Below are 72,089 nucleotides of genomic sequence, written 5' to 3' on the forward strand. Positions count from 1 at the left end.
CTAACCTATTAACCGGAGGCCCAGCCCAGATTTGCTGTTTTATGCCTATTTCAGTGTTTCGAAGAAAAGGAATATCAGACGGAGTCGAAACGGAACGAAATCAACTAGAGAAGTTATTTTTGGAAGGAAACACACCTGATGGACTTGGACCCCACGTCAGGGGAGACACGAGGTGCTCACGAGGGTGCCCCCCCTAGGGCGCGCCCCCTGTCTCGTCGGACCCCCGTGGCTCCTCCGACGTCCTCCCTGCACCCATATATACCTACGTGACCTAAAACTTCTAGAAAGCAAGATAGATCGGGAGTTCTGCCGCCAGAAGCCTCCGTAGCCACCAAAAGTCAATCGGGACCCTGTTCCGGCACCCTGCCGGAGGGGGGATCCCTCATCGGTGGCCATCTTCATCATCCTGGCGCTCTCCATGATGAGGAGGGAGTAGTTCTCCCTCGGGGCTGAGGGTATGTACCAGTAGCTATGTGTTTGATCTCTCTCTCTCTCTCTCGTGTTCTTGAGATGATACGATCTTGATGTATCGCGAGCTTTGCTATTATACTTGGATCCTATGATGTTTCTCCCCCCTCTACTCTCTTGTAATGAATTGAGTTTCCCCTTTGGAGTTATCTTATCGGATTGAGTCTTTAAAGATTTGAGAACACTTGATGTATGTCTTGCCGTGGATATCTATGGTGACAATGGGATACCACGTGCCACTTGATGTATGTTTTGGTGACCAACTTGCGGGTTTCGTGACATTGGGAACCTATGCATAGGGGTTGGCACACGTTTTCGTCGTGATTCTCCGGTAGAAACTTTGGGGCACTCTTCGAGGTCCTTTGTGTTGGTTGAATAGATGAATCTAAGATTGTGTGATGCATATCGTATAATCATACCCACGGATACTTGAGGTGACATTGGAGTATCTAGGTGACATTAGGGTTTTGGTTGATTTGTGTCTTAAGGTGTTATTCTAGTACGAACTCTAGGGCTGTTTGTGACACTTATAGGAATAGCCCAACGGATTGATTGGAAAGAATAACTTTGAGGTGGTTTCGTACCCTACCATAATCTCTTCGTTCGTTCTCCGCTATCAATGACTTTGGAGTGACTCTTTGTTGCATGTTGAGGGATAGTTTTACGATCCAATTATGTTAGTATTGTTGAGGGAACTTACACTAGTGAAAGTATGAACCCTAGGCCTTGTTTCCACGCATTGCAATACCGTTTACGCTCACTTTTATCACTTGCTACCTTGCTGTTTTTATAATTTCAGATTACAAATACCCATATCTACTATCCATATACCACTTGTATTACCATCTCTTCGCCGAACTAGTGCACCTATACAATTTACCGTTGTATTGGGTGTGTTGGGGACACAAGAGACTCTTTGTTATTTGGTTGCAGGGTTGCTTGAGAGAGACCATCTTCATCCTACGCCTCCTACGGATTGATAAACCTTAGGTCATCCACTTGAGGGAAATTTGCTACTGTCCTACAAACCTCTGCACTTGGAGGCCCAACAACGTCTACAAGAAGAAGGTTGTGTAGTAGACATCAAGCTCTTTTCTGGCGCCGTTGCCGGGGAGGTGAGTTCTTGAAGGTATATCTTTAGATCTTGCAATCGAGTCTTTTAGTTTCTTGTTTTATCACTAGTTTAGTCTATAAAAGAAAATTACAAAAAAATGGAATTAAGTTTGTCTCATACGCTTCAGCTTTTTAATATCTTTCATGAGTATGATGGAAAGGATAATTGTGCTCAAGTTCTAGAAGAAGAAATCTATAAAATGTTTGGCACTAAATATTTGAATGATGAGCATGATGGCAATGTTGTTAGTATGAATTCCTTGAATATCTATGATGTTAATGATATGCAAAGCCACAAGCTTGGGGAAGCTATGTTTGATGAAGATGATATTTTTGTCCCCCAAGTTTTGATGAGAAAATTTATTATGATGAAAGCATGCCTCCTATCTATGATGATTATTGTGATGACACGTATGCTTTAAAAAATAATTATAACCATGAAACTTGTCATCTTGATCTTAATTTTCAATTACATGATAGTTACTTTGTTGAGTTTGCTCCCACTATTATTCATGAGAAGAATTTTGCTTGTGTGGAGAGTAGTAAATTTTCTATGCTTGTAGATCATGAAAAGAATGCTTTAGGTGCTGGTTATATTGTTGAATTCATTCATGATGCTACTGAAAATTATTATGAGGGAGGAATATATGCTTGTAGGAATTGCAATAATATCAAGTTTCCTCTTTATGTGCTTAAAGTTTTGAAGTTATGCTTGTTTTACCTTCCTATGCTAGTTGATTATTGTTCCCACAAGTTGTTTGATCACAAAATCCCCATGCATAGGAAGTGGGTTAGACTTAAATGTGCTAGTCATATTCTTCAAGATGCTCTCTTTATGTTACAATTCTTATCTTTTATGTGAGCATCGTTGAAATCATCATGCCTAGCTAGGGGCGTTAAACGACAGCGCTTGTTGGGAGGCAACCCAATATTATTTTTGTTCCTTGATTTTTGTTCCTGTTTAGTAATAAATAATTCATATAGCCTCTGTTTAGATGTGGTTTTATGCTTTTAATTAGTGTTTGTGCCAAGTAGAACCTTTGGGAAGACTTGGGGAAAGTCTTGTCGATCATGCTGTCAAAAACAGAAACTTTAGCGCTCACGAGAACTGCTGCCATTTTTATTTGGAGAGTGATATTTAGTTAATTATTTTTGCATATGATTAATAGATAAATTCCTCAGGTCCATCAATTTATTTGAGAATTTTATGTGTTCCATAAGTACATGTTTGATTCATATTACTACAGACTGTTCTGTTTTTGACAGATTCTGTTTTTCCTGTGTTGTTTACTTATTTTGATGAATCTATGGCTAGTAAAATAGTTTATAAACCATAGATAAGTTGGAATACAGTAGGTTTAACACCAATATAAATAAAGAATGAGTTCATTACAGTACCTTGAAGTGGTGATTTACTTTCTTAAACTAACGGAGCTTACGAGTTTTCTACTTTAAGTTTTGTGTTGTGAAGTTTTCAAGTTTTGGGTAAAGATTTGATGGATTGTGGAATAAGGAGTGGAAAGAGCCTAAGCTTGGGGATTCCCAAGGCACCCCAAGGTAATATTAAAGGATAGCCAAGAGCCTAAGCTTGGGGATGCCCCAGAAGGCATCCCCTCTTTCGTCTTCGTTCATCGGTAACTTTACTTGGAGCTATATTTTTATTCGCCACATGATATGTGTTTTGCTTGGAGCGTCAATTTATTTTGTTAGTATTTTCTTTCTGTTATTTAGAATAATGTTTTGCATCTTTTATTTCAATAAAAGTGGCATTGATAGCCTTTACTATGCCTATGTTACAAGTATACATGTTGCTGTTTGAAAACAGAAAGTTTACTGCTGTTGCAATAATTCCCTAGAAAAGTAAGAATGTGATAAAATTTTGAAACCTTTTGCATATTAAGCTCTGATAAATTTAATACAGTGGGAATTTTCTTTCATAATTTTTGGAGTTAGGAAAGTATGGATGTTGCAGCATTCTTTACAGACCATCCTGTTTAGGCAGATTGCTGTTATGTTTGCAGTGTTTGCATATGTTTGCTTCTTTAATGATTCTATTTGAGGATAGGACTATTAAATATGCAGAGGCATTTAGTATGCAATGTTGAATAATAATTTTAGTGATTTGCTACAGTAGAGTATGATAAGGTTTTGGCAATGGTTTATACTAACTTATCTCACGAGTCCTTGTTGAGTTTGTGTGGATGAAGCTTTTGAGATTTAGGGAGACCGTGATATGAGAGGAATTAAGGAGACACAAAAGATCAAGCTTGGGGATGCCCAAGGCACCCCAATATAATATTTCAATAAGTCTCAAGCATCTAAGCTTGGGGATGCCCCGGTTGGCATCCCACCTTTCTTCTTCAACAATTATCGGTTACTATCGGTTGATCCTAAGTTTTTGCTTCTTCACATGATGTTTGATATTCTTAGATGTCATTTTATTTTGCTTTTCTTGCTGTTTGAATAGAGTACCAAGATCTGAAATTATTAAATGTTAGAGAGTCTTCACATAGTTGCATAATTATTCGACTACTCATTGATCTTCACTTATATCTTTTAGAGTAGTTTGTCATTTGCTCTAGTGCTTCACTTATATCTTTTAGAGCATGGTGGTAGTTTTATTTTGAAGAAATAGATGAACTCTCATGATTCACTTATATTATTTTGAGAGTCTTAAATAGCATGGTAATTTTCTTAAAATCCTAATATGCTAGGTATTCAAGAATAATAAAAATTCTCTTATGAGTGTGTTGAATACTAAGAGAAGTTTGATGCTTGATGATTGTTTTGAGATATAGAGGTAATAATATCAAAGTCGTGCTAGTTGAGTAGTTGTGAATTTGAGAGATACTTGTGTTGAAGTTTGTGATTCCCGTAGCATGCACGTATGGTGAACCGTTATGTAACAAAGTCGGAGCATGAGGTGTTTATTGATTGTCTTCCTTATGAGTGGCGGTCGGGGACGAGCGATGGTCTTTTCCTACCAATCTATCCCCCTAGGAGCATGCGCGTAGTACTTTGTTTCGATAACTAATAGATTTTTGCAATAAGTATGTGAGTTCTTTATGACTAATGTTGGGTCCATGGATTATACGCACTCTCACCCTTCCACCATTGCTAGCCTCTCTAATACCGCGCACTTTTCGCCGGTATCATAAACCCACCATATACCTTCCTCAAAACAGCCACCATACCTACCTATTATGGCATTTCCATAGCCATTCCGAGATATATTACCATGCAACTTTCCACCGTTCCGTTTATTATGACACGCTTCATCATTGTCATATTGCTTTGCATGATCATGTAGTTGACATTGTATTTGTGGCAAAGCCACCATTCATAATTCTTTCATACATGTCACTCTTGATTCATTGCATATCCCGGTACACCGCCAGAGGCATTCATATAGAGTCATCTTTGTTCTAATATTGAGTTGTAATTCTTGAGTTGTAAATAAATAGAAGTGTGATGATCACCATTCAATAGAGCATTGTCCCAAAAAAGGCCAAAAAAAGGGGAAAGGCCAAAAAAAGAGAAAGGCCAAATAAAAAAAGGAAAGGCCAAATAAAAAAGAAAATAAATAAAAAGGGGCAATGCTACTATCCTTTTTTCCACACTTGTGCTTCAAAGTACCACCATGATATAGCGAGTCTCATATATTGTGCTTCAAAGTAGCACCACGTTCTTCATATAGAGAGTCTCATATGTTGTCACTTTCATATACTAGTGGGAATCTTTCATTATAGAACTTGGCTTGTATATTCCAATGATGGGCTTCCTCAAAATGCCCTAGGTCTTCGTGAGAAAGCGAGTTGGATGCACACCCACTAGTTTCTTTTGTTGAGCTTTCATACATTTATAGCTCTAGTGCATCCGTTGCATGGCAATCCCTACTCACTCACATTGATATCTATTGATGGGAATCTCCATAGCCCGTTGATACGCCTAGTCGATGTGAGACTATCTTCTTCCTTTTTTTCTTCTCCACAACCACCATTCTATTCCACCTATAGTGCTATGTCCATGGCTCACGCTCATGTATTGCATGAAGATTGAAAAAGTTTGAGAACATCAAAAGTATGAAACAATTGCTTGGCTTGTCATCGGGGTTGTGCATGATTTAAATATTTTGTGTGGTGAAGATGGAGCATAGCCAGACTATATGATTTTGTAGGGATAACTTTCTTTGGCCATGTTATTTTGAGAAGACATAATTGCTTTGTTAGTATGCTTGAAGTATTATTGTTTTTATGTCAATATTAAACTTTTGTCTTGAATCTTTCGAATCTGAATATTCATATCACAATTAAGAAGAATTACAATGAAATTATGCCAACTAGCATTCCACGTCAAAAATTATCTTTTTTGTCATTTACCTACTCGAGGACGAGCAGGAATTGAGCTTGGGGATGCTTGATACGTCTCCAATGTATCTATAATTTTTGATTGCTCCATGCTATATTATCTACTGTTTTGGGCAATATTGGGCTTTATTATCCACTTTTATATTATTTTTGGGACTAACCTATTAACCGGAGGCCCAGCCCAGATTTGCTGTTTTATGCCTATTTCAGTGTTTCGAAGAAAAGGAATATCAGACGGAGTCGAAACGAAACGAAATCAACTCGAGAAGTTATTTTTGGAAGGAAACACACCTGATGGACTTGGACCCCACGTCAGGGGAGACACGAGGTGCTCACGAGGGTGGGCCCCCCTAGGGCGCGCCCCCTGTCTCGTGGGACCCCCGTGGCTCCTCCGACGTCCTCCCTGCACCCATATATACCTACATGACCTAAAACTTCCAGAACGCAAGATAGATCGGGAGTTCTGCCGCCAGAAGCCTCCTAGCCACCAAAAGTCAATCGGGACCCTGTTCCGGCACCCTGCCGGAGGGGGGATCCCTCATCGGTGGCCATCTTCATCATCCCGGCGCTCTCCATGACGAGGAGGGAGTAGTTCTCCCTCGGGGCTGAGGGTATGTACCAGTAGCTATGTGTTTGATCTCTCTCTCTCTCTCGTGTTCTTGAGATGATATGATCTTGATGTATCGCGAGCTTTGCTATTATACTTGGATCCTATGATGTTTCTCCCCCCTCTACTCTCTTGTAATGAATTGAGTTTCCCCTTTGGAGTTATCTTATCGGATTGAGTCTTTAAAGATTTGAGAACACTTGATGTATGTCTTGCCGTGGATATCTGTGGTGACAATGGGATACCATGTGCCACTTGATGTATGTTTTGGTGACCAACTTGCGGGTTTCGTGACATTGGGAACCTATGCATAGGGGTTGGCACACGTTTTCGTCGTGATTCTCCGGTAGAAACTTTGGGGCACTCTTCGAGGTCCTTTGTGTTGGTTGAATAGATGAATCTGAGATTGTGTGATGCATATCGTATAATCATACCCACGGATACTTGAGGTGACATTGGAGTATCTAGGTGACATTAGGGTTTTGGTTGATTTGTGTCTCAAGGTGTTATTCTAGTACGAACTCTAGGGTTGTTTGTGACACTTATAGGAATAGCCCAACGGATTGATTGGAAAGAATAACTTTGAGGTGGTTTCGTACCCTACCATAATCTCTTCGTTCGTTCTCCGCTATCAATGACTTTGGAGTGACTCTTTGTTGCATGTTGAGGGATAGTTTTACGATCCAATTATGTTAGTATTGTTGAGGGAACTTACACTAGTGAAAGTATGAACCCTAGGCCTTGTTTCCACGCATTGCAATACCGTTTACGCTCACTTTTATCACTTGCTACCTTGCTGTTTTTATAATTTCAGATTACAAATACCCATATCTACTATCCATATACCACTTGTATTACCATCTCTTCGCCGAACTAGTGCACCTATACAATTTACCATTGTATTGGGTGTGTTGGGGACACAAGAGACTCTTTGTTATTTGGTTGCAGGGTTGCTTGAGACAGACCATCTTCATCCTACGCCTCCTACGGATTGATAAACCTTAGGTCATCCACTTGAGGAAAATTTGCTACTGTCCTACAAACCTCTGCTCTTGGAGGCCCAACAACGTCTACAAGAAGAAGGATGTGTAGTAGACATCATCCACCTGGCCGGGAGACGGCGTGGTGAGTGCCCCCTAGTCTAGGACACTGTTAGTAGCCCCCTGAACCGGTCTTCAAGTTGGGGAGGCTCCTCGGTTCTTCCAAACTATTCTTCATCTTCAGTCATCGGTCTTAAAAGTTGGTTCAGAAAATCTTCTTATCTATCTAGAGGATGCCAAGGTGTATCCAAAGAGTTCACATGTCGGTCATCCGATGAGTCCGTTTAAATTCTCGGCCTTTATCAGTGCCTTGTTATTTTTACACCACACCTCAAGTGCAAAGTGTTTCCCGTGCGGCGGTGTCCTCTTACATCCGAGCACCAACGTCGGACTTCATCCGAGGTGTCTTTTTGCAGCCGAGCTCCAACGCCGGTCTGCATCTGAGGTGTCATAAATTACGCCGGTCTTGAAAAAGTGGAAGGAGTCCAGCCGAGCTTAATGCCGGGAAAGCCCTCTATGGAGCGAGCCATTCGGATCCGAGTTTTATGCTGGACTACTTCCGAGGTGGTGCACCACCTCAGTCGTGGGCTGATTTTATGTAGAATTTTTTGATTGGTGCAATTAATTCTCTGCTAGATGTATAGCCAGTAGCCCTTAGGGTGCATGTTGGCCTAAAATCCGGGATGCGCCTGAAGGATAATGTAAAACCTCTGATCCTAGTAGCCCCTAAGACTCGGGTTGATTCGCGAAATTGACCTGAGGATCAAGTCCTTGCTCGACAACATACTTAGGAACAAAAACGCCATGTGCATAGTCCTCGAGACTCAGGTTGGGTGCGGCCGACCAACCTGAGGATCATAATCTCCTCGGAAACTTTTTTTCACTTTGAATTTTCTACGTTGAATAGGCAACGCAGTAGCCCCCGAGCCACTGGTCGGGTGGCAACACCAGATTAGGGGATCGATGTACCACTTTAGTGGCTTTTAAATTGATCATAATTACAATTTATGTGTAATGATTCTATGTATCCAAGTACTTTACATCATTAATGCTTGGATCCGGATTGTACAAAACTTTGTTGACCGACAATTGGCTTCAACCTCCTCAGCCAGTAGTCGGGGAGTGTTTGTCCTACTTTATAAAGCTTTAATGAGGGAAAATATTTACGGCAAACAAGGCAATCCGGCCATATGATTTTATAAACAAAGGTACGCGGAAATTTATTTTATATTACTATTTAACATAAGAAACATCTTCTAGGAAAAATAATTCCTTTAAAAGTTCCTTTTCCTAGGTTGTCATGTTGACCATGATCATGAAACCCCATCTGCAATCAATCTAGGAGGAAAATATTAAGGATTTAGTTTGGAAAAGTTCCCAGACTCTGTGGTTTTAATGGACCTATATTTTAACTTCCGTTGTTGCCGACCAATTATATTCTTAAGACAACTAGCTTTCGGCTTCACCCATCTGAGGTACGAACCCGGATGACCCGATAGTAACAGTCATAGAGGTGCTCCCTTTACCCCTTAGCCGAACAATTGGGAAAGTAAGCGGTAAGCAGAGGGCCAGGCAACCCATCTTGGCCAAAATCTTAAGTCAAATTGATGCATATTTATGGCTTTATAACCATGATTACAAAAGGCAGCGCTCGTATATTGAATACAAACACTAAGGATATGTTGTGATAGTCAGCTTTTAAGCTATACTTTGTAGCTTTATGTGATATGTTTATTTGACTCTGTTCCGACCGTTTATCATTTGAAAGTGGCCCATCGTCGGCTTCCACCCCTTTGTAGACACTACGCAGGGTGTTTCCATAGTAACAAGACAACCCTTAGCCGACGTCCCGGTGCCCGGAGGCGGTTGTGTTAGCGGAAACGAGGCGATTAGATATGCGGACTTTATAACTTTCATTAGATATGCGGACTTTATAACTTTCACTTAGTCATAGGAGCATAAAGTTGGGAGGCCAATTACTAGCCCTCGGTTAGTGTTCGATGTCATCCAAGGTCAAGCCATTAACACTTCGATCAATTTTATGAAAGGTCCATCATTTAACATGGGGTAACCTCTATCGATATATAGTTTGACATAGTCATCGGATCACTGACCAGTTCATGCTCATTGTGACAGTCAGTTTTCGGCTTTCTCCACTGAGGTACTTGACCAGTTAAACCGGAAGTACAATCGCAGTGGTTCTCCCTTTACCCTTAGCCAAACAATCGGGAACGTAAGGAGTAAGCATAGGAGCCGGGTAACCCAACTATTGACCAAAGACACAATTTGAAAATGATGCATATAAAGTAATATCCGAGAATGTTTTGCCGAGGACTCCATGGAGTACCTTGGCTTTTGGTGGGTTTGGCTCTAATCGCAGCCCCCCGTTTATATTGCCGATGCTTCAAAGGCGTCTGGCGTTGTACTACGAGAGTTAGCTGGAGACACACAAATAGGTTAAAGGTGCCATAAGCTTGGAAAACCATAAAAACATTACCTCTAAATTAGATCAAGTTTTTGGACCGTACACTCTAGTCAAAAAAGGAGTGGTAGAAAAAGACTTTGCAATGACTAAGAAGAAAATATTTATTATAAAACCGACAAATCTCGGGTAAGGGGGGCGAGCTGTTAGATCGGACACCATCACTTCTGGTCTCCTCCTAAAACTTCCAGGGTCTCTCTTGTCCAGAAAAAAATCGTCAAAAAATTTCATAGCGTTTGGACTCCGTTTGGTACTGATTTCATGGAAATCCAAAAAAGGCAAAAAAAACAGTAATTGGCACTAGGCACTGGGTTAATAGGTTAGTCCTAGAAAATGATATTAAATACCATATAATTTCATATAAAACATACAATATTGATACTATAATAGCATGGAACAATCAAAAATTATAAATACATTGAAGACGTATCAAGGATGCTGAAACATTTCAACGAGAAAGAAGAACAAAACTGGTAACGAGAATGATGTTATAATAAGCATGCGAATTACTTAGGAGGATAACGACACACCTGGTGTTTTGTAAATTATTGCGAAGAAAAGGGAAAATCACATGGTAACCAAAGGTTCACTTGAATGTCATTCGTGTAATCATAGGGATCGATATGGACGTCCATGGTTCCGCTATCGGTCACCAGACGAAGAGGTTTCGTTCATGTTATGATTTACCGAACCTACAGGGCCACAAGATTAAGGTAATCATGATCTACTGAGTGTTAGTAGGATGAGAGTATCGAGGATTTATTGTGGAATTCTTTCATTAATATTTGGAATAGTTTCGAGCGAATCAAAAGCGTTTCAGAGTCATCGGAAGGGTTTCAGAGTTTATCGGGCAATACCGGGTATTACTGATAAATAATATATAGGTGGAATTTTTTCCGAAGATGTGAAAATATATATATAATGCTCTAGTAATTTGTAGAAGGCTTTTATATTTAATTTAATATCGACGGGCCTTAAAAGGCCAAGTGGTGGAAGGAATATTGGGCCACCTTGGCCCAATAGGAAGTGGCGCCCCCTTTCCTTGTGGGGCAGGAAAATTGGAGTGGGTGAAGATACCAACTCCTCCCCCTTGGCCAGAGCCCCAAGGAGGGCCTTTTCCTCCTTGGTGACTCCCCTCCTTCCCCCTCTAACCTATATATACTAGAGGATTTTTCCCTTTGGGACGCAGAAGTTTTGGAGCCTCCTCTAGTTCATCTACTTCTAGTTCTAGTTGGTCCTAGTGGACTAATCAGAGCTAGACCTAGTTCTTCTAATCCTCATAATTAGAAAGCCGAGTGTGGTTCTAATCTCCTCCCTCTAATTCTCTGGCGACGATTAGCTCCGGACGGCGAACCACTGCCGGATTGTGAAGACCGTACGCTTGCAACCAAGTAGAGAGGTCGTGCTTTCGGTCTTCCATTCGAGGGATCGCTCGAGGGTGGTTCGCGGGATTGTCATCAACGGTTCGAGGGACTCCAAGTACGATCTACACCGACTCGTCTACTGAAGCTGCACTCCAGAGTAGCGGTAATGATCATTGATCCAAACCCTATATGCATCTTTGTATTGTTCCTGGGTCATTGTAGGGCGATTTTTTATCTACTACGTTTCCCAACACAAAGTGTCACCACCACCCTAATAAAATCATCATGTGGTAGATCACTGTGTAGAGAACAAATCCAGTTCTTCGAATTTGTATCTTAATGAGTGCACATGTGTTCGGCTACCTCCTTTCGACATAGCGCCCAGACACTCTGGGGCCATATAGCAATCAACTAAAGCATGCCGCCACGTATCCACAACTCCGTAGAACTGACGGGACGACGTAGTTGACATATTTCAATGATGAATTTCCTTGTTGGTTGGGATTGAGTGGTGAGACAAGCGCCATAGAAACATCCTTAGCTTGCTTGGGACACTAATTTTCCATAGAGTCGTCTAGTCGTTGTTTTCACTATCAAGATATGAGCCTCCTCCCTGATGTTCTAGCCAATTCTCTCTACTCTGCTTAGTATTGGTTGTCCTTACTCCATGCCCAGAAGTCGTCGACCCTTGGAGGACAAGGTGGGATTGTTAATATTTGTTCTGCATTGATTGGTATGAAATTCGAGTGAACTAGCTTCGCTCGCCAGGTCACCGAGGATGTGTCAATCAACTCTAAGACTTGTGTTGCCGAGTCGGTCACCACAGAAGTCAGAGGCCGCATAAAATCATGCCTTGGGAGCCAGTTGTCTGACCATATCATTGCATTTTTCACGTACCAATTCTTCTCATTATACCTTGCACCAACACATCTCTCCCATCCAGAATAGACCTCCAAATCTATGAGAGGCGCGAGCCCAAAATTGCTTCCAAAATCAAACAATTAGGAACATAAGCTGCTTTTAATATCTTTGCATTGAGAGACCGTGGGTGATGCAACAACCTCCAAGCTTGTCTGGATAGCAAAGCCAAGTTGAAAAATTTGAGATTGCAAAAACCAAGGCCACCCAGATACATCCCATGAAACCCATGTTGGTTCCTCCTCCCATTTTTGCTACCCCACCAAAATTGTCTAATGGTGTTCACATATACCTCGATCGAGGTAGCCGGAAACAAGCCATAGAATAAACAGGTATAGATTGTGACACTACTTGGATCAACACCTCTTTCCCTGCTGCCGAAAGTAGTTTCTCCATCCGTCCTTTAATATTTCCCCTTACACGGTCCCTAAGATACTTGAATGTCCCATTCTTTGAGTGTCCCACCTCAATAGGCATCCCAACATATCTATCACTGAGGGAATCATTCTGTACATTTAGGACACCCTTAACACTGTCATGTATCATCTATGGCAAGCCCCTACTGAAGAAAATAGAGGATTTTTCATTATTAACTCATTGTCTCAAGGCATTGCAATATACATTCAATATGTTCGATATTGCGTTCACTCCCTCAACAATTGCTCTGAAAAGCAACAGGTTATCATCTACAAATAGAAGATGGTTAACAGCCAGAGCTGAAGGTGCCGCCTTTATACCAACAAGTACCAACGACTATGGACTGGATTTTAAAAAGCACAAAAGGCCCACTGTTGCAATCAAAGAGGTAAGCGGAAATCGAATATCCCTGTCAAATGCCTCTAGTGGGTTTAAATTGCTCGAGTTTTTCATCATTAAACCAAACTGAGAAGTAGATGTTACCATGCGCATAGATGTGGACATCCAAGCAGGTGCAAAACCCGACTTGGTCATGATAGCGTGCAAGTACGACCATTCCAATCGGTCATACACCTTCATCATAGCAAGATTTAGAGCACATGGGTTGTTTGACTTGGCTTTAGACCTGTGCATAAAATGTAAGCACTCATATGCACATATAATGTTATCTGTTATTAACCTTCTAGGAACAAAAGCAGGCTACTCGTCGGAGATGATGTCAGGAATTTGACCCGCCTGAAACAAATTTGACCTGGCTGGATCCGCTTAGCCGCCTCCCCAAGCCTAGTGGCCCAAATCATTGTAGCCTAGCTCTTTGTTGGTCCATCTCTGCATCTCGAACTGCCTGCGCCAGGGGCAATGCTGGCCCAACTCCTGCATCTCTCAGTGGGCCTTGGACCCATAAGGTGAGTGAGCCAGCCCGTCTCTCCTTTCTCCGCGCCAGGCTTCGACCTAGTAGCTTCCGGGCGCATCTTAGCAATGCTTCACCTGGGCGCGTTTAGTTGGCCTACTGCTTAGATTCGGCCCATTTATATATATTTAATTTCAGAAAAACTAAAAAAAATGCACATGTTATAACTAATTAATTGTAACTCGAATCACGTTATGGCTTTGGATCGATTCTATGCGGAGGCGGCGCCCCAGGACTGGCACTATGCCAGGGACTGGTAGTAGAAATAAGTAGTGAAGTTACATCTTGAAGAATGTGTCAACGTTCAAAAGGTCACTTATTTGTCATATGGAGAGAGTACAAAGTAGTGAGGGATGTTGCTTCGCTACCCTTGCAAACGTATCAACTCGCAATGCTTAAGGAGCACACTTCTAAAGGCTCTTGAGTATGACATCCATATCTTGACGGGGTCGACATACTGCAACTAGTGGCACAGACATGTGCATGGTGAGCCCGGAACCCTCGCTCATGTCTACCACCTTCTCTCCCACCCGTCCCCACTCGAAGCATTGCAACATCACCGTCAATGCTACTCCCACCGTCCTCCAAGCGAGTCCCTCACCAGGGCACTTTCGCCGGCCCATCCCAAACGGCATCACCATTCGCTTTCCACCTTGTCCATAAACATTGCCACCCACGAACCTCTCTAGCATGAACATGTTTGGATCATCCCACGAGGCAGGGTCTCATTGTATGGAGTACACATCGACTAACACCATGGTTCCACGTGAAATGATGTATTGCCCACTAGTGACAGTGCAGTCACGCGACGCCTAGGCGGTACGAGGTTGGGTGCGAGAGGGTATAGCCGAAGGGTCTCAGCGATGATGCATCGGAGGTAAGGGAGCACTTCTAGGTCACTCTCCTGGATCAGGCGAGACGTGCCCACAACGGCGTCGATCTCAGCCTTCGCCTTGGCCAACACGTCTGGGTTATTGAGCAGACACTACTAGGGAAAAGCCTATACACAGAATCTTATCAGCAGCGCGCTTTAAAATAAGGTGCTGCTGCTAATTAGCCGTAGCGATCTCAAGAATAACTCGCTGCTGAAATAAATATAGCAGTAGCGCGCCAGCTGAAAGATGCGCTACTGCTATAATTCCCACGAGGCCGCCGCGAGGCTAGCTATAGCAGCAACGCGCTATAACGAAGGGCGCTACTGCTACGTAGCATAGTAGCGGCGCATTTCGCCAATAAGCGCTACTGCTAAGTTTACTACAAAAATTTAGTCCCACCTCGCTTCGTGAAGAGAGTTTCTACCACCTTAAATACGTTACTTCTCAAACTTTGACAAGCACTTGGTCTTCATTGAACTCTATGTGTAGAATTTGTGGCTGCAATATGAGTCTTCACTTGTTCCTAAACCGGTGAGGACTCATATTGACAAATCAGATTGTATACAAAAAGATCGTTGATGATCAATGTATTTTTGATACATTGAACTATAGCAGTAGTGCTTCTTTGTGAAAGGCGCTGCTGCTAGGTAGTTTAGCAGTAGCGTCTTTCTCTATAGCGCGCTGCTGCTAGGTAGTTTAGCAGTAGTGTCTTTCTCTATAGCGCGCTACTGCTAAGCCATTCCATCTCCCACCCCATCTCCTCTATCTGATCCACTCACAGTCACACACTCACTGGATCCCTCTCTATCCCCCGCGCCGGTCCTCCCCCGTCGCCCCTCCTCCCTCTACGCCGCCGTCACCTCCTCCTCCTTGCTGGACTCGGTACCGGCCTCCTCCTCCGTCCTCCCTCTCCACTCGCCGCTGGCCGGCTCCTCCTCGCTCCGCCTTCCTCCTCCGTCCTCCCTCCACTGGCCGCCGGCCGGCCCCTCCTCCTCCTTGCTGGACTCGGCACCGGCCTCCTCCTCCGTCCTCCCTACATTTTGATTTAGTTGATTTAGAACATTTTGATTTAGTTGATTTAGTAGGCTAGTTGATTTAGTTGATTTAGAACATTTTGATTTAGTTGATTTAGTAGGCTAGTTCATTTAGTTGATTTAGAACATTTTGATTTAGTTGATTTAGTAGGCTAGTTCATTTAGTTGATTTAGTATGCACCATTTTCATTTAGTTGATTTAGAACATTTTCATTTAGTTGATTTAGTTACTTTTTGGCAAAATGTAGGTGGTACCTTGTCATCTAATATGTTACTAGATCTTAGGATTATAATTGTTCATCAAATTGCTTCTCGCGGAAGAACCAAAAATATCTCATGCTACTTTTTTTCTTTCCTGTGAAGTGGATCGTTAATCCTTTGCTCATATTGCTTTAGGAAAAATGGCGCCACCACCACCACTATGTCGACTGTGCAAGTTAAGGTGCGCCAGCAGCCTTGCAACTGGCAAGCTGTTCGGCATCTACTTCCAGCCGGGTTTTCGTCATGTGGCGGTAAGAAATTAGATGAAATGTAATAACTATTTTATTTTTAGTGTTGGCATTACTGCATTATGTCATTTTGCTTATTTTACACAGATCGTCCCATGCAATGTGAGGTTGAAATTCAACAAGCTGATAGGAGACACTGTGACATTTGAGACTCCTGGGGGCGTACACTATGAAGGTCGAGAAAGGACGCAATATGTCGCAGATTGGAGGAGATGGATGGGCCCGTTTCGTCGCTCGCATGCGTCTTACTGGTGGTGAGTTGATCAGCTTCTCCTTCAGAGCAGAAAGACCCAAGCTGGCTGTCATTTATCTCAACCTGGTGGAAGATGATGAAGATGACGAAGATGATGAAGATAATGAGGACCCACTCGATGAAGATGATGAGGACCCACTTCATGAAGCCATCGTAGCTCAAAGAACAAGGCTGAGCGAGGAGGAGGTGTCCAACCTGTGGGACATAATTCCGCCACGTGCTGACTTTGTCGGGGTGCCATTCGTATCCCGCCTGACAAATACCATGGTTGATCGACATGATATGGTATGTTATACTTACAAATGCAAATTATCCGATGAAATACTTAGTGTACAGTCCAATGATATGGTATGTTGTGTGGAATCTAGTCGATGATATGTTTTAGTGTAGAGTTCGATCACATGCTTATTAGTGTAGAATCTAAGGAAACTAATAATAGTGTAGATAATCAATATGTACTTATTTGCGAGGCTATTTATTAATTGAAATGTTTTTCTTATTCAGAAATTGGCAAAGAGCATATCTGTGAGTTATGGTATCGAGCCTGATGAAGAAGGCTCAGGTGGACTACGCCTTACTGCAAGGGGCTCCGTCACAACTTGTACTTACCGCGTGGACACGGACGGTTGCACACACTTAAACTCGGTTGGATGGAAGAAATTCCTCAATGGCAAGAATCTTCGTGTTGGACAGGCCATCCTAATTACTATCAGGAACACTAACCGCCCAAGCTTAAGGATGATGGTTGTCTTCGATATCATCTAGAACTACATATGTATGTGTGGCTATATCATCTAGAACTACATATGTGTGTGTGGCTATATCATCTAGAACTACATATGATGATCGTCGTCGATATCATCTAGAAGTACATATGATGATCGCCGTTGATATGACCTTGTACTGCTTGAGGATGCATGTTGACTATGCATTAAATTGTTATCTAGTACTCCCTTCGTTCCAAATTACTCGTCGTGGTTTGAACTAAAACCACGACGAGTAATTTGGAACGAAGGGAGTACTACCCGGTAATGATTTATGAATTTGATATCTACTAGCAGTACCTAGTATCTAGTATCTGAAAGGGAAACTGAAAGGGAAAGGGGTACGGGGGAAAATGATGAAAGATATAGCAGTAGCGAGGGACTGCGAAATCGCTACAGCTAAGTAATAGTAGCGCGTTCATAAAAAGCGCTGCTGATATCGTCAACAGTAGTAGCGCGGGTAAAGATCGCGCTACTACTATAAGTTAGTTGTAGCGCCTTATTAGTAGCGCGGCCACCCGCGCTGCTGCTAGCCTCAAAATCTGCACTACTACTAGAGTTTTCCCTAGTAGTGAGATGTGCCATCGCCCACTCTGATCGCCCTAGATGATGTGTCCGCTCCTGCTTCTAGCATGCTCTGTGCACCAAAGTTGAAATAAGATTAGTGATTTCACAATTTTTACAAGAGTACAAAAATTATCTAACCAAGCAATTAGTTGCATATCGTCAACTCAACTAGATCAATTAGCAATTTATATGTTAACAATAGTTGTGCTATACTAGCTAATTAGAGAAGTTTCTAGATGAGTGGATCATAGCTATCGACATTAGTTTCTTGCTCGCCACAGCATACGCTAGCTTATTGTCGTTCGACGTTAGCCAAGCAAATGGGCAATGTTATACACCGTACACGTCCGATTAATTACTTGTTCTCATTAACAAATTATTACAAGTGGCACACTCTGTGAACTAGCACTGCACCCACTTTTTGAAACTTGTAGTGATTGGTTTCACCGTGCTTAAACAAACGAACTAGATCACTGTCAACACTTACTAATAATTTGCTAATGCACATTAATTAGTTTTTTTTGAAAAACAAATGGATTTTATTCAACGGAAATAACAGATACATCGTTTGTGAAGAATGGTACAATCTCAAACATAGGCTCCTCAAACCAATCAATGGTAGAAGAAAATTTAGCCAACCCTAGCAAGCTCGTACGCAACCTTATTGGCTTCCTTATTACAATGTTCAAACCTAGTGGTAGGAAAATCACACGCCAAAAAATAGCAATCATCAAAGATTGCCGCCGCCGCTCCTGCTGACCGTCCGTCATTATTCATCGTTTCAATAACCACCAAATTATCAGAATTAATAACTAGGCGATTGCAACCCGCACGTTCCGCTAGTGAAAGACCGAATCTGAGAGCCCAAGCTTCCGTTGTTAGAGCATCGATGCAATGATCAATTTTCCAAGTACCCCCTGCAATAAACTTCCCTTTGTCGTTCCTCAGGACAGCCCCCACCGTGCCTTTAAGAAGATCATGATCAAAAGAAGCGTCAACATTAAGTTTCACAAAACCCACCGGGGGACGAATCTAACCCCCTCTTTTCATAGAATCCCTTGGACTGGAAGCAACAACATAATTAGTCGTAAGAGATTGTATCCCCATTGAAATCTGTTTTGCATCTTGAATTCTCTCCTTGTGCACTAATTTACGTCTTTCCCACCATAAATACCAAGGCGTAATGGCAATCATCTCCCGAGTATTTTGGAACCCCATAATAGATAAATCTTGTTCAGGCATGAGCAACAAAAACTCGAGGACCGTCTCTCCAGCACGATCAACTTCACAAGCTTGAGCAATGATCTCGTCTAATCTAAGCCTTCTCCAGACCTCTTTTGCCTTCTGGCACTGAAACACCATATGCTTTGTGTCTTCTAAACCAGAAGCACAACAAGGGCATAAAGGTGAAACTTTCATGTGTCTATTAGCAAGCGTAACACGACATGAAAGAGTACCATGCAGCGTCCGCCAAATAAAAAATTTCACCTTCGCTGGACAAGATAACTTCCACATCTTACACCAAATTGGATTAAAGTTTGTTCGACCCATTCCATTAGTACGACGAAGTTTCCTTCCATGTTGATAATCCCACTCAACAAAATATGCAGATCGAACAGAAAAAATCCCACTCTTAGTATGACTCCAGGCAACAAAATCTAACATATCAAACTGAGGCAGAGAGATAGCAAGGACCCGCTGTAAATCAACAGGCCACAAGGTCTGTCTGATGAGATCCTCATCCCACCAGTTCGAAGAGGGGTCAATGAGATCAGACACTTTTGATAACAAATGTGAGATCAGACACTTGATAACAAATGTTGTCCCTTTGAAGTAATGACTTTCCTGTTAGCACAGTTAGGGATCCAAGCATCTTCCCAAATGTCAATTTTTTGACCGTTTCCAACACGCCAAATATAGCCATGTTTTAAGGTATTAACCCCCGCCATAATACTTTGCCATGTGAAGGATGATCCTTTTTTTTAACTTTGCGTTCAATAAATCTCCATCAGGAAAATACTTAGCTCGCAAAATGGTGGCACGCAAGGAATCTGGGTTCTCAAGGAGACGCCAAGCTTGTTTAGCCAACATCGTCAAATTAAAACAATGAATGTCACGAAAGCCCATTCCACCTTGGCTTTTCGGGACACACATTTTCCACCACGCCATCCAATGCATCCTTCTCTGGTTGTCGTCATCACCCCATCAAAAATGTGTCATCTCGTCAATTATTTCTTTACAATTTTTTTAGGAATTTTAAAGACCGACATAGCATAAGTTGGGATAGCTTGAACAACAGACTTGAGAAGAACTTCCTTGCCTCCAGTGGATAAGAGTTTTTCTTTCCATCCGCTAATTCTCATAACAATGCGATCAATCAGATATTGGAAACAATCAGTCTTATCTAAACCCACATGCGCAGGCAAGCCCAAATACTTATCATTGAGAGCTTCGATCATGATATTTAAAATTGAGCAAATTTGTTCTCTAATGTCCCCACTTGTATCTGGGTTAAAAAATATGCTAGATTTTTCAACGCTCACCATTTGTCCAAATGCAGCACAATATAAGTCCAAAATTGATTTAAGTGTCTCCGCATTTTGTTGATTAGCTTTCATGAGGATTAATGAGTCATCCGCAAAAAAGAGATTTGTGATAGTAGGGGCCTCTCTACAAACCTTGACTCCTGAAATATTTTCAATCTCCTCCGCATGCGCCAAGAGAGCAGTAAGGCCCTCCGTGCATAATAAGAAAAGGTAGGGAGATAATGGATCACCTTGTCTTAAGCCCCTAGTAGGCTTGAAGCTTTTAGTTTCTTCATCATTAATCCGTACCCTATACTCAACAGTAGAGACACATTTCATAATAAGATTTACCCATCTCTCTTGGAAATCGAGTTTCAACATAATTCCCTTCAAAAAAGGTCATTCGACTCGATCGTAAGCTTTGTGCATATCAAGCTTAATAGCGCATAAATCCTCCTTTCCCACCCTCTTATTTTTAATAGTATGAAAGCTCTCATAAGCCACTAAAACATTGTCTGTAATCAATCTACCAGACACAAAAGCACTTTGGATAGGGCTGATAATATCGTGTAGTAAAGCCTTCAAACGCGCCGACAACATTTTAGAAATAATTTTGTATACCACATTAATTAGTTAGTAGGTCTCCCTCCAGCCAACCCGCGATGAGATGCATGCATCAGGTAACACCTCGCACCGTCCGAACCCGAGTCAGCGGCTGGTAGCAGGTACGCTGACGTACACTACACAGCCGGCCGTGTCGTGTTCGAAAGACAAATATCATCTAGTCAGTGTAACAACTACCTGACGCACGCGACTTTGGCGTATCAACTCACCATGCAGAGGGTGCGGATGACCACGTCAGGGTATGACTCCGGCGACCGCTCCTGCTGCCGGAGCACGTCGCCGAGCAACGTCCTGGGCGCCGACGACGTCTCCTCGCCACGGGGGTTGAGGCGCCTGTACTCATCGATGAGCCGCTGGCCGAAGTCACGGCGCTCCTTGGCGATGCCGGCGAGACTTCTCCTCGTCCTCCCGAAATCCAGCAACCGCAGCACGGGCAGGAAGTCCTGCCGTTGGTAACCATGGACCACCCTTAATTGATGCTTCGTTTTCATGGGAAACTCTTATTTTTATTAGGGTGTGTTGGGACTTGGGACTACTTCACTCCACAACTTCAGCCTATCAACTCTTTTGTCCAAAAGAAATTGGATAGTTAGGTCCCGTTCGGCAACACTCTAGCTCCCAACTCCGTAGAGCTGAAATGGTGGAGTGGAGCAGGGCGTAGTTTATTTTTGGGGAGCAGCTATTCTATCGCTCCTCGATTCCAGCATGGAGCGAAGCGGAGCGGAGGGAGTGGTCCGTTTCCGAGCGGGGCCTTAGACTTATTTTCTTCTTGTGGGTGGATAGTTACACTTCTTTAAATGTGTTAAACTTAAGTTAAAGAATTCTATACGGCCGACCGGCCAAGCGTTGCACCGGTTGCCTCCCACGACACACGCGTCTTTTGAGGCCCACGCACCGCTTTCTACCTTTTCTGCCTTATCTCTTAATGAAAGTGAAAGTGAGCATCTGAGCCAAAAGTTCATAAATTTCAAAAGGGCTCACGAATATAGAAAGTTTGAAATTTAAAAAAAATCATGGATTTTGAAAAGAAATGCGGATTTGAAAAAATTTCATACATTTTAAAAACAAAGTTTGTGGATTTTGAAAAAAAATCATGGATTCAAAAAGCTCACAGATTTGAAAAAGTTCGCTGGTTTGGGAAAAAGGGTCACTAATTTGTAGAAAGTTTTTCGCGCATTTTAAAAATGTTTATAAATTTTTCAAAGATTTCACAAATTGCAAAAAATACAAATTACGAATTAGGAAAAAAACTGACAAACATGAATTTGAGAAAAGGTTCACAAATTTTTATAAAGTTTCTCGTATTTGAAAAAATGTTGATTTAAGAAAATAAAATAAAATAACAAAAAAAACTGAACAAAACCCAGTTCATAAAAAACAAAAGAAGAAAAAACCACCATAGAAGTTTCCCAAAACTGGGTTGGGAAGATTCCCATAATTAGGAGAGCTTCCCGCGAAGTCGTGCCTTATAGGTTCGCCAAATACAATCGAAGAGGTGTGCGCCCTGCATCGATATAACTAGAAGTGGTGCTATAAGAGTCGGCACATCTTGAACCCAGGTGCATATGAACCCCGCTTTTAAAAAATGTATTTTAAACATGATTTGTAATGTCAAAAAATTAAAAACAAAATTTCCTGCATACATGTCCGCAAAAATATGTCTCGCGGCACAAAGTTTTGTGAAAAAGCCTTTTTATTTTGTCTCCGCAAAAAAGATAAATTCTACTGCTTCTAAATAGCGTTCCACAACACAATATTTTGTCTTTGTTGCATAAGCCACACACAAAAAAATTGTTTTTATATGAAACTTTCTGCACGCACATGGAATATGAAGATGTCCGCGTGCACCTTTTACCAGAATTTTTTGGCATTTCTAAATATGTTTTCCAAAATGGATTCATATATATCAGGGTTCATTCATACACTTCCCGGTGCTATAAGCCTTAAATAGGAAACAACAACCTAGCCTAGCTAGGAGTACTCCTAGTCACCACCTGCGTGTGCTGAGTAGACGTGGCTTCGCTGAAACCAGGGCCAATGAGTCGGCCCAATCTGCCCCGCGATCGTTTATTTATGTTTTTCCTTGGGTTTTTCACACGAAGAAAGGTTGTTGTTTCGCTAGTAGCTAGATATTTTGGAATATACTATTAAAAAATTATATTTTAGAAAAAAATTATTCTACATTTATATAAAAGAAGTTAATGTATAAAAAAAAGTCTCACCGTATATTTGAAACTGTCCAGTGTGATCTAACAAAAATGTACATCACCTAATTAAAAAGGTTGATCCTGTATTAAAACATGTTCAACGTGTGTAACAAAAATACTCATCTTATATACAAAAATGTTATTGAGTATTTTTCAAAATGTTCACCTTGTACTAAAAAAAAGTTCAGTATAGAAAAACAAACAATAGAAATAGCTGCGACCCTCAAAGAGAAAACCCCAAAATGGGCCAGCCCACCTTGCCCCACCGGCGGGTGACGCCTTAACTAGTTGCCGGCTGCGGGCAGCAAATAGGATTGGCCACTAGTGGCATCTTACTAGAAACAACCCTGGGGGTTTGTTAAGACATGTACAATGGTTTTATCTTAAGTCTATCATGTAGGATAAATGATGAGGTGGAGGAGAGAAAAATCATAAGAAAAGGCTTATGTTCTTTTATTTAAGAGAAGACAAAAGATGATATCTTAGCACAATTTGTCTCACCACGTTTTTAGAAACAACTAATTATTAAAGATAAGCCTAAGAAATGACTCATTATAGATTTGTTTTTTTTGTCATCTCTAATTTACATGTAAAATTTAAGATATTACTATCTTATCAAACCATTGTACATGTCCTTACTCGTGTTAGAAATAGGCTATAGTGTCCAAGCGCCGTACGGATGCTTGTGTCCGTATGGTCGCGTCCCTTTGCCCGTACAGACGTCTGTATCCGTACAGGCGCCTCTTTCCCATGTCGGTGCCCTCTCGAGGCGCCTCTTCGACTTGTATATATATCCAATTGATCAATGGAAAGATTACCGACGCGTTTGGTTGGAGCTCAGGTAATGTATTCACTATTGTAATGAGAATATACTGTAATAGATTGAGGCTACGTGATTACATGATGTGTTTGGTTCACGCAAAGGAATAGGAAGACCGTGGAGTACCGTCGCCAGCCTTGTAGACTATGCCGGAGGACCGGACGACGGACGGTGGCTGGGATGGCCCTTGACGGAAAATGAGATCACCAGCCGTTCAGAACAACGCCGCTGCTCACGGCAGCGAAGCGACATCAGCGGCGCTGCCCATGACGTCGGCGAAGCGAGATCGGCGGCGGTACCCACGACGACCGCGGCGGCGAATGGAGATCAGCGGCGCCCACGGCAGAGGCAACTGGAGATCGCCGACGCTTGGCGGTGGAGGCGACTGGAGATCGGCGGCGCTCAGCGGCGGAGGTGACTGGAGATCCGCGACGCTCGGCGGCGGTGAATTGATACGGCGATGGTACTGCAAGTCGCTGCTTCTTGGTCCTCACGCGGAAGAAAACGATCAGGACGAGCGTCGTTATTCCATACCAGGCTGTATCGGGTGTTTTCGATTTTGTGGAGAACGGTTTACGATTACACGGGAGCTGAAACCGACGCTGCCGAAACAAACGCTGGTAACGTAATCGTGATCCACTGTATTCGGGAGACAGCAAAAATGGCGCGAACCAAACGCGTCGTACACTTGATTCATTCACTGAGTTACATCTTGTTTTCATTTAACACGTTATCAACACGCTCCCGGCGGAGCGATCCTATCGGCCTCACGGCGCGACCCGGAGAACCAAGGTCGGAGACGACGCAAAGAGTAGCGAGGCGACGACCACTCCTTCAGCGCTGCTCCCTGGTGGTCGAGGCGGCCCTCGTCTTGCATCCATGCAGATCGGCGGCGCTCGAGGCCATGCCCCTGGCCGGCCCTCCGGAGCGATGACATCGGGCCTGTCGTTATCCCCACGAGCGGCTCTCGCGTCCGCTCTACCCGAGATGCGGCCGGGCACGGCAATGGCCGCTCACGGCACAGCGCGCCGCTCGGCATCGGCATGGATACATCCCTACATAGGAGAACTTCATCGATCAGGAGATCTATTTAATTTTGTATTCCTGTGATCTAATAACTGATTCTCAATTATGCATAAGGTATCGCTTGTGAGCATGTCCAGATCGATTGATCTCTGCGGAAACAGGAACCGGAAGAAATTTTTGGATAGAAGAAGAAATAATCGGTGACGGCACAAGATCAACAAGAACAAGTCCGATGGGCAAATCAATCACCCTGGACAGCATTCTAACTGTGCCCATCACGCAGACACCAAATAATTGATCTAATTGCTGCATGATTAAGGTGCTTCTTTTCCTATATATAATATTGTATATACATGCTCGCTATCATGATTAGTACCTTGGGCTCTCGCCAGTCGCCACTGGAGCGCACGCATCGGCTGCCCTCAGCCATGCACCAGCAAGGAGGCCTCGATCACTCGACGCATCAGCGGGCCGGCCGCGACGCAGCGGCTCCACTAGCGCGGCTTCCCGCGGCCCTGTGGCACGACCGCCTAAGGCATCCGCGCGGCTCGGCCCCTGCGCGACTGAACTTCCGGCGGCCGACTGAAGCGGCGACCAATGGCCACGAACGCTCACGTCTCGGCGGCGCCCAGCCCGTCTCCACGCGCGCCTGCGGCGGTCGGCACCGACACCCTCAGGCGCCAGCGAGATACTGCTGGCGCGCGGTGCCCGCGTCTTCAAGCACGCACTCCGCTCGCGCTGGCACATGGAGCCCGACCGTGCTCGGTTTCGCGAGCAGCCTCTCCAATGGCGTCACGCCTGGCACCAGCCTCCCCGGCGGCTCCTCCGACGAGGAAGAGCGCAGCGGAAGCTCCTCGCCCACCGGCCGTGGGGGCTCCGCCTGTGCTGGTCGTGTGAATTGGGGATCCATGCGGCTGGGGCATCGCTTCCTGGCTACTCTTCCTTATCCGTTTAGTTAGACCAGGCTGGTCTTGGCTGGGCTGCTCTACGTGGCCTATTTGCATGCGGTTAACATTGAGTCCAACTCAGCAAATTTGCTTATGTGGCAATGAGTTAATGAGGAAAGAAGTAGTTGTAGTAACTTAGCTAGTTACTGTAACATCACATGTCACAATGCGATATGAGTCTATAACCTAATAAATGAATCTTTGCATGTTATCACACTTATGTTATTACCCACTATGAAAATAGTAACATAGTCTAAAGATATGTGTATGTTACTAGTGTATGTTACTCTTCATTGTGACTAGTCTAATTTGCATTAGTTGCTTAATTGCTTGTATTTTCAGCTTTTCAGCAGATTAGTGCTCCAACAACTATTGCTATTTATTGGCATTTGTCATGTTTAGGCCAGATGTGTATTTAAATCTTTTTCTGTTGCATTTTAAAATTCCAGAAATACATGGTTGTTAATGCCTGACATATCCTTTACCAATACAACGACACTATTTTACGATTGAGATTAAGTTTTCTCGTAGAACAATGTTGATTTACGATTGAGAAATATTTTTTTCTCGCAAAACAATCTCATTGCGATTGATTAATTTTCTCTCGCAAAATATTAATTCACCCTGCTGAATTATCTTGCAACTTGATACAAAATCATCTCATTTAATTTGAGGTCTATACAAGTCGAGTTTTTCACTTGAGCATCAAGTTTACAACATCATTATTATTCACTACATTAGTAGTGTTTTTCTGTTGAGTACCATATGTAGTCCAGAATCTATCTATGATGTAATATATTTCCATGTTCTACATGTTGAAATTATGCATCCACTATTTGCAATTGAGATTTATTTTAATTTCTTGCAAATACAAATCAATTCATCTTGAGCCTTTCTGGCTTAATACGACCAATAATTGATATGCAAAATTCTTAGTGATTCCTTCAAATTGATGCTTGAGATCACAAGGTAGTGATGTAGATCTACTGCCTACGTAGATTATCAATGACTACTGTTAAAGCCTACATTTTGTCATTTTAACATTATGATTGCTTTACAACTCTCCCACACATTTTATTAAGTCATTACATAAGGCATTAGGAATGAGTATCTACTGATTTCATTAGATTATACTCCCTAGTGCTGCGAGATCTAATCCATTTTGGAGATTATCTTCAAGGTGTCACAATTAGCAATTTGAGATTCGCATTAATGGTTTCAAGATAACTTCTTGAAATACCCATTGATTTTGCTAAGTTCATTACAACATCAACCATGATGGTTTTTAATTTACTTCTTGTAAATTAATTGTCTCTGGCTTGCCCCTATAAGTAATCGATGGCTAACAATTTGAGGCTCTTGTCCTCAATGGCCACAACTTACTTAAGCGGGCCGTGGATATCAAGATCAGTCTTGCATCCCATGAGATAGCGCGTGCAACCCAAGCCACGCCACCGGGACGCAAAGGACCTCAAGGGTAATGGTTTGAAACTCACTTCAAACCCTCAACCTGACACCATCAAGCTGTCACGAGACCCTATGAGCATGGAGAGTATGATGGTTGAATATGCATCAACTAACATGTTTGGAGACTATACATTTAGTCCCTTAGTCTCCTTAGTGATCTATTTATTTATGTTCATTTCTGATGTTCTAATAAGAACATGATTATTGTTGTCATCATATATTATATATCACAATATATTGTATCAGCACTTTGGTACAAATACATTTGTATGTATTTTGTATATCTGACAGTGATTTTCATATTGAAAATCTTCATGTCTATATATAGATTTCTATGCGGGTCAATCTGATGAAAGATAATTTGTGCCAAGTGGACATATGCACCACGAACTCTATACTCAGGGAAGTGAAATGTTTCCACTCTCGTTGAGAGAAAGGAGAGATTTTCTAAAATCGCTAGATGCGATGAGGTATTTGTTGGCTCAACTCGAGTCATATTTACTGTCCCTGTGGGTACTTGAGTAACGTCGGGATGTTTTATTCCTTCCCACGTTTAACTCGTACCCTACTAAGCTATAGTGATATCCGTCAAAATGGTTTCCATAGCGAAACTTATGCTGACAAGAAAGAGGAATACATTCTCTTTACCATATGCAACGGATATGGCAAGCACATTCTCTATGTATCATCTGGATTGTACTACACATACTACAAAACCCGTAGCACATGTTGCGCCCAAGATAGTTTTCCAAAATGTCTTGTACATGAAAACTTGGCATACTCGCCTTGGTCATCGAGACACTGGGTTGAAACTGGAACTATCAGCAATTCCAATAGTTTATGATTATTATGATGCTAAATTCTAACAATATTTTGATTTTGTGTGCACTACATGTGACACAGGGAAGCTAATTTTAAGGCTCACGCACCTTAAAGTCTACGCTAAACCACTCAGACTCCTTGAATGTATCAAGTTGAGGTAAGTGGTTCTTCCCATCCATTGACTAGACTATTCAGGTGTTTCATGGTTCTAAAAGACACATCTATATGATGGTCTCAAGTGTGGTTTATCCACACGAAACCATTGACTCATTATCCTGACATCGATTTCAAGCAAATCGAATGGATAACATTGCAGAATTCTTCTTGAGTGCCTTCCTATGGCCCTCGGATTGAAGTTTAGTAATTTGTCCTAATGTCTGGACTCAAAATGGTTTGGTAGAATCCTTTATCCAAAGAGTTAAGCTCATTGCATTATCTTTACTTTAGAATTGCAACTTACCAACTTTACGTTGGAGTCATGCAGTTTTACACGCTCATGACCAAACTGCATAATATTATTCCCCTCTATCTTTGATACGTGGAAATCTACCAAGTATTTCCTATCTGCGGTAAATCGGTTACACACCGAAATCATCACCCCGACATACATCATTGGCCCCTCAACATATAGTTGGGATCTATGTGAGGAATAACTGTATTACCGTCAATACCTCAAGCCCCTCGCATGTGGAGTTATTCAAGGCCAGTATGTTGATTTAGTGAGGAATATTTCCAGGCATTAGGGGGAGAATTCAAGTACCATAAAGAATGCCAGGAAATTAGTGGAATGTTCAACACATTTCTGCCTCATATCCACGTACTCAAAAAGCTGAGCCATGCGTTGAGAAGATTTGCAATATACTGCAAATAACCTGCCAGATTCATTTACTGACTATAAAGGTGTCACACAATCCTACAATCCTGCAAAAGTACACCTGAAAGAGTGGAGGTACCAACAAAATTCACTCCACTCCCCCTTGAGATGGAAAGATTACACTTGATTCATTCATTGAGTTACATCTTGTTTTCATTTAACAACTCCGAAATTGCTAGGCGTGGACGAGCTCGCAGGCTCCTGGTATCGCGAGGCGTTGATTGCGTTATGGGGATGTGGGTCATACAGGGTACGCTGGCGTATATACCAAAGTCATGACTAGACGGCCGTTGGGTTGCGACGGTGCAGTTTTGTACGTGCGAAGATGTACTCAAATAAAGGCGTCACGACAATGTTCCTCTCGCCGTTTACGAGCGGTGACCCCGTCTGATGGTGGGAAGCGCCGTACGTGGGTCCACCAGGGCCCAACTGTACGTTGCCAACCTACTTTGTTTTCTGACGAACAAACTGAAACTCTTTTTGCGGAGAAACCTGTAGAACAAAGCAAAATCTAAAATACAAAATGATGAAAATTGAGAAGACCATGCACACAGGTGAAAATGATCTCACTTAAATCACAATAGTCTCATTGATAAGGATACAACACGTTGTCAAGTTAACAAGTAGTACAACACATAGCAGAGAAGCATCAACAATTTTTTTATTACACAGATTCCTAACTATTGGCTGCGGAGCCCTCAACAACAGAGTTCCTAAAAACCAAAACTAAGGAAAATTCGTCTCCAAAGCTATTGTTTCAACCACATGCAGAACAACTTTTGGCTTGCTGCAGCTGCAGGTGTTTCTCCTGTGCCCACCGACGCTATAGTTTGAGCATTTCGCCTCTTTCCTTTCCTTTCGAGGAAGATCCCCTCGCTGTGGACGTGTATTGCTCTTGTGCCCTGGCTCCCTTGCATATACTACAGAAACGCATTTACTTGTACCACATCTCTCTACATCTTGTGCAATTGGTGGTCGCTTGTACTTCTTGCTTTTTGCACCCCGATCATCATATGGAGGTTTGTCCCTGCTGGTGGTTGGTCGACCGGCCTTTCGTTTTTGTTCTGGAGGCTTTAATCCTACAAAATTTCCCACTGCACTTCCTTCAGCGTCACTCCCACTGCTGCTGGAGGGTGCAATTGCTGCAAGGGATTCTTTATCTTTGTTCTTATGTTCCTGAATTCTTTCTTCCAATCCATCTCGCACAACGGCTATTGGTGTCAGTTTATCCATTGTTGTCTTCAAGATGTCCATTGCACACTCATACGCGGATACGCTTCTGTATTTGCATCTCCTAGCCTGACTACTTCAAGTGCATGTGTGTACAGATTTGAGTGCCCTTATGTTATTGAATTCACAGAAATTATATCCTTACGAAGACGTGACAGGTGGGCTGGCAGTAGATCTCTTGCCTCCTTTGTCCACCGTTTCAGAATATGCTTTGCTGATATATGGTCTATGCCGAGGAAATCAAGGACCTGCAACAAACATCGTGGGTATTCTTAATTGTGCTATTTGTGGAAACGGAGGAGGCACCGTGTTATCAATAGAGAAGAAGGTTTTGTTACCTTAACAGCGTGACAACAGAGCAAGTCCGTGTGCTCAAAATTAGCACATTCACATATCAGCTCCGTTCCATCATCAACAACTTCCACTTACAACCCTGCATCACTTTTCATATTTCTCTGGATGGTACCGTTGCATGAAATAGGTTTTCCCTTTACTGACTTCCTCAACTTTGTACTGTCCTGCTTCATTATCCAGGAACATGTAATTTCAGAAACAGTTTTGAATAGCATATGATCACAAAATACAAGGTATCAACAATTAAACTACACTCCTATATTTTACGGGAAAATCAGCATTTATCATTATAATTTAAAGGAATAAATTTAAACAGACCACTCAAAATTGTCATATGTTCTAAGTAAAAACACACAGCCACCACAATTGTATACCTCTTGGTCCAGCCAGGTGCTTGAGGATCGTCTTTGCCTGTCGAATGTTCTGAGTTCAGTAGTGATAGGGCCGTCCCATCTCAAGTACTGTTGACATCTACTTGTGCTGTCGGCGCTGCATCGCCCACATCACAAATGCTGGATTCAGCGCCCGTGCATGCCAAAGTTTGATTTGCTTCGCCGTCCAGCAAGGATTTACTGGCGGTGCGGTCCGGCAGGCGAAACCTATGTTACACAACAGTCCATAGATAAGGTGATACTCTAGATGCAGTGACAGATACTGGTAACCAATGTTTTGGGAATGCATTATTCAGAAACATGTAAATCACAAACAGTTTTCATTAAAATATAGTCAGAGTCCCAGACTGGACAAGGTACCATCATTTTAACCACAAATCACTCCAATCTTGTCTGGAATAATCAACAGAGTTCACTATAATTCAGAGCACTAGAATCATGAACAGTTTTCACTAAAATATAGTCAGAGTCCACTCAAAATTTATATATGTTCCAAGTAGAAATACACCCCCACATATGTATACCTGTTGGTCCAGCTAGGTGCTTGTGTATCATCTTTGCATGTCGAATGCTCTGAATTCGACAGGGCCACCCATTGGAACCGCTGTCAAATTTCACTTGTACTGTCACCGCTGCACCGCCCACACCATTATGGCTGGATTGAGCGACCGTGCATACCAGAGATTGATTTCCTTCGTTGCGCAGCAAGGATTCGCCCGCGGCGAGATCCAACCGGGGAAATCTATGTAAAACAAGCCAGTCCACTGATAAGATGACCCTCTACCTGCAGCGACTAACACTGGGAACAAAAATGAGGGGAACAAAAACGAGGAGTACCTGTTAATTGGATCTGATAGGAACTCGAATCCGTCGCCTCCCGCCTCCGTCATCGCCATAGCTCTGAGCTTCTCGCCTTGTGCGGCGCTCGAAAGGATATATTTCTTTCCTTTTATTTTTCTGCGTCGGCTGCGAGAATGGACCCACACGGCGCCGTTTGCGCGACGGGCCGGTTTCAACGTCCGCCATAATGTACCGATAGGAGAGTCATGTACCAGGACAGGAGCATGGTGTACCGCTAATCCAGCGTTACCTCGCACGGACCCGTCACCGTCGACCGCTGTTGCACTGGCCGTATCTGACGCGTTTCTACGATCGCATTCAATAAGGTTTGGAACGCGTCAATGTCTGATTGGCACACGTACAAGGAGCAGGCGAGCCCGTCCGCACCATCCACTTCCTCGTGATGTGACAAATGACGCATTGCAAATGTGTCACTTGTGCAACCGGAGAGTTTTCCTTTTTTCGTAGATTCGTTTAATCAAAACGGTTTATCTCTTAAACCGTGCGTCCAAATCTTGAATCATTTTCACTGTTGGATTACTCGCGCCGAGATTTTCAAAACTAGATCACATCTTGATAGGTTTTGATAAACTTTTTTTTCATGAAAAAACTGAATCAGAAGCACTTTTTTTTCCTGTCCGGAAGTCGTTTTCGGGAGGCACGGCCATGCCTCTCGCGGAAGCAAATCCGTGCCTCACATGGATGAAAAATAGAAGAAAATGTGTTTTTTTCGTTTTCGAGAGGCACATCGCGGAAGCAAAACTGTGCCTCTCGCTGAAGAAAAAGAACGGAAAAATATTTTTAAAAAATTGTTTCCGAGAGGCACGGCCGTGCATCTCGCGAAAGCAAAATCGTGCTCTCACAGAAGAAGGAAAAAGCGAAAACGTGTTTTTTTGTTTCCAAGAGACACGGCCTTTCGCAGAAGCCAAACCATACCTCTCGCCGAAGCAAAATCATGCCTCTCGTAAAAAAAAGTGTTTTTTGCGCAATTTTTCTTTTATATTATTTTGTCAAAAAGCTAAAAAAGACCGGTGAAAAACCGAAAAGTAAAAAACGCAAAACAAAAACCATCTAAAAAGTGGAAAGAAATCAAGAGGGATCGTCCAAAGCGCGACACATGGCGGCGGGTGAGAGCGCACCTGATGCGGAGCATCCCACGTTCATCCCCATGTACACTCCGACTACTCTCCAAGCCCCAAGAGGACATATGATGAGACCTCGAACATACGCCATTGGACACAAGGTGAACTCCGAACCTTCACTTTCTACATGTGAGACATGGCTACTACCTCCAACGTGTGTGCTATGCATGATCAGGTACTTAGAGGAAAGACACGGAGTCACCACATCCAACGGACGAGCTAGCGAGGATGCCAAGTACAAGGACCAAGAGAAGAAGCTGCCCGAAGTTTATAGCCTCCGGACGACCGGACCTCGCCGGACGTCCGACGCCTGGAGCTTCCACCAGCTTGAAGAGTCAGTCCACGAATGCTATGACGGCCGGATGACCGACGCGGACCGGACGTCCGACACGCCCCAAGCCCCGGACGACCGAGCGCCACCGGACGGCCGGTGCCACGGTGACAGAATGCTATTTACGGAAGTCCGGAGACTTCCGGACGTCCGGACCGTCCCGAGCCTCTGGACGTCCAATACCCACCGGACGTCCGACGTCTGTCTGCGCATAGAGATCGGGCCCGAGGCCCATGTACCCCTTCGCCCATCACTTACCCCTTCGTGGCTCTAGACTATATATACTCCTCCACCTCCTCCATTTGAGGGTTAGCATTGGTTTAGCTCATTTGAGATAGAGCTTTGCTCATCCATACAGATCTACTCCTTGAGAGAGACCGCGGCCCCTCTTCGGAGAAGATCCACGTTGGATTCAAGACCTCCTCACGGAGAAGACCATCAAGACCTCCTCACGGAGAAGAACCGGTTACCCTTTGTATCGTCCCGTGTTGACTTTGGATCGTGTGATCTCTATGTGTACTTGGATCTAGCATATGTGTGATCGTTCTTGTTGGTTTCAGTGATTCTCTTGTGTTTCCCCTCGTGTTTCCCCTCGTCTTCTTCGTGTTCATCGTGGGATCCGCTCCTTTCGTGAAAGATCGTCCATCTAGGGTTCCACCCTACATCATCTTGGTATCATGAGCCACGTTGATCACGATTTCGAATCCTCCCTTCTTTGTTGTCTAGCTTGATTTTGTTGTGTTCTTTCCCAATTTCGAAAATCTCCACCGAAAATAGCCTCAATTTTTTTGTGATTTGTTGGTGTGATGAAGTTTTGTTGGATTTGATCCATGGATTTGCTTGGTTTCAAGTGGATCTAGCATTTCCCCAAGTTTTCCCACTTTCCATTCACGAAATCTCATCAATTTTGACCCCAAAATCATCAATTTCCGCCTAAAATCGCGTCCCAAAACTCGCATCTCACGTTGATCCCGATACACCAGACGACCGTCACTTTACCGGACGTCCGGAGCCCCACGAACCACCGGACGCCCGACCTTACCGGACGACTGGAACCCCTAACCCGAGCTGAACTTAGCGAATTTTTGACCCGACCGGACGTCCGATGACCGGACATCCGTCCATTTACGGACGTCCGATACTTGTAAAAACTGACTTCGGCTGATTCTTGTTTCGGCCATAACTAATTCATCCGAACTCCGATTTTGACGTTCTTTAGCTCGTTTTGAAACTATTGACGTCCCCCTTCTCAAAAAAATACTTCCAACATCATTTGACTCCATCAAATTTTGAAAACTTTGGCATCTTTGCCTAGGGCTTCCACCACATTATCCGCTACACCACCACCGACTTCCGCAGCCTAACCAATTTTGTTCCCCTTCGCATAGTGGTTGTTTGAGTTGTGATTTGAGTCTCCTAAGGTGTTTAGGATACTTAGGGATGGTTCCTTCTTCATCAACCACCACCACTACCACATAACCTTGCCCACCATACACTTCCGCCACCCAAACTTAACCAATTTTGTTAGTGTTGTGAGTTGTGTCTCCTAAGGTGTTTCGGCTACTTAGGGACCGTGCTTACAACTCCGACATGGTGTATAGTCCTTCATACCCTTCTACCTTAACCCATTTTGACCAGGTTTCCACCAATACTTCCGCAACCACCACCGCATTCCCGCTACCACCATTTTTGACATTTGACGTTTGAGATTTTGAGTTCGCGGTTTTTCCGTTTCCTAAGGTGTTTCGGCTACTTAGGGACGAGTCTCCATCATCTTGGTATCTACATCAAGAACACCGCCACTCATCATCGCCATGGACGGTAACCTCCATATCATCTTGGCATCGTGGTATCCCTCCATTGTATATTCCCCTTGCCATTGCATTGATAACCCCTAGCCTATTTTGCGTCACTTGCCTATCGAGACTAGCCATTTGAGTATTGCCGGCAACGTTACTTGTGCACATTAGTGATCTACACCATTCATTGCATACACATCATGTTGGTATCATATCATCTCGTGTCGGGGGTTGGGTGCGACATATGCCAAAGGATGGCTTATCATGGTGGGGGCGAGTAGAACGTCGCCGGTGCCTGGAAACGTGATAAGGCGAAGACATGCACGTCGACGAATCTCACCTAGCTTCAGGGCTCTCCAGGGAGATAATACCCCTACTGTTGCTCTACGGGGTCTCCGCATGATCACTGTGGCAAAGTGTTTACACGGTTGCTCCTTGAGCTGTTTCCTGGAGATAGGAGAAGGCAAGGCTAGCTCTCTCCTTCCTATATGATCTGGTCTAGTGCTAATGGATTCTAACCCTTTGCATGGATACCCTGGGGGGTTTATATAGGCCTACCCCCCAGGGGTACAATGGTAATCCGGCTAGGCGCGGGCCCAGCCGTCAGTCTCTCTGGCCGCCGTCTTATCCGCTGACTCCTGGGGCCCGCCGACTGGCTTGGTGTGGAGCCAACAGGCCGCGTCCGCCGCGGGCGGGTCTTGCCGGCTGCAGATTACTGTAGCCGTGCCTCTAATGACGCAGGCTCGGTCATCAGGTCATGGTGACAGCCCCGCCGTCTGGCGGGCGATCACTGTGGCCACTACTTGTCGTGTCTGATTAATGGCGTGTGGGGCCCGTGGGAGGGGCCGGCCGACTTCTGGTAGCCGACTCCCATCCGGGCCGACTGGTGGTGCTTTCGCCGTCTTTCGTACGCCTGCCGACTGGTGGGACCCATCATCCCTGGGTCGTACCAGCAGACCGTCGTGGGCACAGGGCTCCGCCCCCTAGGGCTGATGTCAGGGCCGACATGGCAACAGTGTTGCGCCGCGCGGAGATCTCCGCGGGTACGGCGTAACGTAGCCACGCCTGCCCTTGGAAAAGGGGTGGGAGTGGAGCTTACTGTGGCCACTCCCCGTCCCGTCCCTCTTTATGAGGGCATGGGGGTTGTTGGCGTCGCGGGCCGACTCCCCAAGGCCGGCTTCTCTAGAAGTCGCCAGTTAGGAGTCGGTGTTGGGGAACGTAGCAGAATTTTAAAATTTTCTACGCATCACCAAGATCAATCTATGGAGTCATCTAGCAACGAGGGAGAGAGGAGTGCATCTACATACCCTTGTAGATCGCGCGCGGAAGCATTCAAGAGAACGGGGTTGATAGAGTCGTACTCGTCGTGATCCAAATCACCGATGACCAAGTGCCGAACGGACAGCACCTCCGCGTTCAACACACGTACGGTTGGGAAGACGTCTCCTCCAACTTGATCCAGCAAGGGGGAAGGAGAGGTTGATGAAGATCCAGCAGCACGACGGCGTGGTGGTGGATGCAGCAGGATCCCGGCAGGGCTTCGCCAAGCGCAAGCGGGGAGGAGAGGTGTTACGAAGGGAGAGGGAGGCGCCAAGAGCAAGGGGTGCGGCTGCCCTTCCTCCCCCCTCTTTATATAGGGGCCTTGGGGGGGGCGGCCCTAGGAGATGAATCTCCACGGGGGCGGCGGCCAAGGGGTGGCTTCCCCCCCAAGCCAAGTGGGGGGCGCCCCCACCCCTAGGGTTTCCCAACCCTAGGCGCAGGGGAGGCCCAAAGGGGGGCGCACCAGCCCACCAGGGGCTGGTTCCCCTCCCAATTCAGCCCATGGGGCCCTCAGGGATAGGTGGCCCCACCCGGTGGACCCCCGGGACCCTTCCGGTGGTCCCGGTACAATACCGGCGACCCCCAAAACCTTCCCGATGGCCGAAACTGGACTTCCTATATATAAATCTTTACCTCCGGACCATTCCAGAACTCCTCGTGATGTACGGGATCTCATCCGGGACTCCGAACAACTTTCGGGTTACCGCATACTAATATCTCTACAACCCTAGCGTCACCGAACCTTAAGTTTGTAGACCCTACGGGTTCGGGAGACATGCAGACATGACCGAGATGCCTCTCCGGTCAATAACCAACAGCGGGATCTGGATACCCATGTTGGCTCCCACATGCTCCATGATGATCTCATCGGATGAACCACGATGTCGAGGATTCAATCAATTCGCATACAATTCCCTTTGTCAATCGGTACGTTACTTGCCCGAGACTCGATCGTCGGTATCCCAATACCTCGTTCAATCTCGTTACCGGCAAGTCACTTTACTCGTACCGTAATGCATGATCCCGTGATCAACCACTTGGTCACATTGAGCTCATTATGATGATGCATTACTGAGTGGGCCCAAAGATACCTCCCCGTCATACGGAGTGACAAATCCCAGTCTCGATTCGTGCCAACCCAACAGACACTTTCGGAGATACCAGTAGTGTACCTTTATAGTCACCCAGTTACGTTGTGACGTTTGGCACACCCAAGGCACTCCTACGGTATCCGGGAGTTGCACAATCTCATGGTCTAAGGAAATGATACTTGACATTCGGAAAAGCTACAGCAAACGAACTACACGATCTTTGAGCTATGCTTAGGATTGGGTCTTGTCCATCACATCATTCTCCTAATGATGTGATCCCGTTATCAATGACATCCAATGTCCATAGTCAGGAAACCATGACTATCTTTTGATCAACGAGCTAGTCAACTAGAGGCTCACTAGGGACGTGTTGTGGTCTATGTATTCACACATGTATTACGGTTTCCGGATAACACAATTATAGCATGAACAATAGACAATTATCATGAACAAAGAAATATAATAATAACCATTTTATTATTGCCTCTAGGGCATATTTCCAACAGTCGGCTCATCCTGAAGTCGTCCCTAGGACTCGGCCGCGAGTGGGCAGCCGGCCGCCTCGCCGCCGACTCTCAGAAGGCGGCTCTTCGTCCTGGGATCTCGAGGGGCGTAGTCTGCCTCAATGTCTTGAAAGGTTCTGGGCCTGGGTTAGCCTACCCGTGGCCCATTACTCTGACATCTCGTGTGCCTCAAGTTTGTTCCCGCATATACACAATTGCTATCTTGGTTTGTGCATTGTGCAAAAGTGACCATATACAAAAAAAGAATAAGCTTTTAAGCAAAATGGAGAACAAAAAGCTTGTAAGGAAGAGCCGTAGCATCATACCATATTGCATATAAGATTGTCATATCCGATCATCTTGGATCATCTTGAGAGGAACACCGGGAATCATGCATACATAGCATACTTGGGATAGAAAGTTGATACATTTTGCATATCATAGGTTGTGCACAAGTGTCATATCCGCCTATTGAGCAATCATGCTAGCGTATCTCTTGAGTTGTGCAACACGAGCGTTTTTCGTGGATTTCACATTTTGTGCTCATTCCTTGGTTGCACGACCCCATTTATCTATCTCTGTGTGTGTGTTCCCGTGTACCACATATTGCTATTGGTCTACTTGTTTCACTTGCGAATTTGTGAATCTCTTTCAACATTATTGACTCTTGCTAACATTTTGCATCAAATTTTTGTGCCACTATCCTCACCGAGCTCCACCATAAGCCTTATTTGTGTAGGTGTGAGAAATTGATGAGATCGGTACCAATTGTGCTATTTCCTTGTTACATCATTGAGTAATCATTGATCCATTTTTAACATCGGTAAAGGTACATTTGGTATAGTTCATCTCTTCCTCCCACTCATATTTTCTCAAGTCTTGTGATGGATACGCAAGTCATTTCATCTCCGGTCTTCGACAACAATGACGGCGTGAACAACTCCAACACCAACACTCCCCACTTCAGACTACAATGAGCAATGAAAGTCATCGACAACATAACCACCGACTTACGACATTCCGAAGCTAGGAGAAGGGACTACTTCGACAATAAATTTTCCGCACAAAAGGAGGAGCAAGATGCAAGGATGGAGGAGATTTGGACTTTGTTGGCCAAACATTCTTCGCCTTCATCATCCTCAAGGCGAAGACGAGCAAGTCAATCATCTTCGGAGCGCCCAAGCAATGCAAGTGCAATTTGTCCACGTCCACATCTCCATGGCGACCATCATCACATTCATGATCCACATCGTCATGAAGGGAAAGTCACCTCCAAGCATCATGTTCACGACGACGACGAACGCCATTGAGCTCAAGCACGACAACGACACCATCATCATGAAGATGCTCGCCAAGCGCAAATGTACAAGTCCCAACAAGCCCTACTTCACGCCAAGTCCAAGATTCATGAGCAAAATAGAAGACCCCGAGACGACCACAACCAAGAAGGCGCTACGGCTACAACAACCACTTCGGCATATTCACCAAGTGCTATCAAGGCATCTTCGCCTTTGGACGTACATCATCTTTGCCTACTTCCCACGAGTTCTCCTACATCGAAATATTCAACTACAAGGTGACCACCTACGAGCGAGGGCGACACTTCCATCTTCGGAAGCCCCTCAAAGAAGATGGACGAGCATGGGAAATTCCCTTCGGTCATGGAGACGAGCTACGAGGTGCCACATCATATGGACCTCCAACAACAAGATGGTGACAAGAAGGTCGAGCAAGGGCCATACCCTTCGACCACGACGACGAGCATGAACCTCTTCAACAACATGAATACGGCGTCCATATTGGACTCATACTCCGAGTCAAGCTACGCGAGCGCGCATGAGACCTTATCTTTGATCTCGGAGGAGAGTGATGTTTTTCCACATCCTACATCATTCATCTATGGAGACATTTGCACCTACATCTCTCCGACACCCACATATGACAAGATGCCCCAATTGCCATGTGAGGAGAGCCACCACCCCATGAGTGAGATGAGTGACTCCACCATACGTGACATTGAGAGAATTTCCTATGAGAGGATGAATGTGACCACCACTAGCCCCACACATGAGAGCATGCTACACATCCAATGTGTGGTTGAGAGCCATTTGAGTGAATCCACCAACCATATGAGTGAGAGCATCCAAGAGGGAGTGAGTGAGACACAACACTTAGTGAGTGAGGTAGTTGACATGGCACATGAGGCCACTATGATTTCTAATGACTTAACCTCTACTCCGAGTGTGTTTTCTTCTTTGGTGCTAAGTCTCCTACATGACAACATGCCTATCCTCGACGAGTCCATACCTCCAATGGAGACGACGATGGCCATGGTGGACGATGATATACCCCCCCACATGGTTCCATCAAGATGAAGATGACCATGACTCGGTCTTTGACACCTCACCTATAGCACATGAGCAATGCTCTAAAGGTAAAATAGGTGATGGTGCTTCTCTTGTCCCACTAGTGGACTATCTTGCAAATGATTGCTTGCATGATGATGATCACCTTATAGATTCATCGCATACTATGTCATGTTTCGATATGCCACCCATTTATTGATAGAGGCTAAGGTGTCCCGATGTTTCGATGAGATGGTGGCTATCGTTTTCTGTGGGAGTCGACCTTGACGATCCGACTACGAACGTGCGAGACGTCGCGCCTTAGCAATCGCTAAACCAACTTCCGAGGGTTATTGACCACGCCGGAGCACGATCAACCTGACCACGAGGGTCTGTTTCCTGCGAGCAAACGAAGAACAAGTAAGAAACTGAGATTGCAATCGGGATATTGCGAATATAAGATGAAAGCTTTATTGATCAAGGTGGGGTTCTGTGACGTCTTGGTCTGGTCGTTGGACACAAACGAAGTACGCGAAGTTGCAGCTATGACGAACTTTTAATCTAAACAAAACCCACCGTCTAAACGACGCCCTAAGGGCTGTATATATGGAGGAAGAGGGGGGAATTTCGTGGCCCTTGAGGGTGGGGTCCGAAACCAACCCTAACTCTTGTTTCCCCACACATACGGACTCTAAAAATAGCCTATACTTAAGTATTTCGAAATTACATGGGCCTGGCCCATTAATAAGGTGACGCAGCACCTAGAATAGCCTATGGACGAATATTATGAAGTGGCATCTTGTATATTTCGTCCAAGGCTTCATGCACTCCTTATGGCGGCTTCAAAGTCCTGAAATCATCACTTGTAACTCCGTTCTTGATCCCCTTGCACATGCCATCAACTCCAGGCGTGTTCTTGCTCCAATGTTCATCCTTCTCCAAGCTAGGCCCTTCATTTGTAAGCAAAACAAATGTATCCAATTTAGGCAGCATCATAATCTCATGAACATTAGAATCATTACCAAGAAACGAAAATACCTGGTAATTTAATTGGCGTGCGCGAGCTCTAGTAATTGGTCCAATATATGTAACAGTAGGGGCTGTGGGTGTAACAATGGTATTGATGTCCTCATCATCCTCCCCTTCTTGAAATGAAGTCGTCCTCGATGGAAGCGCATCTTCCTCACCCAAATAAGGCGTCAAATCTGCAATGTTAAAAGTGGGACTAACCCCAAAATCTACAGGTAGCTCAAGTTTATATGCATTATCATTTATTTTCTCTAACACCTTAAAAGGACCATCAGCACGTGGCATTAGCTTTGATTTGCGCAGATTAGGAAATCTATGTTTACGCAAATGTAACCAAACAAGATCTCCAGGCGCAAACACAACATGTTTTCTACCCTTATCTCCAGCAAGTTTATATTTAGCATTCATACGCTCAATGTTTTCCTTAGTTAACTCATGCATTTTTAAAATCAATTCAGAACGTTCTTTAGCATCAAAATTAACCTTCTCTGAAGATGGAAGAGGCAACAAATCAATAGGTGCACGAGGTAGGAAACCATACACAATTTCAAAAGGGCACATCTTAGTAGTAGAATGCAATGAGCGATTATAAGCAAATTCAATATGAGGCAAGCATTCTTCCCACATTTTCTTGTTATTCTTCAAAACAGCCCTAAGCATAGTAGACAATGTTCTATTGACTACTTCAGTTTGTCCATCAGTTTGGGGGTGACAAGTAGTACTAAAAAGCAGCTTAGTCCCCAACTTAGCCCATAAACATCTCCAAAAGTGGCTAAGAAATTTAGTATCACGATCTGAAACAATAGTATTTGGCACACCATGTAAGCGAATAATTTCACGAAAGAACAAATCAGCAACATTAACAGCATCATCGCTTTTATGACATGGTATAAAGTGTGCCATTTTCGAGAACCTATCCATGACAACAAATATGCTATCCCTCCCCCTCTTTGTTCGAGGTAAACCTAAAACAAAGTCCATAGATATATCCTCCCAAGGAACACTAGGTACTGGAAAAGGCATATATAAACCATGAGGATTGAGTCGTGACTTAGCTCTTTGACATGTAGTGCAGCGAGCAACAAAACGCTCAACATCCCGTCTCATCTTTGGCCAAAAGAAATGTGTAGCAAGTATATCTTCTGTCTTCTTGACGCCAAAGTGTCCCATTAATCCTCCTCCATGCGCCTCCTGCAACAACAAAAGACGAAAGGAGCTAGCTGGAATGCATAGCTTGTTAGCACGAAACACAAATCTATCGTTAAGAACGAACTTGTTCCAAGTTCTCCCTTCCTTACAATTCTGCAATACATCTTTAAATTCAGCATCATGAACATATTGATCTTTGATGGTCTCCAAACCAAATATTTTAAAGTCAAGTTGTGAAAGCATAGTATAACGACGAGACAAGGCATCAGCAATAACATTTTCTTTACCCTTCTTGTGTTTAATGACATAAGGGAAAGTCTCAATGAATTCAACCCTTTTAGCATGCCTACAGTTCAGTTTTGCTTGACTTTTAATGTGTTTCAAAGATTCGTGATCAGAATGTATAACAAATTCCTTGGGCCATAAATAATGTTGCCATGTTTCTAAGGTCCGAACAAGAGCATATAATTCTTTATCATAAGTAGAATAGTTCAGACTAGGCCCACTCAATTTTTCAGAAAAGTATGCAACAGGTTTTCCATCTTGTAATAACACACCTCCTAATCCAATTCCACTAGCATCACATTCAAGCTCAAAAGTCTTATTGAAATTAGGAAGTTGGAGTAAAGGAGCATGTGTCAACTTATCTTTCAAAACCGTGAAGGCTTCTTCCTGTGCGGTACCCCAAACAAAAGGCACATCCTTCTTTGTAAGCTCGTTGAGAGGTGCAGCAATGGTGCTGAAATCTCTCACAAAACGCCTATAGAAACCAGCGAGGCCAAGGAAACTCCTCACTTGTGTGACCGTTTTGGGCTGCGGCCAACTCTCAATAGCTTCAATCTTGGCTTTATCAACTTCAATTCCCTGTGGAGTAACAACATAGCCAAGAAAAGATACTCGGTCGGTGCAAAAGGTGCACTTTCCAAGGTTTCCAAACAAACGTGCATCACGTAGAGCAATAAAAACAGCATGTAAATGTTCCAAATGTTCCTCCAAAGATTTGCTATAAATCAATATGTCATCAAAGTAAACTACCACAAATCGTCCAATGAAAGCACGTAAAACTTCGTTCATTAACCTCATGAAAGTACTAGGTGCATTATTAACCCAAAAGGCATGACTAACCACTCATATAATCCAAACTTAGTTTTAAATGCTGTTTTCCATTCATCACCCAATTTCATACGAATTTGATGGTATCCACTACGCAAATCAACTTTGGAGAATATTGTAGAGCCACTCAATTCATCAAGCATATCATCTAGCCTAGGAATAGGATGACGATAACGAATAGTAATATTATTAATGCCTCTACAATCAACGCACATACGCGACGTACCATCCTTTTTCGGCACTAAAATGATAGGAACAGCACAAGGACTAAGGGATTCGCGTATATAACCTTTGTCGAGCAGTTCTTGTACTTGACGCATAATCTCCTTCGTCTCCTCTGGATTGGTACGGTATGGTGCACGGTTGGGTAGCGAAGCATCGGGAATTAAGTCAATTTGATGCTCAATCCCTCGAATAGGTGGTAATCCTGGTGGCACGTCTTGTGGAAAGACGTCAGCGAACTCCTGCAAAATGTTAGTGACAGCAGGGGGCAAAGAGGAAGGCACGTCCTCGAATGAAAATAATGCCTCTTTGCACACAAAAGCATAGCAAACAGATGTGCTGAAATCTAGCTCATCAATATCAGATTTGGTGGCAAGTAAACATGCACTTTTCAATTTAATTTCAGAAACAACAGTAGATGGTTTATTATTAGGCTTCATTTGGTGCTCAAATTCTTTTGCCACAATCTGATTTTCACTCTTATTTGTCTCCGGTTTTGCGCTCCTTTTTTTGCGCTCCTCTTTTTTTTGCGAAAAATCACTATAATGGCGAGTGTCTCAAAACTCTTCCCTCGTCAAACTGATAGGATGGGCACGGAATTTTTTTTTCACTTTTTTTTTCGGAAATCAGGGGAGCGACGACGAAAAAGTGCGACAAAAAATCACTATGATGGCACATGGCTCAAAAGACTTAGAAAAGTCTAAAAATAGGATAGGGAAAAAAAATTTTGCCCGTGAAAATTTTGGCCTAAAAACTGCCCGGGGGTCTCCAGACTCTTTTTTTCCCGAGACCTACGCAGGCAAGGAAACACGAATCGGAATTTAGATTGATCTCAAGAACAAACCTAATATGAGAAGAACTCGGATTGGTGGTGGATATATGGTTGTGGTATATGGCAGCGGTGGTGGTATATGGTAGCGGTGGTGGTATATGGATAGAGATTGATGGTGGTATATGGATACGGATTGGTAGTGGTATATGGATAAGGATTCAGAGCGGTGGCGGATAAGCAAAAGTGGTAGATGGGCGATGATGATGGTGCGGCGGCGGCGTGACAACTTATGACCAGAACTCGAAACTCTAAAAGACTAGAGTCTAAGACCAGCAACTTGACACGACGATGCAACCGCAAATTCAACAAAGCAAAAACCCTAAAAAGATTATGCAAAGGCTCAGATTGGTTCGGATATGATGAACTAACCCTAAATTTTTTTTGTGTGGCTTTTTCGTGGACTGTAGGTATGAAGAACAGACTCGATCTAATCTACGAAAAACTGTAAAATCTCACCGAGCAACCTGGAAATCTGATACCACTTGATAGAGGCTAAGGTGTCCCGATGTTTCGATGAGATGGTGGCTATCGTTTTCTGTGGGAGTCGACCTTGACGATCCGACTACGAACGTGCGAGACGTCGTGCCTTAGCAATCGCTAAACCAACTTCCGAGGGTTATTGACCACGCCGGAGCACGATCAACCTGACCACGAGGGTCTGTTTCCTGCGAGCAAACGAAGAACAAGCAAGAAACTGAGATTGCAATCGGGATATTGCGAATATAAGATGAAATCTTTATTGATCAAGGTGGGGTTCTGTGACGTCTTGGTCTGGTCGTTGGACACAAACAAAGTACGCAAAGTTGCAGCTATGACGAACTTTTAATCTAAACAAAACCCACCGTCTAAACGACGCCCTAAGGGCTATATATATGGAGGAAGAGGGGGGAATTTCGTGGCCCTTGAGGGTGGGGTCCGAAACCAACCCTAACTCTTGTTTCCCCACACATACAGACTCTAAAAATAGCCTATACTTAAGTATTTCGAAATTACATGGGCCTGGCCCATTAATAAGGTGACGCAGCACCTAGAATAGCCTATGGACGAATATTATGAAGTGGCATCTTGTATATTTTGTCCAAGGCTTCATGCACTCCTTATGGCGGCTTCAAAGTCCTGAAATCATCACTTGTAACTTCGTTCTTGATCCCCTTGCGCATGCCATCAACTCCAGGTGTGTTCTTGCTCCAATGTTCATCCTTCTCCAAGCTAGGCCCTTCATTTGTAAGCAAAACAAATGTATCCAATTTAGGCAGCATCATAATCTCATGAACATTAGAATCATTACCAAGAAACGAAAGTACCTGGTAATTTAATTGGCGTGCGCGAGCTCTAGTAATTGGTCCAGTATATGTAACAGTAGGGGCTGTGGGTGTAACAATGGTATTGATGTCCTCATCATTTATGATGAATATGATGATGAGCATGTTGATTTGCCTAGTTGTGATGCTATGCTCCATAGGATACCATGTGAAAATTCTTTTGGTCACATCATGTTCGACAACCCTTTAACTTGTCATATGCTATGAGTGAGATCTCCCATATTGCATCATTTCAATCTCAACATAGTAAATATGCATGTCCCATTAAAATAAATCCCATTTGCACTTATGGCATAGATGACGAGATGATGGTCATTGGATTTGTTTTTCATGCGATGATATTGCCATGCTTCCTTTACATGATTTGCGCAATTCATCTACTATACCATGCCATGATCATAATGTTCCAAATATGCATTGTTTTGGATGTTGTCAATATTCTCCGTGTGATGTTTGCATTAATGCTCATGAGGAGACCCCCATAGTTTCCTCATACATATTAGGAGATTTTGATGCATTCCATACATTGCATGATTCTCATAATTGCTTGCACCGTATGCATTCCACGCATAACAATGCTCTAGATATTTCCCATGATGCATTACACAATTTGAGTCTCTATTATGCTATACATAACAATAAACCAATCATGTGAAGGAAATATGCCCTAGAGGCAATAATAAAGTTATTATTTATTTCCTTATATCATGATAAATGTTTATTATTCATGCTAGAATTGTATTAACCGGAAACATAATACTTGTGTGAATACATAGACAAACAGAGTGTCACTAGTATGCCTCTACTTGACTAGCTCATTGATCAAAGATGGTTATGTTTCTTAGCCATAGACATGATTTGTCATTTTGATTAACGGGATCACATCATTAGGAGAATGATGTGATTGACTTGACCCATTCCGTTCGCTTAGCACACGATCGTTTAGTATATTTCTATTGCTTTCTTCATGACTTATACATGTTCCTATGACAATGAGATTATGCAACTCCCGTTTACCGGAGGAACACTTTGTGTGCTACCAAACATCACAACGTAACTGGGTGATTATAAAGGTGCTCTACATGTGTCTCCAAAGGTACTTGTTGGGTTGGCGTATTTCGAGATTAGGATTTGTCACTCCGATTGTTGGAGAGGTATCTCTGGGCCCACTCGGTAATGCACATCACTTAAGCCTTGCAATCATTTCAACTAATGAGTTAGTTACAGGATGATGTATTATGGAACGAGTAAAGAGACTTGCCGGTAACGAGATTGAAGTAGGTATTGAGATACCGATGATCGAATCTCGGGCAAGTAACATACCGAAGACAAAGGGAACAACGTGTGTTGTTATGCGGTTTGACCGATAAAGATCTTCATAGAATATGTGGGAGCCAATATGAGCATCCATGTTCCGCTATTGGTTATTGACCGGAGACGTGTCTCGGTCATGTCTACATAGTTCTCGAACCCGTAGGGTCCGCACGCTTAAAGTTTCGACGATGGTTATATTATGAGTTTATGAGTTTTGATGTACTGAAGGTTGTTCGGAGTCCCAGATGTGATCACGGACATGACAAGGAGTCTCGAAATGGTCGAGACATGAAGATTGATATATTGGAAGCCTATATTTGGATATCGGAAGTGTTCCGGGTGAAATCGGGATTTTACCGGAGTACCGGAGGGGTTACCGGAACCCCCCGGGGGATTAATGGGCCATAGTGGGCCTTAGTGGAGAAGATGTGGGACGGCCAGGGCAGGCCACGCGCCCTCTCCCCCTCTAGTCCGGATTGGACAAGGAGGGGGGCGGCGCCCCCCTTTCCTTCTTCTCCTCTTCCTCCTTCCCCCTTCTCCTAATCCAACAAGGAAGGGAGGGAGTCCTACTCCCGGTGGGAGTAGGACTCCTCCTGGCGCGCCTCCTCCTGGCTAGCCGCACCTCCCCCCCTTGATCCTTTATATACGGGGGCAGGGGGCACCACATGGACACAACAATTGATCAGTTGATCATTTAGCCGTGTGTGGTGCCCCCCTCCACCATAGTCCACCTCGATAATACTGTAGCGGTGCTTAGGCAAAGCCCTGCGTCGGTAGAACATCATCATCGTCACCACGGCATCGTGCTGACGAAACTCTCCCTCAACACTTGGCTGGATCGGAGTTCGAGGGACGTCATCGGGCTGAACGTGTGCTGAACTCGAAGGTGCCTTGCGTTCGGTACTTGATCGGTCGGATCGTGAAGACGTACGACTACATCAACCGCGTTGTGCTAACACTTCCGCTTTCGGTCTACGAGGGTACATGGACAACACTCTCCCCTCTCGTTGCTATGCATCACCATGATCTTGCGTGTGCGTAGGAATTTTTTTGAAATTACTACGTTCCACAACAGTGGCATCCGAGCCTGGTTTTATGTGTAGATGTCATATGCACGAGTAGAACACAAGTGAGTTGTGGGCGATATAAGTCATACTGCTTACCAACATGTCATACTTTGGTTCAGCGGTATTGTTGGATGAAGCGGCCCGGACCGGCATTACGCGTACGCTTACGCGAGACTGGTTCTACCGACGTGCTTTGCACACAGATGGCTGGCGGGTGTCAGTTTCTCCAACTTTAGTTGTACCGAGTGTGGCTATGCCCGGTCCTTGCGAAGGTTAAAACAACACCAACTTGACAAACTATCATTGTGGTTTTGATGCGTAGGTAAGAACGGTTCTTGCTCAGCCCGTAGCAGCCACGTAAAACTTGCAACAACAAAGTAGAGGACGTCTAACTTGTTTTTGTAGGGCATGTTGTGATGTGATATGGTCAAAGCATGATGCTAAATTTTATTGTATGAGATGATCATGTTTTGTAACCGAGTTATCGGCAACTGGCAGGAGCCATATGGTTGTCGCTTTATTGTATGCAATGCAATCGCCCTGTAATGCTTTACTTTATCACTAAGCGGTAGCGATAGTCGTAGAAGCATAAGATTGGCGAGACGACAACGATGCTATGATGGAGATCAAGCTGTCGCGCCGGTGACGATGGTGATCATGACGGTGCTTCAGAGATGGAGATCACAAGCACAAGATGATGATGGCCATATCATATCACTTATATTGATTGCATGTGATGTTTATCTTTTATGCATCTTATCTTGCTTTGATTGACGGTAGCATTATAAGATGATCTCTCACTAAATTTCAAGATAAAAGTGTTCTCCGTAAGTATGCACCGTTGCCAAAGTTTGTCGTGCCCAGACACCACGTGATGATCGGGTGTGATAAGCTCTATGTCCATCTACAACGGGTGCAAGCCAGTTTTGCACACGCAGAATACTCAGGTTAAACTTGACGAGCCTAGCATATGCAGATATGGCCTTGGAACACTGAGACCGAAAGGTCGAGCGTGAATCATATAGTAGATATGATCAACATAGTGATGTTCACCATTGAAAGCTACTCCATTTCACGTGATGATCGGTTATGGTTTAGTTGATATGGATCACGTGATCACTTAGAGGATTAGAGGGATGTCTATCTAAGTGGGAGTTCTTAAGGAATATGATTAATTGAACTTAAATTTATCATGAACTTAGTACCTGATAGTATCTTGCTTGTCTATGTTGATTGTAGATAGATGGCCCGTGCTGTTGTTCCGATGAATTTTAATGTGTTCCTTGAGAAAGCAAAGTTGAAAGATGATGGTAGCAATTACACGGACCGGGTCCGTAACTTGAGGATTATCCTCATTGCTGCACAGAAGAATTACATCCTGGAAGCACCGCTAGGTGCGAAACCTACTGCAGGACCAACACCAGATGTTATGAACGTCTGGCAGAGCAAAGCGATGACTACTCGATAGTTCAGTGTGCCATGCTTTACGGCTTAGAACCGGGACTTCAATGGCGTTTTGAACGTCATGGAGCATATGAGATGTTCCAGGAGTTGAAGTTAATATTTCAAGCAAATGCCCGGATTGAGAGATATGAAGTCTCCAATAAGTTCTACAGCTGTAAGATGGAGGAAAATAGTTCTGTCAGTGAGCATATACTCAAAATGTCGGGGTATAATAATCACTTAATTCAACTGGGAGTTAATCTTCCGGATGATAGCGTCATTGACAGAATTCTTCAATCACTGCCACCAAGCTACAAAAGCTTTGTGATGAACTATAACATGCAAGGGATGGATAAAACGATTCCCGAGCTCTTCGCAATGCTAAAGGCTGCGGAGGTAGAAATCAAGAAGGAGCATCAAGTGTTGATGGTCAATAAGACCACCAGTTTCAATAAAAAGGGCAAAGGGAAGAAGAAGGGGAACTTCAAGAAGAACAGCAAGCAAGTTGTTGCTCAAGAGAAGAAACCCAAGTCTGGACCTAAGCCTGAGACTGAGTGCTTCTACTGCAAGCAGGCTGGTCACTGGAAGCGGAATTGCCCCAAGTATTTGGCGGATAAGAAGGATGGCAAGGTGAACAAAGATATATGTGATATACATGTTATTGATGTGTACCTTACCAGAGCTCGCAGTAGCACCTGGGTATTTGATACTGGTTCTGTTGCTAATATTTGCAACTCAAAACAGGGACTACGGATTAAGCGAACACTGGCCAAGGACGAGGTGACGATGCGCGTGGGAAACGGTTCCAAAGTCGATGTGATCGTCGTCGGCACGCTACCTCTACATCTACCTTCGGGATTAGTATTAGACCAAAATAATTGTTATTTGGTGCCAGCGTTGAGCATGAACATTATATCTGGATCTTGTTTGATGCGAGACAGTTATTCATTTAAATCAGAGAATAATGGTTGTTCTATTTATATGAGTAATATCTTTTATGGTCATGCACCCTTGAAGAGTGGTCTATTTTTGATGAATCTCGATAGTAGTGATACACATATTCATAATGTTGACAAAAGATGCAGAGTTGATAATGATAGTGCAACTTATTTGTGGCACTGCCGTTTGGGTCACATTGGTGTAAAGCGCATGAAGAAACTCCATACTGGTGGACTTTTGGAATCACTTGATTATGAATCACTTGGTACTTGCGAACCATGCCTCATGGGCAAGATGACTAAAATGCCGTTCTCCGGAACTATGGAGCGAGCAACTAATTTATTGGAGATCATACATACTGATGTATGTGGACCAATGAATATTGAGGCTCGCGGTGGGTATCGTTATTTTCTCACCTTCACAGATGATTTAAGCAGATATGGGTATATCTACTTAATGAGACATAAGTCTGAAACATTTGAAAAGTTCAAAGAATTTCAGAGTGAAGTTGAAAATCATCGTAACAAGAAAATAAAGTTTCTACGATCTGATCGTGGAGGAGAATATTTGAGTTACGAGTTTGGTCTACATTTGAAACAATGCGAAATAGTTTCGCAACTCACGCCACCCGGAACACCACAGCGTAATGGTGTGTCCGAACGTCGTAATTGTACTTTACTAGATATGGTGCGATCTATGATGTCTCTTACTGATTTACCGCTATCGTTTTGGGGTTATGCTTTAGAGACGGTCGCATTCACGTTAAATAGGACACCATCAAAATCCGTTGAGATGACGCCTTATGAACTGTGGTTTGGCAAGAAACCAAAGTTGTCCTTTCTTAAATTTGGGGCTGCGATGCTTATGTGAAAAAGCTTCAACCTGATAAGCTCGAACCCAAATCGGAGAAATGTGTCTTCGTAGGATACCCAAAGGAGACTGTTGGGTACACCTTCTATCACAGATCCGAAGGCAAGACATTCGTTGCTAAGAATGGATCCTTTCTAGAGAAGGAGTTTCTCTCGAAAGAAGTGAGTGAGAGGAAAGTAGAACTTGATGAGGTAACCGCACATGCTCCCTTATTGGAAAGTAGTTCATCACAGAAACCGGTTCCTGTGATGTCTATACCAATTAGTGAGGAAGTTAATGATGATGATCATGAAACTTCAGATCAAGTTGTTACTGAACCTCGTAGGTCAACCAGAGTAAGAACTGCACCAGAGTGGTACGGTAATCCTGTTCTGGAGGTTATGTTACTAGACCATGACGAACCTACAAACTATGAAGAAGCGATGGTGAGCCCAGATTCCGCAAAATGGCTTGAGGCCATGAAATCTGAGATGGGATCCATGTTGGGGAACGTAGTAATTTAAAAAATTTCCTACGCACACGCAAGATCATGGTGATGCATAGCAACGAGAGGGGAGAGTGTGATCTACGTACCCTTGTAAACCGACAGCGGAAGCGTTAGCACAATGCGGTTGATGTGGTCGTACGTCTTCACGGCCCGACCGATCAAGCACCGAAACTACGGCACCTCCGAGTTTTAGCACACGTTCAGCTCGATGACGATCCCCGGACTCCGATCCAGCAAAGTGTCGGGGAAGAGTTCCGTCAGCACGACGGCGTGGTGACGATCTTGATGTACTACCGTCGTAGGGCTTCGCCTAAGCACTGCTACAATATTATCGAGGATTATGGTGGAAGGGGGCACCGCACACGGCTAAGAATATGATCACGTGGATCAACTTGTGTGTCTAGGGGTGCCCCCTGCCCCCGTATATAAAGGAGCAAGGGGAGGAGGCCGGCCGGCCCCTATGGCGCGCCAAGGAGGAGTCCTCCTCCTAGTAGGAGTAGGACTCCTACTAGGAGGGGGAAAGAAGTGGGGAGGGAGAAGGAAAGGGGGGCGCCGCCCCCCCTCTCCTAGTCCAATTCGGACCAGGGGGGAGGAGGCGCGCGGCCCACCCTGGCTGCCCCTCTCTCTCTCCACCAAGGCCCATATGACCCATTACTTCTCCCGGGGGGGGGGGTCCGGTAACCCTCCGGCTCTCCGGTTTTCTCCGAAATCACCCGGAACACTTCCGGTGTCCGAATATAGCCGTCCAATATATCAATATTTATGTCTCGACCATTTCGAGACTCCTCGTCATGTCCGTGAGCACATCCGGGACTCCGAACTAACTTCAGTACATCAAAACTCATAAACTCATAATATAACTGTCATCGAAACCTTAAGCGTGCGGACCCTACTGGTTCGAGAACAATGTAGACATGACCGAGACACGTCTTCGGTCAATAACCAATAGCGGAACCTGGATGCTCATATTGGCTCCTACATATTCTACGAAGATCTTTATCGGTCAGACCGCATAACAACATACGTTGTTCCCTTTGTCATCGGTATGTTACTTGCCCGAGATTCGATCATCGGTATCTCAATACCTAGTTCAATCTCGTTACTGGCAAGTCTCTTTACTCGTTTTGTAATACATCATCTTGCAACTAACTCATTAGTTGTAATGCTTGCAAGGCTTATGTGATGTGCATTACCGAGAGGGCCCAGAGATACCTCTCCGACAATCGGAGTGACAAATCCTAATCTCGAAATACGCCAACCCAACATTCACCTTTGGAGACACCTGTCGAGCTCCTTTATAATCACCAAGTTACGTTGTGACATTTGGTAGCACACAAAGTGTTCCTCCGGTAAACGGGAGTTGCATAATCTCATAGTCATAGGAACATGTATAAGTCATGAAGAAAGCAATAGCAACATACTAAATGATCGGGTGCTAAGCTAATGGAATGGGTCATGTCAATCACATCATTCTCCTAATGATGTGATCCCATTAATCAAATTACAACACATGTCTATGGTTAGGAAACATAACCATCTTCGATTAACGAGCTAGTCAAGTAGAGGCATACTAGTGACGTTTGGTTTGTCTATGTATTCACACAAGTATTATGTTTCCGGATAATACAATTCTAGCATGAATAATAAACATTTATCATGATATAAGGAAATAAAATAATAACATTATTATTGCCTCTAGGGCATATTTCCTTCAGTCTCCCACTTGCACTAGAGTCAATAATCTAGATTACACAGTAATGATTCTAACACCCATGGAGCTTTGGTGCTGATCATGTTTTGCTCGTGGAAGAGGCTTAGTCAACGGGTCTGCTACATTCAGATCCGTATGTATCTTGCAAATCTCTATGTCTCCCACCTGGACTAGATCCCGGATGGAATTGAAGCGTCTCTTGATGTGCTTGGTTCTCTTGTGAAATCTAGATTCCTTTGCCAAGGCAATTGCACCAGTATTGTCACAAAAGATTTTCATTGGACCCGATGCACTAGGTATGACACCTAGATCGGATATGAACTCCTTCATCCAGACTCCTTCGTTTGCTGCTTCCGAAGCAGCTATGTACTCTGCTTCACATGTAGATCCCGCCACAATGCTTTGTTTAGAACTGCACTAACTGATAGCTCCACCGTTTAATGTAAACACATATCCGGTTTGCGATTTAGAATCGTCCGGATCAGTGTCAAAGCTTGCATCAACGTAACCATTTACGATGAGCTCTTTGTCACCTCCATATATGAGAAACATATCCTTAGTCCTTTTCAGGTATTTCAGGATGTTCTTGACTGCTGTCCAGTGATCCACTCCTAGATTACTTTGGTACCTCCCTGCTAGACTTATAGCAAGACACACATCAGGTCTGGTACACAGCATTGCATACATGATAGAGCCTATGGCTGAAGCATAGGAAACATCTTTCATTTACTCTCTATCTTCTGCATTGGTCGAACTTTGAGTCTTACTCAATTTCACACCTTGTAACACAGGCAAGAATCCTTTCTTTGCTTGATCCATTTTGAACTTTTTCAAAACTTTGTCAAGGTATGTGCTTTGTGAAAGTCCAATTAAGCGTCTCGATCTGTCTCTATAGATCTTGATGCCCAATATGTAGGCAGCTTCACCGAGGTCTTTCATTGAAAAACTTTTATTCAAGTATCCTTTTATGCTATCCAGAAATTCTATATCATTTCCGTTTAGTAATACGTCATCTACATATAATATCAGAAATGCTACAGAGCTCCCACTCACTTTCTTGTAAATACAGGCTTCTACAAAAGTCTGTATAAAACCAAATGCTTTGGTCACACTATCAAAGCGTTTATTCCAAATCCGAGAGGCTTGCACCAGTCCATAAATGGATCGCTGGAGCTTGCACACTTTGTTAGCTCCCTTTGGATCGACAAAACCTTCCGTCTGCATCATATACAACTCTTCTTGCAGAAATCCATTCAGGAATGCAGTTTTGACATCCATTTGCCAAATTTCATAATCATAAAATGTGGCAATTGCTAACATGATTCGGACAGACTTAAGCATCGCTATGGGTGAGAAGGTCTCATCGTAGTCAATCCCTTGAACTTGCCGAAAACCTTTTGCGACAAGTCGAGCTTTGTAGACAGTAACATTACCGTTAGCGTCAGTCTTCTTCTTGAAGATCCATTTATTCTCAATCGCTTGCCGATCATTGGGCAAGTCAACCAAAGTCCATACTTTGTTCTCATACATGGATCCCATCTCAGATTTCATGGCTTCAAGCCATTTTGCGGAATCTGGGCTCACCATCGCTTCTTCATAGTTCGTAGGTTCATCATGATCTAGTAGCATGACTTCCAGAACAGGATTACCATACCACTCTGGCGCGGATCTTACTCTGGTTGATCTACGAGGTTTAGTAGTATCTTGTTCTGAAGTTTCATGATCATTATCATTAGCTTCCTCACTAATTGGTGTAGGTGTCACAGAAACTGATTTCTGTGATGTACTACTTTCCAATAAGGGAGCAGGTACAGTTACCTCATCAAGTTCTACTTTCCTCCCACTCACTTCTTTCGAGTGAAACTCCTTCTCTAGAAAGTTTCCGAATTTAGCAACAAAAATCTTGCCTTCGGATCTGTGATAGAAGGTGTATCCAATAGTTTCCTTTGGATATCCTATGAAGACACATTTCTCCGATTTGGGTTCGAGCTTATCAGGTTGAAGCTTTTTCACATAAGCATCGCAGCCCCAAACTTTCAGAAACGACAACTTTGGTTTCTTGCCAAACCACAGTTCATAAGGCGTCGTCTCAACGGATTTTGATGGTGCCCTATTTAACATGAATGCGGCCGTCTCTAGAGCATATCCCCAAAACGATAGCGGTAAATCAGTAAGAGACATTATAGATCGCACCATATCTAGTAAAGTACGATTACGACGTTCGGACACACCATTACGCTGTGGTGTTCCGGGTGGCGTGAGTTGCAAAACTATTCCACATTGTTTCAAATGTACACCAAACTCGTAACTCAAATATTCTCCTCCATGATCAGATCGTAGGAATTTTATTTTCTTGTTACGATGATTTTCAATTTCACTCTGAAATTAACTTTTCAAACGTTTCAGACTTATGTTTCATTAAGTAGATATAACCATATCGCTTAAGTCATCTGTGAAGGTGAGAAAATAACGATATCCGCCACGAGCCTCAACATTCATCAGACCACATACATCTGTATGTATGATTTCCAACAAATCTGTTGCTCTCTCCATAGTACCGGAGAACGGTGTTTTTGTCATCTTACCCATAAGGCACGGTTCGCAAGTACCAAGTGATTCATAATCAAGTGGTTCCAAAAGCCCATCAGTATGGAGTTTCTTCATGCGCTTTACACCGATATGACCCAAACGGCAGTGCCACAAATAAGTTGCACTATCATTATCAACTCTGCATCTTTTGGCTTCCACATTATGAATGTGTGTGTCACTACTATCGAGATTTAATAAGAATAGACCACTCTTTAAGGGTGCATGACCATAAAAGATATTACTCATATAAATAGAACAACCATTATTCTCTAATTTAAATGAATAACCGTCTCGCATCAAACAAGATCCAGATATAATGTTCATGCTTAACGCTGGCACCAAATAACAATTATTTAGGTCTAATACTAATCCTGAAGGTAGATGTAGAGGTAGCGTGCCGATTGCGATCACATCGACTTTGGAACCATTTCCCACGCGCATCGTCACCTCGTCCTTAACCAATCTTCGCTTAATCCGTAGTCCCTGTTTCGAGTTGCAAATATTAGCAATAGAACTAGTATCAAATACCCAGGTGCTACTGCGAGTATTAGTAAGGTACACATCAATAACATGTATATCACATATACCTTTGTTCACCTTGCCATCCTTCTTATCCGCCAAATACTTGGGGCAGTTCCGCTTCCAGTGACCAGTCTGCTTGCAGTAGAAGCACTCAGTTTCAGGCTTAGGTCCAGGTTTGGGTTTCTTCTTTTGAGTAGCAACTTGCTTGCTGTTCTTTTTGAAGTTCCCCTTCTTCTTCCCTTTGCCCTTTTTCTTGAAACTGGTGGTCTTGTTGACCATCAACACTTGATGCTCCTTCTTGATTTCTACCTCCGCAGCTTTCAGCATTGCGAAGAGCTTAGGAATAGTCTTATTCATCCCTTGCATATTATAGTTCATCACGAAGCTCTTGTAGCTAGGTGGTAGTGATTGGAGAATTCTGTCAATGACGCAATCATCTGGAAGATTAACTCCCAATTGAATCAAGTGATTATTATACCCAGACATTTTGAGTATATGCTCACTGACAGAACTGTTCTCCTCCATCTTGCAGCTATAGAACTTATTGGAGATTTCATATCTCTCAATCCGGGCATTTGCTTGAAATATTAACTTCAACTCCTGGAACATCTCATATGCTCCATGACGCTCAAAACATCGTTGAAGTCCCGATTCTAAGCCGTAAAGTATGGCACACTGAACTATCGAGTAGTCATCAGCTTTGCTATGCCAGACGTTCATAACATCTGGTGTTGCTCCAGCAGCAGGCCTGGCACCCAGGGGTGCTTCTAGGATGTAATTCTTCTGTGCAGCAATGAGGATAATCCTCAAGTTACGGACCCAGTCCGTGTAATTGCTACCATCATCTTTCAACTTTGCTTTCTCAAGGAACGCATTAAAATTCAACGGAACAACAGCACGGGCCATCTATCTACAATCAAACATAAACAAGCAAGATACTATCATGTACTAAGTTCATGATAAATTTAGGTTCAATTAATCATATTACTAAAGAACTCCCACTTAGATAGACATCCCTCTAATCCTCTAAGTGATTACGTGATCCAAATCAACTAAACCATGTTCGATCATCACGTGAGATGGAGTAGTTTCATTGGTGAACATCGCTATGTTGATCATATCTACTATATGATTCACGCTCGACCTTTCGGTCTCTGTGTTCCGAGGCCATATATGTATATGCTTGGCTCGTCAAGTATAACCTGAGTATTCTGCGTGTGCAACTGTTTTGCACCCATTGTATGTGAACGTAGAGCCTATCACACCCGATCATCACGTGGTGTGTCAGCACGAAGAACTTTCGCAACGGTGCATACTCAGGGAGAACACTTCTTGATAATTAGTGAGAGATCATCTTAAAATGCTACCGTCAATCAAAGCAAGATAAGATGCATAAAAGATAAACATCACATGCAATCAATATAAGTGATATGATATAGCCATCATCATCTTGTGCTTGTGATCTCCATCTTCGAAGCACCGTCGTGATCACCATCATCACCGGCGCGATACCTTGATCACCATCGTAGCATCATTGTCGTCTCGCCAATCTTATGCTTCCACGACTATCGCTACCGCTTAGTGATAAAATAAAGCATTACAGCGCAATTGCATTGCATACAATAAAGCGACAACCATATGGCTCCTGCCAGTTGCTGATAACTTGGTTACAAAACATGATCATCTCATACAATAAAATTTAGCATCATGTCTTGACCATATCACATCACAACATGCCCTGCAAAAACAAGTTAGACGTCCTCTACTTTGTTGTTGCAAGTTTTACGTGGCTGCTACGGGCTTAAGCAAGAACCAATCTTACCTACGCATCAAAACCACAACGATAGTTTGTCAAGTTGGTGCTGTTTTAACCTTCGCAAGGACCGAGCGTAGCCACACTCGGTTCAACTAAAGTTGGAGAAACTGTCACCCGCTAGCCACCTTTGTGCAAAGCACGTCGGGAGAACCGGTCTCGCGTAAGCGTACGCGTAATGTCGGTCTGGGCCGCTTCGTCCAACAATACCGCCGAACCAAAGTATGACATGCTGGTAAGCAGTATGACTTATATCGCCCACAACTCACTTGTGTTCTACTCGTGCATATAACATCAACACATAAAACCTAGGCTCGGATGCCACTGTTGGGGAACGTAGTAACTTCAAAAAATTTCCTACGCACACGCAAGATCATGGTGATGCATAGCAACGAGAGGGGAGAGTGTGATCTACGTACCCTTGTAGACCGACAGCGGAATCGTTAGCACACCGCGGTTGATGTAGTCGTACGTCTTCACGGCCCGACCAATCAAGCACCGAAACTACGGCACCTCCGAGTTTTAGCACACGTTCAGCTCGATGACGATCCCCGGACTCCGATCCAGCAAAGTGTCGGGGAAGAGTTCCGTCAGCACGACGGCGTGGTGACGATCTTGATGTACTACCGTCGCAGGGCTTCACCTAAGCACTGCTACAATAATATCGAGGATTATGGTGGAAGGGGGCACCGCACACGGCTAAGAATATGATCACGTGGATCAACTTGTGTGTCTAGGGGTGCCCCCTGCCCCCGTATATAAAGAAGCAAGGGGAGGAGGCCGGCCGGCCCCTATGGCGCGCCAAGGAGGAGTCCTCCTCCTAGTAGGAGTAGGACTCCTACTAGGAGGGGGAAAGAAGTGGGGAGGGAGAAGGAAAGGGGGGCGCCGCCCCCCCTCTCCTAGTCCAATTCGGACCAGGGGGGAGGAGGCGCGCGGCCCACCCTGGCTGCCCCTCTCTCTCTCCACTAAGGCCCATATGGCCCATTACTTCTCCCCGGGGGGGGGGGGGGTTCCAGTAACCCTCCGGCTCTCTGGTTTTCTCCGAAATCACCCGGAACACTTCCGGTGTCCGAATATAGCCATCCAATATATCAATCTTTATGTCTCGACCATTTCGAGACTCCTCGTCATGTCTGTGATCACATCCGGGACTCCGAACTAACTTCCGTACATCAAAACTCATAAACTCATAATATAACTGTCATCGAAACCTTAAGCGTGCGGACCCTATGGGTTCGAGAACAATGTAGACATGACCGAGACACGTCTCCGGTCAATAACCAATAGCGGAACCTGGATGCTCATATTGGCTCCTACATATTCTACGAAGATCTTTATCGGTCAGACCGCATAACAACATACGTTGTTCCCTTTGTCATCGGTATGTTACTTGCCTGAGGTTCGATCGTCGGTATCTCAATACCTAGTTCAATCTCGTTACCGGCAAGTCTCTTTACTCGTTTCGTAATACATCATCTTGCAACTAACTCATTAGTTGTAATGCTTGCAAGGCTTATGTGATGTGCATTACCGAGAGGGCCCAGAGATACCTCTCCGAAAATCGGAGTGACAAATCCTAATCTCGAAATACGCCAACCCAACATTCACCTTTAGAGACACCTATAGAGCTCCTTTATAATCACCCAGTTATGTTGTGACGTTTGGTACCACACAAAGTGTTCCTCCGGTAAACGGGAGTTGCATAATCTCATAGTCATAGGAACATGTATAAGTCATGAAGAAAGCAATAGCAACATACTAAACGATCGGGTGCTAAGCTAATGGAATGGGTCATGTCAATCACATCATTCTCCTAATGATGTGATCCCATTAATCAAATGACAACACATGTCTATGGTTAGGAAACATAACCATCTTCAATTAACGAGCTAGTCAAGTAGAGGCATACTAGTGACGTTTGGTTTGTCTATGTATTCACACAAGTATTATGTTTCCGGATAATACAATTCTAGCATGAATAATAAACATTTATCATGATATAAGGAAATAAAATAATAACATTATTATTACCTCTAGGGCGTATTTCCTTCAATCCATGTATGAGAACAAAGTGAGGACTTTGGTTGACTTGCCCGATGATCGGCAATCCATTGAGAATAAATGGATCTTCAAGAAGAAGACTGACGCTGACGGTAATGTTACTGTCTATAAAGCTCGACTTGTTGTGAAAAGTTTTTCGACAAGTTCAAGGGATTGACTACGATGAGACTTTCTCACCCGTAGCGATGCTTAAGTCTGTCCGAATCATGTTAGCAATTGCTGCATTTTATGATTATGAAATTTGGCAAATGGATGTCAAAACTGCATTCCTGAATGGATTTTTGGAAGAAGAGTTGTATATGATGCAGCCGGAAGTTTTGTCGATCCAAAAGGAGCTAACAAAGTATGCAAGCTCCAGCGATCCATTTATGGACTGGTGCAAGCCTCTCAGAGTTGGAATAAACGCTTTGATAGTGTGATCAAAGCATTTGGTTTTATACAGACTTTTGGAGAAGCCTGTATTTACAAGAAAGTGAGTGGGAGCTCTGTAGCATTTCTGATATTATATGTGGATGACATATTGTTGATTGGAAATGATACAGAATTTCTGGATAGCGTAAAGGGATACTTGAATAAGAGTTTTCAATGAAGGACCTCGGTGAAGCTGCTTATATATTGGGCATGAAGATCTATAGAGATAGATCAAGACGCTTAATTGGACTTTCACAAAGCACATACCTTGACAAAGTTTTGAAGAAGTTCAAAATGGATCAAGCAAAGAAAGGGTTCTTGCCTGTGTTACAAGGTGTGAAGTTGAGTAAGAGTCAATGCCCGACCACTGCAGAAGATAGAGAGAAAATGAAAGATGTTCCCTATGCTTCGGCCATAGGCTCTATCATGTATGCAATGCTGTGTACCAGACCTGATGTGTGCCTTGCTATAAGTTTGGCATGGAGGTACCGAAGTAATCCAGGAGTGGATCACTGAACAACGGTCAAGAACATCCTGAAATACCTGAAAAGGACTAAGGATATGTTTCTGGTTTATGGAGGTGACAAAGAGCTAGTCGTAAATGGTTACGTCGATGCAAGCTTTGACACATATCCAGACAATTCTAAATCGCAAACCGGATACGTGTTTACATTGAACGGTGGAGCTGTCAGTTGGTGCAGTTCTAAACAAAGCGGTGTGGCGGGATCTACGTGTGAAGCAGAGTACATAGCTGCTTCGGAAGCAGCAAATGAAGGAGTCTGGATGAAGGAGTTCATATCCGATCTAGGTGTCATACCTAGTGCATCGGGTCCAATTAAAATCTTTTGTAACAATACTGGTGCAATTGCCTTGGCGAAGGAATCTAGATTTCACAAGAGAACCAAGCACATCAAGAGACGCTTCAATTCCATCCGGGATTTAGTCCAGGTGGGATACATAGAAATTTGCAAGATACATACGGATCTGAATGTTGTAGACCCGTTGACTAAGCCTCTTCCATGAGCAAAACATGATCAGCACCAAGGCTCCATGGGTGTTAGAATCATTACTGTGTAATCTAAGTTATCGACTCTAGTGCAAGCGGGAGACTGAAGGAAATATGCCCTAGAGGCAATAATAATGTTATTATTTTATTTCCTTATATCATGATAAATGTTTATTATTCATGCTAGAATTGTATTATCCGGAAACATAATACTTGTGTGAATACATAGACAAACCAAACGTCACTAGTATGCCTCTACTTGACTAGCTCGTTAATCGAAGATGGTTATGTTTCCTAACCATAGACATGTGTTGTCATTTGATTAATGGGATCACATCATTAGGAGAATGATGTGATTGACATGACCCATTCCATTAGCTTAGCACCCGATCGTTTAATATGTTGCTATTGCTTTCTTCATGACTTATACATGTTCCTATGACTATGAGATTATGCAACTCCCGTTTCCGGAGGAACACTTTGTGTGCTACCAAACGTCACAACGTAACTGGGTGATTATAAAGTGCTATTGCTTTCTTCATGACTTATACATGTTCCAATGACTATGAGATTATGCAACTCCTGTTTACCGGAGGAACACTTTGTGTGCTACCAAACGTCACAATGTAACTGGGTGATTATAAAGGTTCTCTACAGGTGTCTCCAAAGGTACTTGTTGGGTTGGCGTATTTCGAGATTAGGATTTGTCACTCCGATTGTTGGAGAGGTATCTCTGGGCCCACTCGGTAATGCACATCACTTAAGCCTTGCAAGCATTGCAACTAATGAGTTAGTTGCAGGATGATGTATTACGAAACGAGTAAAGAGACTTGCTGGTAACGAGATTGAACTAGGTATTGAGATACTGACGATCGAATCTCGGGCAAGTAACATACCGATGACAAAGGGAACAAGATATGTTGTTATGCGGTTTGACCGATAAAGATCTTCGTAGAATACGTGGGAGCCAATATGAGCATCCAGGTTCCGCTATTGGTTATTGATACGTCTCCAACGTATCTATAATTTTTGATTGCTCCATGCTATATTATCTACTGTTTTGAACATCATTGGACTTTATTATCCACTTTTATATTACTTTTGGGACTAACCTATTAAACCGGAGGCCCAACCCAGAATTGATGTTTTTTTTTGCTTATTTTAGGGTTTCGAAGAAAAGGAATATCAAACGGAGTCCAAACGGAATGAAACCTTCGGCAACGTGATTTTTGGAACGAACAAGATCCATGAGACTTAGACCCTACGTCAAGAAACAAAGGAGGAGGCCATGAGATAGGGGGCGCGCCTACCCCGCCAGGTGAAGGAAATATGCCCTAGAGGCAATAATAAAGTTATTATTTATTTCCTTATTTCATGATAAATGTTTATTATTCATGCTAGAATTGTATTAACCGGAAACATAATACATGTGTGAATACATAGACAAACAGAGTGTCACTAGTATGCCTCTACTTGACTAGCTCGTTAATCAAAGATGGTTATGTTTCCTAACCATAGACAAAGAGTTGTTATTTGATTAACGGGATCACATTATTAGGAGAATGATGTGATTGACATGACCCATTCCATTAGCTTAGCACCCGATCGTTTAGTATGTTGCTATTGCTTTCTTCATGACTTATACATGTTCCTATGACTATGAGATTATGCAGCTCCCGTTTGCCAGAGGAACACTTTGTGTGCTACCAAACATCACAACATAACTGGGTGATTATAAAGGAGCTCTACAGGTGTCTCCAAAGGTAAATGTTGGGTTGGCGTATTTTGAGATTAGGATTTGTCACTCCGATTGTCGGAGAGGTATCTCTGGGCCCTCTCGGTAATGCACATCACATAAGCCTTGCAAGCATTTCAACTAATGAGTTAGTTGTGAGATGATGTATTACAGAACGAGTAAAGAGACTTGCCGGTAACTAGATTGAACTAGGTATTGAGATACCGACGATCGAATCTCGGGCAAGTAACATACCGATGACAAAGGGAACAACGTATGTTGTTATGCGGTCTGACCGATAAAGATCTTCGTAGAATATGTAGGAACCAATATGAGCATCCAGGTTCCGCTATTGGTTATTGACCGGAGACGTGTCTCGGTCATGTCTACATTGTTCTCGAACCGTAGGGTCCGCACGCTTAACGTTACGATGACAGTTTCATTATGAGTTTATGTATTTTGATGTACCGAAGGTTGTTCGGAGTCCCGGATGTGATCATGGACATGACGAGGAGTCTCGAAATGGTCAAGACATAAAGATCGATATATTGGAAGCCTATATTTGGATATCGGAATCATTCCGGGTGAAATCGGGATTTTACCAGAGTACCGGGGGGTTACCGGAACCCCCCGGGGGTTATTGGGCCTACATGGGCCCTAAGGGAGAAGAGGAAAGGAGGCAAGAGGTGGCCGCGCGCCCCTCCCCTCCCTAGTCCGAATAGGACAAGGAGAGGGGGGCGGCGCCCCCCTTTCCTTTCCCTCTTCCTCCTCTTTCCCACTTCTCCTTCTCCAACCAGGAAAGAAGGGAGTCCTACTCCCGGTGGGAGTAGGACTCCCCCTTGGCGCGCCCTCCTTGGCCGGCCGCCCCCTCCCCTTGGCTCCTTTATATACGGGTGCTGGGGGGCACCCTAGAACACACAAGTTGATCTTCGTGATCGTTCCTTAGCCGTGTGCGGTGCCCCCCTCCACCATATTCCACCTCGGTCATATTGTAGCGGTGCTTAGGCGAAGCCCTGCGATGGTTGAACATCAAGATCGTCACCACGCCGTCGTGCTGACGGAACTCCTCCCCGAAGCTTTGCTGGATCGGAGCCCGGGGAGCGTCATCGAGCTGAACGTGTGCCAAGAACTCGGAGGTGCCGGAGTAACGGTGCTTGGATCGGTTGGACCGGGAAGACGTACGACTACTTCCTCTATGTTGCGTCAACGCTTCCGCTTCGGTCTACGAGGGTACGTAGACAACACTCTCCCCTCTCGTTGCTATGCATCACCATGATCTTGCGTGTGCGTAGGATTTTTTTTGAAATTACTACGTTCCCCAACAGTGGCATCAGAGCCTAGGTTTTATGGTTTGATGTTATATGCACGAGTAGATCACAAGTGAGTTGTGGGCGATATAAGTCATACTGCTTACCAGCATGTCATACTTTGGTTCGGCGGTATTTTTGGATGAAGCGGCCCGAACCGACATTACGCGTACGCTTACGCGAGACTGGTTCTACCGCCGTGCTTTGCACACAGGTGGCTGGCGGGTGTCAGTTTCTCCAACTTTAGTTAAACCGAGTGTGGCTACGCCCGGTCCTTGTGAAGGTTAAAACAACACCAACTTGACAAACTATCGTTGTGGTTTTGATGCGTAGGTAAGATTGGTTCTTGCTTAAGCCCGTAGCAGCCATGTAAAACTTGTAACAAACAAAGTAGAGGACGTCTAACTTGTTTTTGCAGGGCATGTTGTGATGTGATATGGTCAAGGCATGATGCTATATTTTATTGTATGAGATGATCATGTTTTGTAACCAAGTTATCGGCAACTGGCAGGAGCCATATGGTTGTCGCTTTATTGTATGCAATGCAGTCACCCTGTAATGCTTTACTTTATCACTAAGCGGTAGCGATAGTCGTAGAAGCATAAGATTGGCGAGACGACAACGATGCTACGATGGAGATCAAGGTGTCGCGCCGGTGACGATGGTGATCATGACGGTGCTTCGGAGATGGAGATCACAAGCACAAGATGATGATGGCCATATCATATCACTTATATTGATTGCATGTGATGTTTATCTTTTATGCATCTTATCTTGCTTTGATTGACGGTAGCATTATAAGATGATCTCTCACTAAATTTCAAGATAAAAGTGTTCTCCGTAAGTATGCACCGTTGCCAAAGTTTGTCGTGCCCAGACACCACGTGATGATCGGGTGTGATAAGCTCTATGTCCATCTACAACGGGTGCAAGCCAGTTTTGCACACGCAGAATACTCAGGTTAAACTTGACGAGCCTAGCATATGCAGATATGGCCTCGGAACACGGAGACCGAAAGGTCGAGCGTGAATCATATAGTAGCTATGATCAACATAGTGATGTTCACCAATGAAACTACTCCATCTCATGTGATGATCGAACATGGTTTAGTTGATTTGGATCACGTGATCACTTAGAGGATTAGAGGGATGTCTATCTAAGTGGGAGTTCTTTAGTAATATGATTAATTGAACTTAAATTTATTATGAACTTAGTCCTGGTAGTATTTTGCAAATTATGTTGTAGATCAATAGCTCGCGTTGTTGCTTTCATATGTTTTTTTTGATATGTTCGTAGAGAAAATTGTGTTGAAAGATGTTAGTAGCAATGATGCGGATTGGATCCGTGATCTGAGGTTTATCCTCATTGCTGCACAGAAGAATTATGTCCTTGATGCACCGCTAGGTGACAGACGTATTGCAGGAGCAAATGCAGACATTATGAACGTTTGGCTAGCTCAATATGATGACTACTTGATAGTTTAGTGCACCATGCTTAACGGCTTAGAATCGGGACTTCAAAGATGTTTTGAACGTCATGGACCATATGAGATGTTCCAGGAGTTGAAGTTAATATTTCACGCAAATACCCGAGTTGAGAGATATGAAGTCTCCAAAAAGTTCTATAGCTAAAAGATGGAGGAGAATCTCTCAACTAGTGAGCATGTGCTCAGATTGTCTGGGTACTACAATCGCTTGAATCAAGTGGGAGATAATCTTCCAGATAAAATAGTGATTGACAGAATTCTCTAGTCACCATCACCAAGTTAGTAGAACTTCATGATGAACTATAATATGCAAGGGATAACAAAAACGATTCCCAAGCTCTTCGTGATGCTAAAATCGACGAAGGTAGAAATCAAGAAAAACATCAAGTGTTGATGGTAGACAAGACCACTAGTTTCAAGAAAAGATCAAAAGGAAGAAGGGGAACTTCAAGAAGAACGGCAAGCAAGTTGCTACTCAAGTGAAGAAGCCCAAGTCTGGTCCTAAGCCTGAGACTAAGTGCCTCTACTGCAAAGCGACTGGTCATTGGAAGCGGAACTACCCCAAGTGATTGGCGGATAAGAAGGATGGCAAAGTGAACATAAGTATATTTGATATACATGTTATTGATGTGTGCTTTACTAGTGTTTATAGCAACCCCTCAGTATTTGATACTAGTTCAGTTGCTAAGATTAGTAACTCGAAACGGGATTTGCAGAATAAACAGAGACTAGTTAAGGGTGAAGTGACGATGTGTGTTGGAAGTGGTTCCAAGATTGATATGATCATCATCGCACACTCCCTATACTTTCGGGATTAGTGTTGAACCTAAATAAATGTTATTTGGTGTTTGCGTTGAGCATGAATATGATTTGATCATGTTTATTGTAATACAGTTATTCATTTAAGTAAGAGAATAAATTGTTGTTCTGTTTACATGAATAAAACCTTATATGGTTACACACCCAATGAAAATAGTTCGTTGGATCTCGATCGTAGTGATACACATAATCATAATATTGAAACCAAAAGATGCAAAGTTAATAATGATAGTGCAACTTATTTGTGGCACTGCCGTTTAGGTCATATTGGTGTAAAGCGCATGAAGAAACTCCATGCTGATGGGTTTTTGGAATCACTTGATGCTTGCGAACCATGCCTCATGGGCAAGATGACTAAAACGCCGTTCTCCGGAACAATGGAGTGAGCAACTGACTTATTGGAAATAATACATACTGATGTATGCGATCCGATGAGTGTTGGAGCTCGCGGCGGGTATCGTTATTTTCTGACCTTCACAGATGATTTGAGTAGATATGAGTATATCTACTTGATGAAACACAAGTCTGAAACATTTGAAAAGTTCAAAGAATTTCAGAGTGAAGTGGAGAATCATCGTAACAAAAATAAAAGTTTCTACGATATGATCGCAGAAGTAAAATATTTGAGTTACGAGTTTGGACTTCAGTTAAAAACAAAGTGAAATACTTTCACTACTCACGCCACCTGGAACACCACAGCATAATGGTGTGTCCGAACGTCATAACCATACTTTATTAGATATGGTGCGATCTGTGATGTCTCTTACCGATCTACCACTTTCGTTTTGGGGTTATGCATTAGAGACAGCTGCATTCACATTAAATAGGGCACCATCAAAATCCGTTGAGACGACACCATATGAACTATGGTTTGGCGAGAAACCTAAGCTGTCGTTTCTTAAAGTTTGGGACTGCAATGCTTATGTGAAAAAGTTTCAACACGATAAGCTCGAACCCAAATCGGAGAAGTAAATCTTCATAGGATACCCAAAAGAAAATTTTGGGTACACCTTCTATCACAGATCCGAAGGCAAGTTATTCATTGCTGAGAATGGATCCTTTCTAGAGAAGGAGTTTCTCTCGAAAGAAGTGAGTGGGAGGAAAGTAGAACTTGATGAGGTAACTGTACCTGCTCCCTTATTGGAAAGTAGTTCATCACAGAAATCTGTTCCTGTGACTACTACACCGATTAGTGAGGAAGCTAATGATGATGATCATGTAACTTCAGATCAAGTTACTACCGAATCTCGTAGGTAAACCAGAGTGAGATCCGCACCAGAGTGGTATGGTAATCCTGTTCTGGAAGTCATGTTACTAGACCATGACGAACTTGCAAACTATGAGGAAGCGATGATGAGCCCAGATTCCATGAAATGGTTTGAGGCCATAAAATCTGAGATATGATCCACGTATGAGAACAAAGTATGGACTTTGATGGATTTTCCCGATGATCGGCAAGCCATAGAAAATAAATGGATCTTCAAGAGGAAGACGGACGCTGATAGTAGTGTTACTATCTACAAAGCTAGACTTGTCAAAAAAGGTTTTTGACAAAGTTCAAGGTGTTGACTACGATGAAATTTTCTCACTCGTAGCGATGCTTAAGTCTGTCCAAATCATGTTAGCAATTGCCGCATTTTTATGAAATCTGGCAAATGGATAAACAAAACTACATTCCTTAATGGATTTAAAGAAGAGTTGTATATGATGCAACCAGAAGGTTTTGTCAATCCTAAAGGTGCTAACAAAATATGCAAGCTCCAGCGATCCATCTATGGACTGGTGCAAGCATCTCGGAGTTGGAATATACGCTTTGATAAGTTGATCAAAGCATATAGTTTTATACAGACTTGCGGTGAAGCCTGTATTTACAAGAAACTGAGTGGGAGCACTACAACATTTTTGATAAGTATATGTGTATGACATATTGTTGATCGGAAATAATGTAGAATTATTCTGCAAAGTAAAAAGGAGTGTTTGAAATGATTTTTTCAAAGAAAACCTCGGTGAAGCTGCTTACATATTGAGCATCAAGATCTATAGAGATAGATCAAGACGCTTGATAAGTTTTTTTTCAATGAGTACATACCTTGACAAGATTTTGAAGTAGTTCAAAATGGAATAGTCAAAGAAAGAATTCTTGCCTGTGTTACAAGGTGTGAAATTGAGTAAGACTCAAAGCCCGACCACGACAGAAAATAGAATGAGAATGAAAGTCATTCCCTATGCCTTGGCCATAGGTTCTATAAAGTATGCCATGCTGTGTACCAGACCTATTGTATACCCTACACTAATTTTGGCAAGGGAGTACAATAGTGATCTAGGAGTAGATCACTGGACAGCGGTCAAAATTATCCTTAGTGGAATAAGGATATGTTTCTCGATTATGGAGGTGACAAAAGGTTCGTCGTAAAAGGGTTACGTCGATACAAGTTTTGGCACTGATCCAGATGACTCTTAGTCTTCATCTGGATACATATTAAAAGTGGGAGCAATTAGCTAAAGTAGCTCCGTGCAGAGCATTGTAGACATAGAAAATTGCAAAATACTTACGGTCTGAATATGGCAGACCCGTTGACTAAACTTCTCTCACAGGCAAAACATGATCACACCTTAGTACTCTTTGGGTGTTAATCACATAGCAATGTGAACTAGATTACTAACTCTAGTAAACCCTTTGGGTGTTGGTCACATATCGATGTGAACTATGGGTGTTAACCACATAAAGATGTGAACTATTGATGTTAGATCACATGGCGATGTGAACTAGATTATTGACTCTAGTGCAAGTGTGAGACTGAAGGAAATATGCCCTAGAGGCAATAATAAAGTTATTATTTATTTCCTTATTTCATGATAAATGTTTATTATTCATGCTAGAATTGTATTAACCGGAAACATAATACATGTGTGAATACATAGACAAACAGAGTGTCACTAGTATGCCTCTACTTGACTAGCTCGTTAATCAAAGATGGTTATGTTTCCTAAACATAGACAAAGAGTTGTTATTTGATTAACGGGATCACATTATTAGGAGAATGATGTGATTGACATGACCCATTCCATTAGCTTAGCACCCGATCGTTTAGTATGTTGCTATTGCTTTCTTCATGACTTATACATGTTCCTATGACTATGAGATTATGCAACTCCCGTTTGCCAGAGGAACACTTTGTGTGCTACCAAACGTCACAACGTAACTGGGTGATTATAAAGGAGCTCTACAGGTGTCTCCAAAGGTAAATGTTGGGTTGGCGTATTTCGAGATTAGGATTTGTCACTCCGATTGTCGGAGAGGTATCTCTGGGCCCTCTCGGTAATGCACATCACATAAGCCTTGCAAGCATTGCAAATAATGAGTTAGTTGCGAGATGATGTATTACGGAACGAGTAAAGAGACTTGCCGGTAACGAGATTGAACTAGGTATTGAGATACCGACGATCGAATCTCGGGCAAGTAACATACCGATGACAAAGGGAACAACGTATGTTGTTATGCGGTCTGACCGATAAAGATCTTCGTAGAATATGTAGGAACCAATATGAGCATCCAGGTTCCGCTATTGGTTATTGACCGGAGACGTGTCTCGGTCATGTCTACATTGTTCTCAAACCGTAGGGTGTGCATGCTTAACGTTACGATGACAGTTTCATTATGAGTTTATGTATTTTAATGTACCGAAGGTTGTTCAGAGTCCCGGATGTGATCATGGACATGACGAGGAGTCTCGAAATGGTCGAGACATAAAGATCGATATATTGGAAGCCTATATTTGGATACCGGAATCGTTCCGGGTGAAATCGGGATTTTACCGGAGTACCGGGGGGTTACTGGAACCCCCCGGGGGTTATTGGGCCTACATGGGCCCTAAGGGAGAAGAGGAAAGGAGGCAAGAGGTGGCCGCGCGCCCCTCCCCTCCCTAGTCCGAATAGGACAAGGAGAGGGAGGCGGCGCCCCCCCCTTTCCTTTCCCTCTTCCTCCTCTTTCCCACTTCTCCTTCTCCAACTAGGAAAGAAGGGAGTCCTACTCCCGGTGGGAGTAGGACTCCCCCTTGGCGCGCCCTTCTTGGCCGGCCGCCCCCTCCCCTTGGCTCCTTTATATACGGGGGCAGGGGGCACCCTAGAACACACAAGTTGATCTTCGTGATCGTTCCTTAGCTGTGTGCGGTGCCCCCCTCCACCATATTCCACCTCGGTCATATTGTAGCGGTGCTTAGGCGAAGCCCTGCGACGGTTGAACATCAAGATCGTCACCACACCGTCGTGCTGACGGAACTCCTCCCCGAAGCTTTGCTGGATCGGAGCCCGGGGAGCGTCATCGAGCTGAACGTCTGCCAAGAACTCGGAGGTGCCGGAGTAACGGTGCTTGGATCGGTTGGACGGGAAGACGTACGACTACTTCCTCTACGTTGCGTCAACGCTTCCACTTCGGTCTACGAGGGTACGTAGACAACACTCTCCCCTCTCGTTGCTATGCATCACCATGATCTTG

General features: G+C 43.6%; 1 protein-coding gene, 1 long non-coding RNA gene and 1 pseudogene across 3 annotated transcripts; all 3 read right to left on the reverse strand.

Moving 5' to 3' along the window:
- Nucleotides 1–13,964: 13,964 nt before the first annotated feature.
- Nucleotides 13,965–21,328, reverse strand: LOC125506805 (annotated as a pseudogene).
- A 3,198-nt stretch (nt 21,329–24,526) lies between these two features.
- Nucleotides 24,527–25,960, reverse strand: LOC125507985. Its single transcript, XM_048672530.1, has 2 exons — nt 25,267–25,960; nt 24,527–24,919 (listed from the first exon to the last, which is right to left on the reverse strand). Exons 1-2 carry the CDS (start codon nt 25,635–25,637, stop codon nt 24,598–24,600), a joined length of 693 nt encoding a protein of 230 aa, XP_048528487.1. The 5' UTR covers nt 25,638–25,960; the 3' UTR covers nt 24,527–24,597.
- Nucleotides 25,961–29,561: 3,601 nt separating this feature from the next.
- LOC125507986 lies at nt 29,562–31,992 on the reverse strand. 2 transcript variants are annotated; one of them, XR_007283166.1, is made up of 5 exons: nt 31,814–31,992; nt 31,501–31,718; nt 30,959–31,183; nt 30,569–30,748; nt 29,562–30,478 (listed from the first exon to the last, which is right to left on the reverse strand). It is a non-coding gene; the product is annotated as an uncharacterized LOC125507986 (long non-coding RNA). The 2 variants fall into 2 exon arrangements; XR_007283167.1 differs by having other exon boundaries at nt 30,569–30,751.
- Nucleotides 31,993–72,089: the final 40,097 nt, after the last annotated feature.

Source organism: Triticum urartu, chromosome 5 (assembly GCF_003073215.2).
Source record: "Triticum urartu cultivar G1812 chromosome 5, Tu2.1, whole genome shotgun sequence".
Lineage (NCBI taxonomy): Eukaryota > Viridiplantae > Streptophyta > Magnoliopsida > Poales > Poaceae > Triticum > Triticum urartu.

Bases quoted from the DNA above. Each gene is read 5' to 3' on its own strand.
- LOC125507985 (XM_048672530.1), bottom strand. From the start codon at position 25,637: ATGTGCCAGCGCGAGCGGAGTGCGTGCTTGAAGACGCGGGCACCGCGC. The intron at 24,920-25,266 runs GTACTAATCATG...TCTCCTATGTAG, and splicing joins GCGACTGGCGAGAGCCCAAG to GGATGTATCCATGCCGATGC.